The 71622-nt window shown below is 37.6% G+C and overlaps 5 protein-coding genes across 7 annotated transcripts; all 5 read right to left on the bottom strand.

Moving 5' to 3' along the window:
* Nucleotides 1-13523: 13523 nt before the first annotated feature.
* ano11 (anoctamin 11) lies at nt 13524-27774 on the bottom strand. Its single transcript, XM_063015508.1, has 23 exons — nt 27643-27774; nt 26444-26558; nt 25603-25796; nt 25405-25512; nt 25148-25284; nt 25000-25057; nt 23534-23644; nt 23282-23447; nt 22733-22823; nt 21655-21751; nt 21426-21569; nt 20576-20713; nt 20373-20471; nt 20142-20244; nt 18797-18908; nt 18587-18641; nt 18333-18430; nt 17141-17277; nt 16571-16776; nt 16134-16273; nt 15201-15291; nt 14281-14412; nt 13524-14087 (listed from the first exon to the last, which is right to left on the bottom strand). The coding sequence occupies exons 1-23, from the start codon at nt 27772-27774 to the stop codon at nt 14064-14066; spliced, it is 2688 nt and encodes an 895-aa protein (XP_062871578.1). The 3' UTR covers nt 13524-14063.
* Nucleotides 27775-28908: 1134 nt separating this feature from the next.
* On the bottom strand, nt 28909-44471 carry plekhm2 (pleckstrin homology domain containing, family M (with RUN domain) member 2). Of its 3 annotated transcripts, XM_063015803.1 has the most exons (20): nt 44140-44471; nt 43211-43317; nt 43003-43112; nt 42798-42897; nt 42203-42290; nt 41856-42030; nt 41533-41592; nt 40124-40397; nt 39207-39962; nt 38314-38383; nt 38073-38163; nt 37624-37688; nt 37285-37373; nt 35714-35846; nt 34697-34887; nt 34441-34506; nt 33065-33224; nt 32659-32838; nt 32348-32464; nt 28909-31659 (listed from the first exon to the last, which is right to left on the bottom strand). In XM_063015803.1, exons 1-20 carry the CDS (start codon nt 44197-44199, stop codon nt 31522-31524), a joined length of 3030 nt encoding a protein of 1009 aa, XP_062871873.1. In that variant the 5' UTR covers nt 44200-44471; the 3' UTR covers nt 28909-31521. The 3 variants fall into 3 exon arrangements, with proteins under 3 accessions (XP_062871873.1, XP_062871875.1, XP_062871874.1); XM_063015805.1 differs by lacking the exon at nt 32348-32464; XM_063015804.1 differs by lacking the exon at nt 41533-41592.
* Nucleotides 44472-46382: 1911 nt separating this feature from the next.
* On the bottom strand, nt 46383-51122 carry ddost (dolichyl-diphosphooligosaccharide--protein glycosyltransferase subunit (non-catalytic)). Its single transcript, XM_063015322.1, has 11 exons — nt 50879-51122; nt 49842-49952; nt 49674-49760; nt 49449-49552; nt 49117-49223; nt 48682-48775; nt 48440-48588; nt 48066-48213; nt 47847-47967; nt 47654-47760; nt 46383-46910 (listed from the first exon to the last, which is right to left on the bottom strand). The coding sequence occupies exons 1-11, from the start codon at nt 51114-51116 to the stop codon at nt 46761-46763; spliced, it is 1416 nt and encodes a 471-aa protein (XP_062871392.1). The 5' UTR covers nt 51117-51122; the 3' UTR covers nt 46383-46760.
* A 4329-nt stretch (nt 51123-55451) lies between these two features.
* Nucleotides 55452-63868, bottom strand: zbtb17 (zinc finger and BTB domain containing 17). The gene is made up of 15 exons (XM_063015263.1): nt 63830-63868; nt 62591-62837; nt 62299-62460; nt 61795-62133; nt 61225-61308; nt 60378-60616; nt 59878-60020; nt 59488-59788; nt 58400-58487; nt 58198-58314; nt 57880-58000; nt 57636-57766; nt 57267-57539; nt 56617-56706; nt 55452-56042 (listed from the first exon to the last, which is right to left on the bottom strand). Exons 2-15 carry the CDS (start codon nt 62793-62795, stop codon nt 55702-55704), a joined length of 2634 nt encoding a protein of 877 aa, XP_062871333.1. The 5' UTR covers nt 62796-62837; nt 63830-63868; the 3' UTR covers nt 55452-55701.
* A 5705-nt stretch (nt 63869-69573) lies between these two features.
* Nucleotides 69574-71379, bottom strand: hspb7 (heat shock protein family, member 7 (cardiovascular)). Its single transcript, XM_063015459.1, has 3 exons — nt 70990-71379; nt 69858-69991; nt 69574-69773 (listed from the first exon to the last, which is right to left on the bottom strand). Exons 1-3 carry the CDS (start codon nt 71162-71164, stop codon nt 69594-69596), a joined length of 489 nt encoding a protein of 162 aa, XP_062871529.1. The 5' UTR covers nt 71165-71379; the 3' UTR covers nt 69574-69593.
* Between the last annotated feature and the right edge of the window lie 243 nt (nt 71380-71622).

Below are 71622 nucleotides of genomic sequence, written 5' to 3'. Positions count from 1 at the left end.
GCAGTTTTGATCTTGCAGCAATGAAGCCAGAAATTGCCTTCAAGCATTTTTAATATATTAAATAAACATAATCTATCAAGCAAATCATCTTGTTTATACTGTATTAAAGAGAGTAAGTTTATTTCCATGACTAGCCTTCACCCCACCACAAAAAATAGAAACTCCCAACAAAGACCTGAGACACATGCACACACTGCATTCTCCAAATAACTAGGATCTTGTCATTCCACTCAAATTGCCCAGAACGCTGTAGTGCGAGACAAACACAGAGCCTTGTGTGCCTTGGCTCATGAGACAGAAGAACAGACCTTGTTTGTGTGGCTGCATCGTGGTCTCTGGAGCCTGAGCAAGTCGCCCCAGGTGAGGCTTTGCTAGGTCAAATCCCCTCCCCCGTACCGTACCCCTACTCCCCTTCCTTCACCATCTACTCATTCTGCAGGTGAGCTCGAGCTTTGCCCTTCAACCTTGTTAACAATAAGCCAGGCAAACAGAGTTGAGTGAAATGCCTTTAGGAGCAAGCCTGGAGGCCCCTAGTGGGTCCCTCGTGCCCTTTTTGTCCTTGCTGACCCAAAAAGGTGGACTTATAAACATGGAGAAAAAGGTGGAGTCTGGAAGCAGATACAGCTTGCAAATCTGCGACTCAGGTACAAGTTGGTGCAGATTGATGGCCCGGCTGCTTCCTCCGACTGACAGATGATGGGACAGGTGCTCCAAACTGAGTGCAGGGAGGGGGGGAGAGGGAGGTAAATAAAACTGTAAATCAGACAGGACTCGTAGAAAAGACATCCTGCATTAATCCAGTCTTATACAAGCAAGAAATCAAAACACAAAGAGCAAAATCTCCGACTGGATAGACGAAATTAAACTACATAAAGGGGCCACGTGGGATTTTAGTATTTGTTCATTTCATGTTGCCTAGTATAAAAAAATCCAATAAGCACATATTGATGTACAAAACATTAGCATACAACTAGCACAGGAACCATGCAGCTGGGGTGCGTATCTGCAACAGTCAGCAGGCTAATTGCTAATTAATTTGTCACATGCGCAATAATGACCTATTTTGCATCAACACATTTTTCTAACAATCACAGAGAATATGAGAATATGTGCTCATGTTGGTGATGTTAGCTAACAGAAAAGAGAACTGTGCTTGGTTCAGAATCAGTCATTGGTAGAAAGCTCCCATGTTTCTGGGGACACTGATATATAATAGAAAACTGGATTTTATTGATAAAACGTTAATTCAGAACTAAACAAAAACAAGTCTAAATGATTTAAAAAGCCTTTACATTAAGAGCACATTAAAAGTTTCATTTTGTGTATGCTTAATATGCTTCTGACTGCATGCTTTTGAGAGGACACCTGTCCATTATACATTGTTGTCCATTCGATGTTGAGACATTACTGCATGCCAGACAAACAGACAAGAGTGAGTCGTGTAAGAGTCTGAGACTGGCAGCCTGAGTCACACAAGCAAACAAACTGGCACTGCTGGGCACAAGAAGATAAACATTCTTTCAGTCTGGCTTCTCCCACTGACTCTGTAATGCTCATAGTTTGGCAATTTAAAACATGAACTTAATAATTATCCACATGTCCTTGAATGCACCTTGAAATAAAGCTATCACACTTCATGCTGACATAAAAACCTTGTGAAGCCCATCATCAAACATCATCAGTTATTAACTTATGTCTGCTCATGCTCAGTGAGCTAATGTTCCTCTACCATACAGGAAAAAACATTTTCTGACTCAACTCCAAAGAATGAATGTAGCGGCATAAATAAAGGTTTATTATCAGTCTAAAAGCATTTCAAAGTTGAGTTCCTACACAGTGATGTATTTTTCTCTTTTATTTGAAAAAAATAATAATTAAAGCATTTGTTATTGCTTTTGTTTCTGTTGATTAAAATTATACAGCATACAGTCTGTTTCAATATTAAAAAAGCCATAAAAATTATTTTTTTTCCAACCCAACAAACAAAAATGTTTATTAGATTGTATAAGTTAGCTTATCAAATGCTGTGTCATGACTATGAATTAAAATTACAAACAGGTTTGGGGTCTGAAGGCATGTAAATCAGTAGAAACTCATTTTATTAAAAACAGTTCAAATTAATTCATAATTTATAATTTTTCCCATTTGTCACAATAAAAAAATTAAACCACTAATCTTAACCCAATATTAAGGAAAACTTGAGTAAAAACAACATATTTTAAAAATCAGTGAAACATCTGGGTTTTTGAGACATCTAGTATTTTAGGAATATCATTTTAGGTTTTACTACAGCATCTCTATTAGATTAAAATCTAATAAAGCCTTTAACTTGGCGAGCCCAGCACTTTAAATCCTCTTATCACCATTATTTAAACTTTTGAAACTATTAAATCAAATCTCATGGACGGCTTAGATTACATTCACTGTAAGGAATTCATTGTTTCCTCAATAACAACAACATCATGCTACCACAGTCATGTCTGTTAGTATAATGTTCTCATTATGTAATGCCATGTGATGAGTGATGAGACTACTGTTGTAGTTTCTGGACAACAGTTGTCCAGGAATGTTTTCTCCATAGAACATCATTTTAATAGGTAAGGTTTGTGATCATTCAGGTACTTTTTGCAATTGTCAGACAAGCACTGATGTTCCTCTTGATATTTTCTACCTTCCCATAATTTAGTCTTTTGTATTACAGGGTCATGAATGCTAACCCTAGCTAAGGTTAGAGATGTAAGACATTTTTCTGGGGTCTTTTGTGACTTGCTGAATGAGTTGTCACAGAACATAAAGCTTAGTGCACTGAACAAGAAGATCCCCTGGGTAGATTCATCACTGTTCCACTGTTTTGTGTTTTATAGGTTTAGAAATATTTTTGTTACCCCTTTATGACTGATTCCTAGCTTTTCCTTAGATTGAAACATAGTCTTGCAGTAGCAATTTTAAGTAACTGATGGATTCTTATGTAAGTTCAAGTGAGATTTACAGTCATTAGGGCTGAAATCAAGCTTGGTGGTTAGTTTTGGCTAACTGTCTGATTTACTAAATTTATTTTGTGTGACAAAGTCATTCAGCATAATAAATTTACAACAACAGGCAATCAAAACAGAGCCAATAATGCACCCACTCAAATACATGACAGCATGACTCTCCTGCCCTAAAAGGTTTCCTTCTGCTTCTTAAGACCATTGCAGGCTGCACAGTGAGATCAGTGCCTGCCTCAGATGAGCTTTTCATGCAGGGATTTATCTGTCTCCAGGGGTAATGATAGGGTGGTTTGAAAATCTAGTTCATCACAGATCATCTCTTACACACTGCATCTCCACTGGGAGACTGACCGGCACCTGAGATCATTCCATTCAAAGACTCAGTCACTGATACAGCGACTCTCACCACTGAGAGCCTTGTTTCTTACACTGCCAGGAATATGACAATGCAGCTGGACAAATAATGGATCTAATGGAACCAAACAACCTTTTTTCTGTATAGTCTCTGTCAGATCTGTTGTATGAGCAATGACCATGGGTAACAAATAAAAATGTTTTGAATAAAACCTAATTTGTACATTATTACACAACATAGATGCAACATTGTAAAGAAATTGGTTGAAAGACTGGATAAGGTGTTGTGTTATTACTCCTAAAGCAATCCATATATTTATTATTTTTAAAATTGGCTGATTTTTGTTGCGATAATATGAAATAAACTGTATAAATATTCTGTATAAATATATTTATATTCTGTATATTCTGTATAAATGTAAATACCGTAAATATCATAAATCAGGTAATTATGATGCTGCTGTGTAAGAAAACAATACAGCTGTTTAAAAAAAAAGGTGTAAATAACTGCTGCAGTATATTGTGCATAAAGACTTATTTTGCTAAATAACCTATTGGTCTTACATTTGTAGCACTAATAGCTTTATCTGATTTTATTTAAATCATCATTTTTTAAGAAGTTGAAAATCCAACTGGCCTATTACAAAAATATATATGTTATTTAGAGCTATATTGCATGATTAGATCAAGTCCAATTTATTTGTACAGCACTTTTTACAATAGACATTGTCTCAAAGCAACTTTACAGAATCCAGGACCGACAGATCAAAAAACCCCTGTTGAGCAAGCCAAGGGCGACAGTGGCAATAAAAAACTCCCTTTAAATTACAGTAAGAAACCTTGAGAGGAACCAGACTCAGCAAGGTCTAAAGTTATATAACTTTAGTGTGTGTGTATATATATATATATAGTCACATATTTAAAAAAAAAATACTGGATTGGAATTATTGGATTTAACAACTGCCCTTACACTTCCATTATAAGTGTGTTTAAAGTTAACACTTTCTATACAATACCACTACCTGTCCTACTGTCCTGAACCTGACATACAGACGATTTATTTTCATAAATTATTCTCAAGCGCCCAGGTGGCACAGCAAGGTATTCCGCTTGCACACCAGCACCAAGTTTCTGATTTCCTCGGTTCGAAACTCGGTGTTGCCTCCGGTCGGCTTGGCGCCAAATAGCGGGCATAATTGGCAGTGCCTGCAGCGGATACTAATTGGCCACCGTATCTGCAGGGTGGGGGCTGGACTATGTGTGGGTGGGTGGGTCTACATATGCTGTGTAAGGACCCTGATTGGCAGAAGAGATGCCTGTGCAGAATGCACGGGCGAGAAGAGGAGGGCTGTGCACGGTAGCAGCGGAAGACGGGAGGAAAATGGGGAGAAAATGCATTAAAAAAATTTTTTTTTTAATTATTCTCAAACTAAAGGAGTTAAAATACACTCAAGGATTATTTGAGGTGTTTAAGTGCCGTGTTTTTTACAAAACTGATTTAGTTTGTGTGTCACTCCAAAAGCTTATTCACCCTGCAGCTGTGGGATCAGCACTTAAAGCTTTTTTCAGGCGAACACTGGGTCATTAAAAGGACACTTCTATCTCTTACTCAACATACACAAACAACTACTTAAAACACACCTGAACAAGTCATAGTCAGCTCAGCTCTTCCCTCTGCTCAGACTTTTAGTTTATATATTGATAAGGTTAGAGAAACCTGGGATTCTGAAATCTTAACAAAAAATCTAACCATCAGGTAAGTCATTTTAATATACAAACATAATCTACCTAAACTGTTAACACAGAAAAAATTTTACTTAGTCCAGAATTCCAGCCAGTTTTCTAGTAAATTGGACTGGCAAAAACCACAACACTGTTTCGAAAAAGAAAGCACTAACACCTGACTTAGCTGTAAAGCGTGGTGGAGTAAACATTGCTGTTTGGGGCTGCTCTGTGTATGACCCTTTCCTGTGTGCATCTACATGACAGCACAGAACTGATTATTATGATTATGAATGTTTCATGCGTCACGTTTTGCGTAAAACAGAAGTCAGCAGAAGTCAGAAGTTTGGAGTCAGCACTGAGATTCGTTTTGTTGCAGCCAAACTTATTTATTTATTTTACTCCTTTTGGTAAAGGTAACAACATGAACTATTTTGTACTATAGCTTTACTGTGACGACCCTAAACTGGACCAGATTTTTAAAATAAACAATGAAACAATACAGGTAATACGTAAATGCCTTGCATACTCTTTCTTGCAAGTGTGTAATTAGCTATACAGGCAGACATGAGCTCTCTGAGACAGCACATTTTTCCCTGCCACATTAGGTGTCCCTGGTGATGGCACATTGACTCATTTCTCCTCAGGCAGACAGACTGTGGTTAATATTACCCACTAAAGCTTAAACTGACAATTACCTGAACCGCTTTACAGAATTGATTTCAACTGAATAGGAAAGAACAGGAAATACAGACCCTTACGCTAACAAAGCCTAAGCTTTCTACTGCAAAATCTAAACAAGACTCCCTGAAAAGCAATCACACAGACAGCAAGTTCAATGTTGTGCCTCTGGTGCAGCTATGCTCGGTTCTTTTACAGCTTTACTCTGTACGTGTTCTGGACATGCACTCACCTGCCTTCACCGCACCAGCTGCACTCGCTGCTCCTGCTCAGCTCATCCCTCCCTCCACATCACACATAGCCAACACATCATTAGCTATGCAAACACAACAAGCAAGCTAGCGTCTGACTGCATGTGCTAGCAGGGCCATAAAGCGCTGTATTATTTGTATTGGACCTAAGCTCAAGTCGTAAATAACTTATGCAATAACCTAAAAGTTAAAAGAAGCCTTCAATGTCTAGCAGTGTATGTGCAAATACCAATGACAAAACATTTCCATGTACTGGAATCTTTTTTAAAAACACCTATAATAGATATCTAAGGGCAATTGAGAGGGAAATAAAAATAAATAAATAAACCTCTCTATTAAATACAGTGTTTGACAGTTTGAGCTTATATTTTTACATGTCACATTTAATCATTTCAGAAAGTAAAACAAAATTTAATATAAGACAGTGACAAACACAAAATATCCTTTGGATTTCATTTATTAAAGGGAAATATTTATGTAACACCCACCCATAAGGGCCTGTTAAAGTCCTGACTCGAACCCCATTGAGATTTTAAGGCAAGACCCATGGCAAAATCACTCCAATGTGGATAATTCTCTCCACAGAGACGTGAAAGACTGATCTCCAGTATTAGAATGCATTTGGATACAGTCATTGTTGCTAAATGTTTTAACATGAAACAGCCTTTCCCAAACTGTTGCATAACTATGTTGTATAAGCACATTTTATAATATATAATTTATTATAAACAATTTCTTTTATAAACCTGTTTGCAAACAGTGTGGCTTTAACATCTTAACTTAGTAATTAGACGAAGTGTCCAAACACTCAAAGGCCATTTCATAATAATCACAAGTTGAATTCAATTTAGCCATCCATTTAATTCCACTGATTCCTTGGGAGGTTTATATAAAGCACCCAAAACCAAACCTTTGTTTATAAAAGGCAGGCAGAAACCAGTCCACCAAGTTTGTTCCCTGTAGAGGATTTGTTAATTTATTTCACAACAAAACAGGGAATTTGATCAGCGGTGTTAAAACTAGACGGAATCGTTCAAATATTCAACTGCTTTATGAAAGACCATGTTTTAAGTTAATAACTTAGATTTTTAATATTAAGACATTCATATAATTCTTTTAAAATTTTCATTTAGTTTTTATCAAGTGCTTTATCCTGGTCAGGGTCACAGCGGGGCCACTTTTACTTGGAAATGCTGGGTGTAAAGCAGAAATACCCTGGTGCCAATTCATTATCCTTTGATAGCCAATCTAGTCTGTGTAGACAGCTGATTTAAACACTGTAAAGTATTATTATTATTATTATTATTATTAAAATTATAATACAATTATCAAGCTTATTTTTGCATGTGCTACAAAATCATTTTGGTTGAGCTAGTAAATTAAAGAAACCAATCATACAAACAATTTGTTCATAAACCAAATAGCACTGGTAATAAAGAACCTTACTAAACCTTTAAAACTTTATGTTTAGAGTAAGTACTCCTTTTAAAAAGAGAAAGGATTTGTGGCAATCATGTGGGCCTGATCACCAATGAAGATCACAAAACAGATGAGCTGCAAACTACAAAGCTGCAAATGTAATAACTTAGAATGGAACCTTAAAATGTACTTTAATTATAATGATTAGTGTTTGAGGTTATAATTTTTTTCCCTGGTTTGATGCATTGACATTATATTTTAGGTTAATTGCTTTCATCTTTTAGACACAGTTGATGGAGATTAAAGTGAAAATGTTGTATTTATTTAACAAATCAGTTGTATCTAATACTGTACTGTAAATTGTTGGCCATAAAAATATTAAAAAGGTAATCATTTTAAAAATATCCCACTGAACAGAAAACCATAATAGGGTCGCAATACTCAAAACTCAGTGAACACAGCATGCTTCTTAAATTGAGGAGAAAAAAATGAAATATATCTCAAATATAAGTCAAGCTAATAGGCACAGAACCCAGAGCATCACAGATAACTTAACATATTTTTTATTTTTGCTTGTGTTCACAATGCATGTATAATGTTTAATCATTTGATTAATTTAATACTGTAATGTGTATGTAACCAGTGCTTTAGATTTGTAAATCTTTTTGAAGTGCAGCTTTTTACTTACATATAATTACATAAAAATCTGATAAATAAGAAACATCTCGTCCCCCCAGCTCTCTTCTATATGTCTGTATTTACACAGAATGCAAGAAACAGTCACAGATATATAAAGACATTGATATAAAGGATGTACCTTGAAGGTGTCAGTAGCTCCTGGAGTGGACAGCAGCCAGCACCAGTGTGCAAATCCAGGCTTTAGAAGAGTCTGGCTGAAGCATGGAGGTGTCCATGACTACCTTTCCTTTGATTTGCTCTTTTAGTCTTTGCCACACACTATCAAAGTCCTCCACACACAAGACACAGACACTGAGAACTAGTCAAGATCATGATTTCAAAAGTCTCTTAGATCCACTGCTCAGCTCACACAAAGAAAACATGAGAAGCACAGTGGCAGTCTGACCTACAAACTTCTCATTTAGATCCTTTTTCCGGGTTTCCTTCTCTTTAGAGCAGATAATACAGGAATGATCTCCTCTGCTATTGCACTGGGTCATGTGGTGGTTTTTCTGAAAGTTGAAGTGACGGTAGGAGAGCAGCAAGTTGACGGCTGTTTGAGGAGAATCTTCCTTGTCTCAGAGGGTGTGTGTGTCTGTAGGGCTGGATTCCTGTGTGTCAACAGTAGTGCTATGCAAGTGGATAGCAAGAAGGTGGGGGGAGAGAGGTGGGTGGGGTAGAGAAGGACACGGGTATGAGTATGCATGCATGATTTTGAGTGTGGGTGCATGCGTGTAATTAACTACATATCACCTAGGAGAAAGACAGTAGCTAAAATGGTGTGTACAAAATGAACTCCCTGCATCCGGAAATCTTTATCAGATCATGCTTTAGTCTAGGTCAAAGTCTGGCCAACAGGACAAAGGTGGACTGTAGATAAATTGTCTTGTAGCTTATAATTATTTTACCCTAAGCTGGCACCACAATGCAAAAGTAAACAAGGACGTCGAGGAAATGTTTATCCATGTTGATCTGTTAACAGTTTCCATTTACTGTAGGTGACATTCTATAAAATACTAAATTAGCTTGAAAACCAGAACTACCACACACTTTGCAGTTCAGATATTATTTCATTAATAACGTGACCTGTATGTTTGTATGATGAAATGTGGGAAAAACAGTAAAACAATGGAACTTGTAAATTATTATTGTAAATAGTACAGACATCTCATATTTGTTTATGTAAGTATTTACTTGTTCAGACACTGATGCCTGCTGAATTAATAATGTCCATATAAATAAATAAATGTATTAATTTATTAGGATTTTAACGTCATATTTTACACACTTTGGTTACATTTATGACAGAAATGGTAGTTATTCAATACACAAGATTCATCAGTTCACAAGGTTAACGTCAAACACATTCATGGACAATTTTGTATCTCCAGTTAACCTAACTGCATGTTTTGGACTGCGTGAGGAAACCGGAGCTACCGGAGGAAACCCACACAGACACAGGGAGAACATGCAAACTCCACACAGAAAGGACCTGGACCGCCCCACCTGGGGATGGAACCCAGGACCTTCTTGCTGTGAGGCGACCCACTTAGCCACCGTGCTGCCCAAATAAAAAAATTTAAACAGTTCAGGAACAACATAATGATAATAACAGATGTTCTCTGGGCCCAAAAAAAGGCCATTTACATTGTTACCTGTGTGAATAACAGGATCTATGGATATTTATGGTGGGTTTTTTTTATAAATTTATGCAATTTTATCTGAACGACCAATATCTACCTGTCAAAAATAATGTTAACTCACATTTATCACAGGTAGAGACTATGGTGTGGTATACAGTGCTGTGAAAAGTATTTTTCCCTTTCCGAATTATTGTATTTTTTATATTTGTCACACTTATATGTTTCAGATCATCAACCTACTTTTAATATTACCCATATCTCAAGTAAACACATTTTTTTAAATAAAGTCCTTTTATTGAGAAGGAATGTTCTCAAACATACTGAGAAAAGCAGAAATCGGGTTGAAAAGAGAAAGAGAGGTCTTTTAGTATTAAAGTATCAATTTAGAATCATTTTTAGGGATATTTCATAGTACTTAGACAGGTTAATTTGCCAATACATGAATTTGCTGATTTATGTAGGTACGATTAGCATTTGGCTAACAGGGTGGCAGCAATAGACCAGCTAACTTACTGCTAACAAACTAGCTACAAGGAATCACTTAAGACTATTATGTCTAAATACTTTAATACTACGATGTCTCTTTTTAAGGAACTAACACATGTATATGTTCAAAAACGTATTTTTGTAAACGGTCTGGCATTTCTTTGATCCTTCTCTGTAGGTTTTGTCTTTTCAAATGCAACAACTGGTTGATTATGTACATGCCCTTGTACATGCCCTACATGCATCGATCAAACTGCTTCTCAGTCTTGACCCTTAGCACCACAGCTTGATTGATGATGACAGCACATGGCGCCTGAACAAACTTAAATCATGTCATCTCAAAATGCAAATGCAGTGAGGGGTGAGTATAAAAAATAAATAAATAAATTGTCCGTTTAGACACTAAAGCTTGTTTTGACCTGTTAGAGACGGGCAGTATTGCGTACGGAGAGTCATGCACTACTTTCCTTATCAACCACAAGTTTGACCATTCCCTTCATCAGACACAGCCAATCATTTCTATGTGGGCACTCAGCTGGTCAATAGCACAACTGATTTCTAAACTTAAGAGTTCGAGATATCAGCAGTGGTGGGCTAGCGCAACAGAATTCTGTGCTACCCGAGTGCTTTAAAAATGTTTTGTTTTGATTTAGTCAACATTTGTCAATAATCTACCTCTCACCACATACAGTCAGTGACATAGTCACAGTCACACTTCTTACTCGAACTTCTTTAGCCCCAACCTCTCACCCACTACAAGCCCCTATCTGCCTACTGCTGGACATCTGGAGCCTTCTGACCAAAATATCGGCATCTTCATGTTTCAGCAGAGTCTTTAATACTGTAACAGACAATAACAAAGATCCTTATCTGAGTCTGGATGTCCATTAATCAATAGCCATATTGAACTTTCTGCTATGGAGACCTTAAAGTTTTATAGACACTCCAGCTCTTGTCCATCTTGTGTATTTTCTTTTTCTTTACATGTGTGTGGCAATAACCTGCAATTTTGTAATTATCCTACAGAGAGAAGTATTAAAAAACACACTACTTTCTGCCAGCAGCTTGTTTTGACTCTGGATCCTGTATCAGTAGAGCATGATGGCCGCTGTCCACGTTGCATACTTCAGCGCTCCAACATGTACTAACGTACTCTTCCTCCGGGCTGAACAGCGGAGAAACACTCAGCAATCTCAGCAATCAGAAATGAAGCCTGAGCAGGAACAGGCAGAGAGAGAGCAGAGAAGTGAGACTGCTCCAGGCTACAAAGATTCTTCTAGTTTTTGTTTTTAGGTGGAGTTGTAGGTTTGAGAAATCATTAACAGAACACCTGTCGACTTCTGACTTCCAGAAAAGTTATTATAATATTACACTGTTCTTTTACTGAAGCAGCTCTGAACTGAAAACATGGTTTAAATGTTAAAGGGAGGGTGATAAGATTCAGTCAGGATTTAAGGATTAAGAAGAAAAATATTTAATATTCCCTTTATCACCTCTTAACATTTGTGGCTGGATTTGTTATTTGGGTCAAATATAAAAATTACGCAGAAGCATTTTCCCTTCTGTTAATTTAAACAGACTCGTAAGTACAAACAAATTAAAATACATACATTGGTTTAGTTTTAACACTGGTATTACTGTAATCCGATCGAAGTGTAATTTATTAAACACAGTTAGTTAGCCAGGACCAAAACCACGGGTTGTCATTGTGAGTACTGTCTGTAAGATTTTAATGTGTAGTGTAGCAATTTGTGGACATTCAGCCAAAAGGGCATTTGTTGTACAGCTAATACACTATTAAGTTTAAATCCCAGCGGTGCTATCTACCTAGCCAGGAATCTAAAAGGCACAACTGGCCATGCCTGAAAAAGGAAATGTTGAAGGGTTACTTCTGCTTTCTGGTCAAGGCATCTGCATGAGTGAAAGTTAAAATCTGACTATGTACATGATGTGAGAATCTATTGCTGGCAAGTAAAAAGAAGTGGCCACTGATGGCAAGTTTAAGCATTTGTGATGTCATTATGGACCAATCTTTGTGCATAGTGGAGAAGCCATGGTGGAATAGATTTTCCCAAATTGCTGCTACCAATGTAAGAATGTAATTTATATAGGAAGAATGTCTTCTTGTATTTCATAATTGATTTTTTGAACCTGTTAGCAATGGGTGTGGCTAAAACATCTGAACTCCCATGAATATACTTTGCCATACATTGTATTTAGTATGCCATTTTGAGTGTACACAAAGTTGTGGCAAATATTAAGATTAGGATATTACATAGGCTGCTATTATGGGATGGCTTAAGGACAGAGGGATATTGCTTACATAATGCTTATTCATTGTTATACGTAGGTATATAAAAGTCTAGTTCACAGGTGCTTAGATTCTATAGTAATGATTTATTCAGGTAATGTATGAAAAGGAACTCACCAGGCAGGTGACCATGCTGTTTACTTAAGCTGGGCTCAATTGTTTGATTTCATTTACTGGAAAGTCCTTCAGTGAAAGATCAAGGAGAACAAGGCTAAAAAATGGGGCAGGAGCTTGAGGACGTGTCAACACCAGAATAAAGTTCCACTTCTTCTGCCAACTGGCATTTCATTCCGGTCCTGAAACTCAGTGCTTAAATACTTAGTGTAAGACTCATTACATTTATCTTCCAAACCTGCTCAAACATATTCAGTGACTCCTTCATCTTCTCTCAGTTTACTCAGAGTGAAAAAAGACTGCCTGTCTTAAAATGAAACCCTTAACCCTAGCGTGTAAACATCAGAAATGTCATGTTTTTTACACCTAGAAAAAAAGTAGCTTTATTTGAATGACAATTAGAATGAAACCATCCAGAAGAAGAGCAAATATGAGAAATTTTTTATTCATTTATTTAAACATGTCAGCCTGATAAGGTTTGTATTGGGGGTGGGGACACTGCCAAGTTGTCACTGTTGGGCCACTAAGCAAGACCCTTAACTCTCGAATCCTTAATTAGAGTTCGGTCATAATTGTAAGATGCTTTGGATTAAAGCATCTGCAAAATGCTGCAAATGTAAATGTACTGCAAATCAGTCATAATCGAATGAGTTGGCGGTCATCTCGGTCAGGGGAGAGTCATTTTTGCTCTCTACTGGTCTTGTTGTCCCTAATGTCTAGCAGTTAGTTCAGGTAATCAATAAAAGCAGTGAGGATTGCTAGTGTTAGAATCCAACAGACACTCTACATATGCTGATTATACACAATATATATTATAATTATTTAGTCAGAGCAATTGTGATAAAATTGCACAATTACACAATTTAGTCAATAATTTTGCAAAATTAATTTTATTTTAATGCATCATATATTTAGAGAACACAAAAAATGCAATTCATGTCACCAGCACAGGACCACTTGCATCATTACACCTTTAAAATTATTTCACTTTCTCTTTAACAAACATACAGCAAAGAAAAACCTCTAATCTCTTTTACACCAGGACTAGATGACAGTTAAATGGAGCAGAGTAACAACAGAAGGTAGCTGCTTTTAAGTCAGTTTAAGTAAGGTTAAGTTTAGGAAGCACTGCTCAACAAGGTTAGAATTTTGTCTTTACACTTTGGCATTATCTGTTCACCAGTAATAATTCTAAAAATTACATAGGCATGCTCTGTCTAAAACATGTACATACACAATCATCAAACACAGACCCACACACTCACTACAACATCACAAAGTCCAAAGTGCAAAAATATTAATCATTTAGAAGATTGCAAATGACGAGGTTTACTTAATACTGCGCTGAGGGGATCCAGCCCTTCTTTTATTAGTGTACCCTCTTCTGGAGATCTTTAGGCCCTGCAGGTTTACTTCAGGTTGCCAGACGTTTAGCTTGCTTCAAGGATCAGACAGGGTGGACAAAAACATAAAAGTCAGGGTTCTGTGCAGGCCACAACAGTTTTACTACTGTTGGCCATATAGTGTACATGTTTCCTACAAGTCTTTTAATTAAACTGTATATTTTAAAAGTGGGCCTAGACTGCACAGTAACACATGAATGTATTCTAGCGTATCATTCTGGTACTTACCAACAGTGCCTCCTGGTTGTCAGCCAGAGCCTGTTTGGCCAGGTAACGCTCCCGCTTGACCTTCAGCTCCAGAGACTCTGGCACGTCAGGAACCATCCAGTCAATCAGGCGAAGCACAAAGAACACCACATGCTGAAAAAACATATTTCAACTGAATTAAGAGAAATATCATTAGTAAAAATATTTAATTAAGTTCTGAGTCTGTGGTGCTTGGATGGCACAGCAGTCTAATGCACTAGCCCACTATCACTAAGATCTTGAGTTTGCTGTCGACTGGACAGGCACGATCCCAAACACCCTTGACTGTGTCTGAGAAGAGGAATAGTCAAACAGGCTCCTTATTTTTGCTTTAAATGTAGGCTGATAGAGGCGCCAATACTACATGGCTGATTCATAAATAATAGTCTGTGACTCGTCATATGTGATACTGCTCTCTGTAAGACCATGTCTCTGGAAGGTGATAAAGAAGGTGACTGCGGGAGTGTGTGATAGTCTGTGGCGTCTCCTTGGTCAGGATGTAGGTTTGAAGTGGCAGGAGTTTACAATTCGCAAGGAGCAAACCTTTCTCCACAGCGATGTGAAAGATTCAGTGTACAACAAAATGCAAATGTTAGTTGAAGTAACTGTTCTAAACATGATGCACATTGTTATTAAAAGAGCAATTACTTTTTTTTTTACAAAGATAAAATTGTATTTCATAACTTTCGTAATTATACCTCAAATAAATGAAATAATGTCCTACAATGTGTTGATTTGTACAAATTTCTTGTGTGTAATATATTTTGTTTAATAATCTAAAATAATTCAGTGTTAAATTGCAGAAAGAAAATTTTACTTTTACACAGAACTGAATGCCTGCAAATATCTTATATGACCAGACTGAATGATGAAATGAACTTACAGGTACTTGTAGTTCTTACCTCAAATGCAATGATGAAGCCAAGTCTGACTGCAAGAAGTTCCCAGTAAACTAGACTGTAGCTCCCATTTTCATCTCGAAAAGCTTTATATCTGAGTAAACACAACAAAAGCTTTATATCTGAGTAAACACAACAAAAGCTTTATATCTGAGAACAACAATTTAGGAAGAACTCAGTTAGGAATAGTTATTCTCAGGCAGAATAGTTCGCTGCCATAACTGTTATGGTAAGGGCACTGACACCCTCTGCTGGCACAACAGCTACACTGAGCAACATCATACTGTAGTTCCACCCAAACGCTTTTGCTAATGCTAACGCTACTAATGCTTTCACTGTGGAATGATGACGGGATGAAAAGTAAACTGATTTATGTTAACTTTTTGTTAATAGCTACTACATTTGTTATTGTTCTGTATGTATAAAAGCTGTTCTGAAATAACAAATTTATTAGAACATACAGTATATGGCCAAAAAATGTGTCAAAAACAATCCTACCTTCTAGGTTCAGGTTTAAGCCATGTGTATAGTTTACAAGGGCATAAAAATAAATTAAGTACAATAGATAACAGACAGATAAATAAATAGATAGACAGACAGACAGATAGATAGATAGACATACAGATAGATAGATAGATGGACGGACAGATAGACAGACAGATAGATGGATAGATAGACAGATAGATGGATGGACGGACGGACAGGGATGGATGGATGGATAGGCAGACAGACAGACAGACAGACAGACAGATAGACAGATAGATAGATAGATAGATAGATAGATACCTGTATTTTACATATATTGGGTAGCTGTAGGACGTCAACACCACAAGTGAAGTTGAATAAACAAATGAACGTGTGAATAAATGAATGAATGTAGGAAGGAAGGAAGAAAGGAAGGAAGGAAGGAAGGAAGTCAACCCAGTCAGCCCTTACCTGCACATGCCATGGCTGGAGTAGTTGTAGCTGGGAGGAGCATAGGCCAGTGTAAAATTCACATAGCCATCTAAATTATTATACCTATACTGGTAGAGCAGTCGAGGCAGGAAATCAGATGTAAATGCAATAAGAAAAGCCTGGAAAGAAAATAACACTTTTAATAATATAGTATTTTTATTAGTTTATGAAAGTATATCCATAAATAGTTTAAATGTAATTAATTACCAACCCTTGATCAACAGCTGTTCTTTTTCTGAATGAATGTTTGGAACACTATATGGCCAAAGGTTTGTGGACACCTTCTCCTAAGTTCAGGTCTCCGCATACTTTTGACCGTATTTATTTTAAATTTATTGTGAATGTCCAATACTATATTCACTCCATGTATATAAAAACAAACATTTGGCAGTACGTTCTGTGAAAGATTAACTTACATTAACAATGACAGAAAGATGGGACAGGGCCTCCAGAATGATGAACCACACACCAATCTTCTGCGCCCGCTCAGCCACAGGCCGCCGGTACTCACACACAAACTTGTGTGCGTCTAGTCTCACCTCGGCCCAGTTATTTAACAAAGCAAAGAGAGGAGCCAGCGGGAATGCAGCCACAAAAATGGTGATGAAACCAAACTGCAGCACTATGATAAATAAAATGTGATTATAGAATAGTCTTAAAGCCATTTATTCTTCAAGCATATTTGGAAAATATGTTAATGGTCTTTCCTGGATATACAATAGTGAAATATTGTAAATATGAAATGTAAATGTGTTTCTTTTATCTCATATTCACCACACTCACTATCTCAGATATAGTGTAAAATGCACATCAGGTTCAGGTATTATTTGTTTACACATGCAATTATATTTTATCCAGTACTTTGCATTTATTTTGGTGAAATGGTCCAAACTGAATGGAATCCTCCATAGACCCAATTTGGGAATAATCTTGCACAATTGTTTATTTTACAAAAAATCTTGTAAATTAAGGCATACATGTCTTACCAATTTCAAGATACTCATCAAACAGGCCTTCACACTCAATCAGCTCATAGTCCTGCTCCCAGCACTCTGGCTCCCGACCAGTCTGAGCTTTTTTCACTGACGTCAGGGCCTTTTTCTGCCTCCATGCTTTCACTTTACTGTGCACATCCCCCCACACACATATACACCAACACACCCACACAGAGCCGGATACAGAGAACAAATTATTATCTCAAAAATTACATTTAAGCCTTTTCTAACGTTATAGGTATACTAGAAAATAAAATGCATTGTCTCACTTTATCTAGGTCCTGAGTCTGACCTTTAAAATATCAGCTAAATCAGTTTGGTGAGAAAGACACCACCCTGCGAAATGCCTGCACTGCGCTGAAGTGATAAATATTCTAACGTCTCTTACACAAACTCACAGTATGTAATAAGGTGACCCTGCAGAACTCAGCAGACCCTGCAGCAGTAGTCAAGCTAATCCAGCTGGCAGAGAGCCACAATGCAACACTTTGCTTTAGTTTCATAATGCTGACTCACTCCAACAATCAGCACAATTACTGCCATGCAGCAGTTATCAATACAGCAATTATTACTGAAAACCCTGACGATGCACAGTGTAAACGTTGTATAATCACAAACGGTGTTCATAAATAAAAGCACTACTGAACATTCATCCCCAAGTGCATGAAGATAAAAGGTTACCAAAAGGTGGGCTGCACTAAACCATTTTAAAGGAAAAAAACTCACCCAATAGCATAACTGTTGCTGTATCATTCAGGACTCAACATAAACAAGGTACATAATTTATCCGTAAAAAAAACTGAACATCTGAATATTGCTTTGTTCTTCCCATACTTGATGCAGACACAGTGATGTCACTGATTTCATTTTTTTTTTTACACATTTTTCAGTAAGTGGTTTGAAGGACAATGGCATTTTTTCACAGGTTTTTTAATACGTTTCCCACAGTACATTTCCCTATTTAAACAAAGACAGCTCCCAGATTCACCTTTATCCTATTTCATTGAGCATCATTACACCTTGTTACATCATTTTGTGTTTCTTAGCATTGGAGTCTGCCATGTTTTTATTTGTAAGAAGCAAAAAACACTTAAGCAAGTTAAGAAGCTTTAGTGGCTATCTTGAAATCTGGGTGGATTAACATTAAGATTTCATATTAAGACAAGTGAGACAATAAACCTACGGTAAGACAAATTCTTGGATGTTGTTAATGAGCTGTTTCCCCATCATGATGATGAAGAGCTGCTCGGCAAGCTCAATCAGACATCCTCCCGGCCCACACTGCAATCCACACAACACAACACAAACCCACACATTAACATCATGCAGCAACCTTCAGCTCACAAACATAACGTGCAAGTGATTATTAAAACCGATAAAATGATGGACATTAGCAAACTTATGAGAGCTAATTCACTGCAGATGTTCAGAACTCACATCCTCATTTCTCATTCCAAATAAAGTGCCATAGTGTCCGGGGTAGCCAACAAACCTGTCAGAGAAAAGCATGAGTCACTTAAAAACCCATTATTACTAATGTGCTTATACTAACTCATACAAACAGATAAATTGGAAGAATCCAATAAATCTGAAACATAATTTTTAAAAATGTGATGCTAAATTAGAATGATGTTTATTATAAATTACCTTCCCTTGAAAAAGGCCACATAGAAAGGAGAGGAGTAGAAGTTGACAAACTGGAAGATGAACACTTTAAACGTGAAGGCGTCCTCATACTGCGTCTGCGTCCTGTGCATTTCTGTAACCCAATGTGTGCTTTTTAACAACATAACATTATAGCATAAACCAGTCATAAAATCAAGGATTATTATAATGAATTTACCCAGTTCCGAACAAAATATATTTCATTTTAAATCAAATGCAGAACATAGACTTTTTATTAACATCGTGCACTACATGGCAGAAAGTATCTGAACACCATAACATACCAGTAAAGTAAAAAGCTGGCATCTTTTTCCAAGATGAATGTATGTCAAATGGAAATCTTATTTCTTCAGTAACTTCATAGTCAGTCTTGTTTGTGATTATAGGCCATATAGTTGGTTCTGAGAATGCTTTCACTAGATTTTGGAACATGGCTACATCCGTTTGTTTCCAGTTACCCTTAACACACAAGTAACCTTTAATAATTATCTTTTTAAATTATGATACCATCAATTGTTAGGTTTTTTTCTGTTTATGTGATAAAAGTCTTATGTTATAATTGTTCCAAATTTTTTGGAACATGCTGCAAGCATCAAATTAGGATCTAGAATGTCAATGAAGTTTATAAGGTAAATCACTGTTTAGAAAGGAAGAAAGAAATTTAGAAATCACTGCTTCCTGTTTTGAGTGACTTTCAATTGTGACCGTATACAATCTTAGCAACTGAGAGTTAAGGACCTTGCTCAAGGGCCCAACAATGGTAATCTGGCATATGTGGGGCTTGAACCTGCAACCTTGCGTTCACCAGTCTTAACTACTGCCCCAATAACAACAATTAGAGTTGACCGGGCCAGATCTAGCAGGGCTAGAAATTGGACTGACTTGTTGAAAAGGTGGCATCCAATTAGCACAACCTCCTTAGCACAACCCATTCTAAACAAATCAACTAATTAGAAGTAGCGACCACATACTTTTGGCCATGTATTGTATATGTATACAATCGAATTTCATGTGTCAGAGGGGGCGTGTGCTTATCTATGGACCTCCTGTGCATGCAGCAGAAGAATTGCACCAAATAATGGAAAAGTACCACACTGAGGAGAAAAGGTGGGGAGAGGGGTGTTGTAAAAAAAAAGAACGACAATGATTATGCAGTGCTGGTTGTAATAATGCTGTAACTGCAGACTGTAAACAAAAATGTGAGTGCTAAAATGTATAGCTGAGTGCACAAATAACTGGGGTTCAATGATTTTCATTTTCTGGGCTGACAGCATCGGAATGAAGTGCGCTGTTTTATGGTCGCTGGTGTCAGCTCTGCAATGCTTACCCCATTTAGTGAGCTGCTCAGCTAGTGCTGTGTACACCTGACCCATTAGCAAGATCAAAGCCAGGTTCACCATACTGCTGGAGATGTTGGCAATGTTCCCAGCCTGAAAGAAATGGAGGAGAACTACATGGTTTAGGAACTCTTGCAGGCAGCGGTATTGATTGAAGTGATGAACTGTGAAGAGCGTAAGAGATGGTAATTAACCAAGTAGCTCTTTCGTCAAGTGCTTGCCTGAGTGCGCAGCATGGAGCTCCCAGTCTCGTACATCATCACGCTCACTATACTGCGGTAAATGATGACAGTAACTAAGAATATCATCACCACACACAGCTGAGGAGAGATAAGAGAGGAAATGATGAGCCGAACCACACATATAGTGAATCGTCTTTTTTTCATTTAGCAGGAAATTGTATCCCATAAGTCATCAGGCTCACCATTATGACAATGACCATTGATCCAGTGAACATGCGTGAGAGTCGGGCTTTCTCTGGGAAGTACGGCTCCTTCACTCCTGTCACAGGGTTCTCTTCCATTGCCGGGGCCATGGCTGCAAACTCTGGCCGTGGAGGCTCCTGAAAATCAATTTATTAAAAAAAAATACTATTTTTGGAGGAATATAATTTTTGGAGGGTAAATACAGAAAGGAAAGATTAATAAAATGAAATTATCATTATGATCAGTCTACGGATGCTCACTGGAGTGTGAGTATAGTAACAGTAGGTCGTCATAAATAAAGTGCTCAAGTTGGGCTATACTGCTGCAAGAGATCAGCAAGAAAACACTAAGTGTAAGTCATAAGCAGGAATTTGTAGTTAATGCAGAAGGATGTGTACAGTTGCAGAAAGCCCAAGACTGCCATAGCAAACACCATAGGGGCAAAGTTATGTGGACACTTGTCTGATTGCTTGATTGATTATATGCTTCCAACTTTGTGTTAAGGCTCTTTTCTGTTCCAGCATGACCATCCACTTATGCAAAAAGCAATGTTTATAAACCATAGTTTGCCAAGTTTGGTGTGGAGAAACTCCAGTGACTTGCACCTTAACCTGACAGAACATCAGTGGGATGAATTAGTGCATTGACTTTGAGCCAGGCCTTCTCATCCAACATCAGTGACTGACCTCAAAATAGGCACACAGAAATTTAGAACTGCACATGGTTTTGGAATGGGATGGCCAACAAGCTCATGGTCAGGTATAAGTGTTTGTAAACTACTGCATTTATAGCAACGCTTATAAGTCAACCATAAACAGGATGTAGAACTGTACATATTTCATGCCACACCTCGTCCTCATGGAAGTCCATGCAGTCCCAGTGATGAGCCAGTGTGGCATTCTTACGCTTCCAGTACTCAAGGAACGTGATGGCCCAGAAGGACATGAACACACTGAAGAAGACTGTTCCAGGATGGTCAAACAGGTAACCCACCTAACGACAACAAAAAAACCTTTAGGATTATTTTAGAACAAGTCAAACTGGATTGTTTTAATAGTAAAAATGCTAAGCTGCATACCTTGGCCATGGGGCAAATGTCAGACATATTCCACGGTTTACACATCTCACAAAGAGGACACATTAGATAGCGGCTCCCGTTCTCGCAGATTTCCTTTCTGTGCACAGCATGAAGATATAGAACAGATCAGCAGCAGCAGAAAATGAAGCTGTGTTAATGAAACTCAGCAACCAGAATAATTTGATTAGGGATGTAGGATCACTAAAGTGCCCAAATGTCTTCACATAATCAGATCTGAAGCTAAGAAATTTTACAGGAGATACATGAGTCATACTGAGAAGAACATCAGGATCTAATTGCTGGAGGGAGTAAATTAGTTTTATCTGTGGATCAATTGCACTAATAGGTTGATCATATGTGATATAGCGTCAGAGACGATGCAGAGAGTCAGATGAGTCAGTTTCATCTTCTCTCTCTCATCATGTCTTTTTCCTGTGTAATACATTTGCTGCAAAAATCCCATCCTAACAGCAGCCACAAAGCACCTTTGGTCAACTGTTTCCATGGAAACAGATTAATGACATCAAGAGAAACACTCTGACAGTGCAATGTTTGTTGCAGTAGCCTGTGGAACAAAAGATCAAGTTTAGCTCAAGTTTAGTAACAGGTAAATACCCATGCACCCTCTGTGTCTTTTCTCCTCCATATTTCTCCCTCTGGCATCTAATCAATGCCAGTTCATCTATTGCAGTTCTCATGCTCCTTATACGACCTTCATGCTGGCTGAGAAGTGCCGAGACTATTACGCACCCCCTCCAAGAAGTGCGCAGTCGCCTGCAGCGTCTTTTCACCTGCCAGTGGTGAAAGTTGCGTAGTTTATGCAGATACATGCTATAAGCTACACAAATAACCCACCACAACTGTAGGAACCTCAACCAGACAGCAAAGGTTGCAATTGTACAGCAACAAATAAGCTCAGACACAGCCAGTTGTGCCTGTTTTGATGCCTGGGACACAAACTGGTTTGGACAGAGTGTGTTTTTCTGTGAGTTCTTTGTGAATGTTGCCATTTGTGCAGTAATCCTTAGTGACTGTTTACAATAGTACATAGAGGTCAGAGTGTGTGTGGTATACTGACGCTGGGGTGTTGGATCCCATAGTCATAATCCCCGAAACAAACACAAGCGTCCCAACTATCGCCGCAGGAAGGAGCCATGCCGTGTAAAAACCTGTGACACCAAACAGAACTACATTAACATATTAAACTAACCATACAACATATTCATCTATAACTAAGGACGTTATTATGGATTTTTGATCTTGTTTGATTCACACAAGAGCCCAAAAGTCAGTAACAGATAGGCCTCAACTCTAATTCATCCCACTATGGTATATTGGAGTGAGATTTCCATGAAAATCTATGGGGCCAAATAATGAAAAAAAAAAAAAGAAATAGAAATATACCATTATTCTTCCCCAGCTAAAATGTAACTGAGGCAGATCTAGCAGGCTGAAATTTGACAAACACCTGGCATCACATGGCAGTGCCATGTAAAAGTAAATGCAGAAGTTTGCTTCTCTATTTTTCGATTGCCAATGTTTATAAAATTGCAAGGCTGTATGCTTGCTCGTCACTCTAAAATCATCAAACCCACTTATTAGACTGGCAAATAAAGTGTTTACTCACCAAGCCATGCAAAGTAAAGGGCTATTTTCTCCCCAAAGTATTCTCGTATATGATCCAGAGGCTGGTACTTGTACCATTTTGACCAGCGAGCCCAGTAGTGATACAGGACCTGCCTCTTGTTTAACTGATCAGGAGAGATCTCATATTTCGGCAGTTCATATGGACCCTAATGCAAAAATATTACCTGTTATTAAAAATCACATGTGCAGCATATTTACAGAAGATAGATTTAATACCTGGCTGATCTCTTACATCGTGTAGAGGAAATGCTGCTTTGAAGGCGCCTTCGTTTAACAGTCGAGCCACTCCGACCTCAGCTCGTTTCCGTTTGCCATACACAGTACTTGCTAGGATCTCATACACCTGAACAGAAACACAAAATTGAGTTGTTTTGGATATTTATTATGGGTTTTCTGACAATATACTGGGTCAAAAATGTTGTATTTTGTGAGGTTAAACATGTTCTATCAAAGTCAATGAACAAAGGCTTGGAGCAAGAAGCACAAACTATTGTCCTATGAGGGTGGGGTCAAAACCCAAGACCAATTCACAAAGGCTTGGTGCAAGAAGTCCAAAACCAAAACCTTAAGCAATGGGAAAACATATAGTCTAAAGAACCAACAATAAACACATTTCCTATATTTGGACAGATTTGTGTTTGGAGGAAAGGCAAATGATGGTCCATCCAGCATCCATCAGCCTAATGTTGAGTACAGTGAGAGATCTATAATGTTTTAGGCACCGTATAGTGGAAATCATAACGTCCACGGTAACAGAACTGCAGTTTTATAGGACCTGATGCAAACATATTTAAGGATAATATGGGCAATATATACCACTAAAACTGATTTGTAAATTATTTTTTGCACTTCTTGACCCACCTCTTAGAACTCACAGAAGAAAATGTCTACTAAGTGAAGTGCAAAACACTTCTGTAAGTTGCACTGGAAAAGAGCTTCCATTAATGCTATATATGTAATCTGAGTCTTCTATTGCCATTAAGGAGAAAGAGCACTTTCTTATTATTATTGTCTAAGCTTTCAAATTGTTTTTTTTCCCCACATACCTTTGGACATATAGTGAATGTTTGGGTTAGAGTTGTTGCTAATTTAAGAAACACTTTGGTCACACTGGGTGGTAAGATTGGAAAGGTAACTTTGAAACCTGCTGCCACATATGTTGTTTACTTAAAGCATGTCTAACTACAGCCTGTGGGCCATATGCAGCCCATTACCATTTTTGAAATAGCGAGGTATTTTAGAAATCAAATTAAAGGTGGCACACTATTAAGCTGGTTTTAAAAACTGGGTTTTTTTTTCGCAATAAACAAATCTAAAATGCTCCCCATCTTCTTTCCCCCACCTCAAAACATTAATGTTACATCTACATTAACGTGCAGAAGCAAATGTAGAAGATCTCAGGCATGCTGGGAAAATAAATATTGTGTAAATAGGGTGTAATAATCTACCCATTAGGATTATAAACTGGTGAGTGAAATTGGCAAAATCTTAGTTTACAAACACAAATATACATCATTAGTCACTCAAATAAAAAGGAAATGTAATTGTTAGTAATCAGATAGGTCTATCATGTTTTATTTGTTTTATTACAAAAGAGTCTGTGGCCCGTGTTTTATTTTTACTCCATCTGGCCCCCAACAAGAAAAGTTTGAACACCCATGACTTAAGCCTATATGGCATTTAAACAAGCGCACTTACAATGCGGTGTCGCTGGGTGTTGGTAAAATAACTCTCATGATCCTCGCAGCCCAGAAACCTTGCAACAGGAGATAACCATTATATTAGCCACAGTGTCAGATTTCTATATATGAACAAAAAACAAATGGCTGATTCTGTGAGACCTTACTTTTCCAGCTTGGACTTGCGGAAGGCACACGTGTAATAATCCACTGGCCTGTTGGGCACATACTCTGCCATGATGTTCGGCACCCAGAGATTTTGAAGAACCCGAGCCGAGGTGTTAAATTCTGGATGAGGCTGCGCCTGTGGGCAAACAATATATGTCATATTCTAATCTCCTTAATGTTTTCAATAGAACTGCAAATTTCCCATAGGTGCTAAAAAACTAATAAAATTTGAGCATAAAAATGAGCAGGCTGGAACCTGTAGTGGCGCTCTCAGGCATAATTCCTCTGCATAGAACACCAACACGTCCCAGGGAGCACTGATCTTCAGATAGTGTACAGTCTTTTTTGCACTGGCTGATTCCTCCTATTAAAATAAAACAAAACCAAAACATTAAAAATTCCTCTCATGCAGAACAGATGTACAGAGAAACTTTTTGAGAAGAACTATAGGCACCTTTTCTAACAAGAGGCCGACACTTTGTAGATTCTGGATAAATTTGTCTCTCCATCTGGCCAGCTGAGCTTTCCTCTTCTCAGATCTGCTCTCCTCCTGGGCAGCCTGCTCCTCATCCTCCACAGTCTCACCATGGCTTTTACTTTTAGATCTTCGCTTCTTGCGGGACTTCACCTCCCATACCAGGACAAAATCTGCCACACAGCAGGAAAAAAGCAGATTATCACTATTATTGTGATATGCTGTATATAGTATATAGTGCTGCAAGCCACAATTCAGCTGATGATCATTTTACTGAGCATTTGATCAGAGATAGCAGAAATGTACACAGAGCCTTGAAAGTCATTTTTCCACTCAGTACATTACTGTATGTATTGTAGTATTAAGACCCTTTATTTATTCATCTGCAGACGCTTATTTGATCTGACTGCAACTACAGCTGCAAGTGTTCTTGGATACCTCTCAACATGATTTGCAAATCCATGGATGGATTTGGGCAGTTTATCCCAATCTTCAACAGCAGCTTCTTTGTCGAAAATGTACAAATGTTGGTCTAAGTTTGTTGACACTATTGTCCAGTGAAGGCCAGTATTGTCCTATAACACCTCCTTGATTTCTTAATTTTATGTCCTGAGGTTGTTACCCTGATTTAAAATAACCTCCACTGGGTGCCAATAGCCTTACACTGGCAAAGGCCACTAATTAGGGAAACACATGGGGTGTTTCTGATTGAGAATATTACTCTTTACTCTCTTAATTTCTTTTAAGGGTGAAAGAAAGATAACAAGAAGGTACAATAACAGTAGGAGAAATTCTAGATTCAGGATCAAGTCATGCTTACCAATTTTGGTTCGGCCATCTCTGAAATAGTTGCCAGGTGGCCGGGGTGGTGAGGTGGCTGTCTTCTCACATTGGACATAGATAGGGTCATCATCATCATTAGCTGTGGTATTTAGCTGGATTCATGTAACAGGTAGAGAAAATAAATAAGCACACTGAAAACATAAAGTGATTGGTGTAAATTCTGAAGTAAAGTCACTGTAGGGTCAAAAAGTATGTGGACAACTTTCCTAATTATTATTTATTTATTTATTAGGATTTTAACGTCATATTTTGCAAACTTTGGTTACATTCATGACAGGACAGGTAGTTACTGGTTACAAGAGATTCATCAGTCCAAGTCTTTAATGTCAATCACAGTCATGGACAAATTTGTATCTCCAATTCACCTCACTTGCACGTCTTTGCAACTGTGGAAAGAAACTGGAGCTCCCGGAGGAAACCCACGCAGAGGCGGAGAGAACAAGCAAAGTCCACAAAGAAAGGATCTGGACCACTCCACCTGAGAATCGAACCCAGGAGTTCGGTGTGAGTTTGGTGTGGCGGCCTCAACCCCACTGAACACCTCTGGGATGAATTCTTGTCCAGCATCATTAAAGAAACTCACAAAATGCTCTTTAGACTATATGGACACAAATTATTACAGACACTTATTAAAATCGTATCGAAACCCGAGACAGAAAAGTAGATGATATTATAGTTGCAAAAGGTAAAGGGGGGTTGCAAATCCAAATTTATGCTCATGAAAAAGGACATCCAACAAGCTTGTGGTCAAGTGTCCAGACATGTTTGCAGTAGTCTTGACAATGCAGTAAAAATGTATTCAGGGAAACCCAGTACAAGCAGGATTTCTCAACAATTCTTAAAGTAAGTCTTTCAAACATGAGTTCTGATGACTGAGAAGATTTATCAGACCACAGAGGTAGGATGTGGTGTGGTAAATGTGGTACAGCGCCTTCCTAATGAGCTCTAATAAACCATTCTAACTGTAGTAATTAGCCTGGGATTTGAGCAAGGAATCCAAATTACTCCACATTGATTGTGCTCATGTTAGTGATAGTGATGCAGTTTCTGAAAATATCAACATAAACATACCAGGAGGAATCGTAATGGCTATAAATCTAAAACTGAAACCTTTACTGTCAGAAAGCTGCACATTAAAGAGTATAAACATTTGAAATATTAATGAAAGGCACTTACATATCGGGGAGGGATGAAGCCCCCATTCTCCAGGCTCCCATAACACTCTGCACTGTAGGATTCCCCAGTGTGGTCCAGATCTAGCAGAACCTCACGGTCTTTCAGCAGCTCCGAGCCCTTTTTCCTTAGCATGAAGTACAGCTGGTTTAATAGATCAGCACCAGAAATGCGGGGACCTTGATGCTCATACACACCAACTACAAAAGTATATGGAGCCAGTTACACATTAACTGTGTAGTGCTGGCACTCCAGAGCATTGAATAAATTATGCATAGAACATGCATTGAGAGGAAACTGCCTCTAACTGCTTTTGAAGGTGAAAGCTGAGAGGAAAAAGGAGAAACTGCCCAAGTGCACACAGTGAGAGGTATGATGAGGAGAAGGAAGGAGGGAGGAAGGTCTGCAGTGAGCGCTCTCATTCACTGCATCCCTCTTTATCTGAGGCTCTTCTTAGAGAGAGACAAAAGCAATCAGCTACCATAACTCTTCTAAAACAGGAGCAACACGTTTTCTTATCAGTTTGGGCTTTAAAATGTCAATGTCAATGTATTACTCTCAGGGAAGAGTGTAAAACCTGAAAAATATCACAGTAATTTTAACAGCTCAATGAGATTTTGAGAACTGAATTCAACTTTTTGCTTCATTTTAAATTACATTAACTGCATCACTGCTTCCTTCAGTGGATAAATGTTGTGCAGTATCTATCAGGTTTGCTACTGCAGTAATTCAGAGTAAGGGGAACGTGTAGGAAGGTTAAACAATAAACACCAAGACCTGTCAGAAAAAGACTACACTGTTACTTTGTAAGCAGGGTACAGCAGCCTAGGTAATTATAATGTGCATACAAATGAAGCCCAGTAGGAGCAGTTACAATACAGATTTACAACAAACCTCTTTTTTAGTTTTCTCTGTGCTGGTTTAAAGGTAATTTTTTAAATAAATGGACAGCATGAATGCCAGGAACACAGACATGTCTTTTTGTTCTGATTTGATGGATGTTGGTGGTCAACATTATATTTTTCTAGCTTTTTTAAAGCCTGGGGTACAACATAAACCAGATTTTTTATTACTCTCAATAAAATATTTGTTGGAGTGGAAAACTTTGCCAAATATATTTATATATAAAATATTTCTACATGACAAAGGAAAAAATATATGAATAAATAAGCACAAAAAACCCTCAATCGCTTAGTGCAGCCTTAATATTTTCTGGCTCTTTATATGCCATGTTTGATTTTAATCTCAAAATCACAAAGCAACTTGATGTCAAATATTTATATTTGTTTATTTTCTATTTACAAAAAATTACAGGTTAGTGTAAGAATTAAAAAAAAATAAAACATGCAGCATTTAATTCATTTAAAAACAATTAAGTTTTAGTATAACATCATTCAGCCATCATCAAAACATAAAAATAAAACAAGCCACTAAAAACAAAACAGTTTGTACACAAATATTACAAATACATGTAAAACATTTTACTGTGCTGTCTCAAATCCACCATTGCTCAGCAATGTGCAAGTACATTGCCCACAGGTTACATTTCATCTGCACACACTTCAACAAACCAAAGCTTTCATTCCTTCATAATCATTGCAAGCCATCCAGTAATCGGACTATTGATCAAAAGGTTGCTGCTGTTGGGTCCTTGAGCAAGACCTTAACCTTCAATTGCTTTCTGTCAAAATTGTAAGTCGCTTTGAATAAAAGCGTCTGCTAAATGCCATGATGTACATGTAAGTCACAACAGCTTGGCAACAGTACTTAAGCAAACCATCATTAAAACAACACATTAATCCAGTGGAAGAACATCTAGTGTATAATTCCCCACTAACAGTATGATAGAATTACGGAATGAGGGTTAAAAAAAATACTATGAGCTTGGAAATAAATTAGAAAATATTATTAAAAATGTAAAAGCTTTTACTGGTACCATTTGTAACCCAAAATGAAAATACTGTTCCTGCAGTATAATAAGTTGCAAAAACAGCCATTATTAGTGGACAATAAAATCAACATTAATTATGTGTTAGAAACATAATGCACTTTCAAACTGTAAAATTAAACAGGAACAATGTGACCCAACAGCCTGTTAAATTCCAACAGATAAAATTAATAAAGGCCTCTACAACATGGCTGGTAAATAAAGTCGGCTAATACACAGCATGACAGGATCTGCCAGATATGAAAAAAAACACTGTATTTGGTAATGAGTGCATTTACACAAACAGAATCATTCGATAACTGCAAACCAGGTTCACTTGCACTTACATAATATGTCAAAGGAAAAAATCTCAGGTCTACATTCAGATAGTAATCACGTTTTTTAAAAAGTGATTCGTTTATAGTTTCCAGGAGTGAAAGAGTAAACATTGAAAGCTTTATCAGTCAACATGGAGTTTTCCTGGTAAACAAGACAGTCGATGCTTTTAGCTTTTGATACGTTCACTGCAGTTAATTACTGAATGTTCATTTGTAAGTTTTTATAGTGGACAGTTGCATAGAACGTTGTCCTTCAGTAATATTAAGGTATTCTGTGTTTGCATCCACATATTTCATGGTAAACTCTATGCCAAATTCTCAGCAATGATTTCTAATTTTACATTTTATTTAGTACACTGCATTAAATATGGAATGCAGGCTGAGATTTTTCCTCTCTTTGGTGTTCAGGCACATGAACAACTGTAGAAAACCAGAAGAAATCTGCTTAATGCACTTAATAACATGACTACCAGCCCAACACCTTAATCTGATACTCTTTAGTCTTATTTAATAGTATGCTGTTTACACAGTAAGACCACTTAAATAATCGGAAGTCTACTAAAATCAGATAATCATTCAGTGCTATTGGCTGATTTTATAATAAAGCTACCTTAAAATCAGGCAACAAAGATACAAACAAATAAAACTGCAATAATAAAAAACAAACATGAAAAACTGGTAATGGTACCTTACATAAAAGTCAGGCCCTAATGTCAAGTGATGTGTCATCGAATTTCTGCTTAAAATAAAAGAGCTGTGAGTGAGGAGGGCTTTGCATGAATAATTATAAATTAAATTAATTGCATTGATGAGTATTATAAGCAGCGCTACAAGAATGTCTCAGTGACAAACCAGACATCAATAATCCCAATAGTAAAACCAGTATAGCCTAATAAAATATTTATGTGCAATCTTACATTCTGGTGCAAGCAAGCATTCCCTTATGTTCTTTTCATTTGCACTGCTCAGTGTGCAGTGATATATTCTGCATAAACACTGATCTTTTAGCAGCCAGGGCTAACATAAAACATAAAGTGAGCAGTCATAAGATCATATGATTTAGACAGTGTGAACACTAGCCTAAAATGAGTACCTCTGTGTACATATAATACATGTTTAGTGAGGTATTTGATTAAAAAACCTATACAATGTTACCAATGTAAGCATTCCGTAATTGTGTATTTATACTGTACAATTTTTTACAAGTTAAAGATTTTGAATATAAAGAAACCATACCCATTTATAAACAAACCTTTTGTATAAAGGTATTTGCAATATTTACACCTATGGTGACTGTTCATTTGCTCTAGTACATGAAGAGCATGGTTTGGAAATATACCCACTATTCTCTTAAACAGACACTTAGCCATTTCTCAGTTGCATTATTAGCATTTTGTAAAGCAGAACTACCTTTCGCACAGTGTTTACAGCTCACTTAAAGTGATTTATCACTTATTAAAGGTACGTATGCAGTAATTCCTAATAAATTGTGCAGTATTCTTTGCTACCTGTCAGGTCAGGTCAGCACACAACCTGATGTTCACACCAACATCACAGATGGTTGGATTAGTGCAGTCCATTCTCAAAGCCGAGTTCCCTGAGAGTTAACAGAGCCTCTCAGCACCACGGCTCTCTACTGCACCTTCCTCTGCGCAGGCTGTCACTCCTCTTCCAGGCACTGTGCATCAGCTCTAACGCCTCCCTACATCTCTTCTGCACCAACTCGTCTGATACGACTTTACGAGCCAGAGAAACCTGAGCCACAGCAAAAAGGAAAGACAAGCTGAAGTAGGTTTTAGACTTTATAAACAATCATTTATTTATTCATTTTTAATAAACGATTCTTCCTGATGGTTATTGTGGGACAAGAGCTAAACAAATACAGCACATCACAGCACATTAGACACACACCCATTCACTCACTTATACTTTGGTGTAATATTACTATATATAAAAAGCATTAAATACAGTATCTGTAAAAAGTCTATAAATTAGTACAATGGCCTGGTAAGTACAAGTACCTATCACAAAATGGGGATATAATAAAACAGACATGCTTCTTTTTTCTTCTTTTGTTTTTTTTTTAGCCACTTCCAAGTGGAATGTTGTCTTTCTTGGAAGGGTAATATAATTCCTATTTTAATTTTTTAAAATATTTAGCTTGCAGTAAAAAAATTATTACTGGGCGCTCAAGTGGCACAATGGTTTAACTGCCCACCACTACTGAGATTTCGAGCTCTCTAATCTTGAATCTCAGCCAGTGCTATTGACCTAGTTGGTTGCCCAAGCAGGCACAGATAGCTTCAGCTTTCCTTAGCCAGCATGAGATGAGCAGAAAAAGAAATACAACATGGAAACTGGCAATGATTAGATTCAGAGGAAATAAATAAAAAATAAATACAAACAATTACTGTGAATCAAAAAGAACTGAGGAGATTTAAACCTGAAAAATCGCAGTCCACACAAGATTAAGTTCCTCTAAAAGTCGATCTCTCTCTGAACAACCACTAAAATATAGGACCCATGAGGGCAGGTAATGAGAACGGTCTGCTGCAAATTCCTAAAAAGAAAAAAAAAAGATACAAAGAAATATGGAGATTTAAACAAGCTCTACATTAAATACATCCTAACTACAAAACACCACCGGTAACTGGTTATTAATTTTTTATTGTTTCAGTAAGATTACATCAAGCTACTATTACGTCTCAACTCCCTAAACAAGGAGACGAGCTGAAAAAAATATTTCTTTCTTACAATAACACAATATTCTTTATCCTCCTCGAGACGAACTGCTGTGATGTCACTGACGTTGACTGCACCAAGGGAACGGAAAAAACTGGTCTGGCAATCCTGATGACATGTTAACAGCTTCTTGTCTGTCAGAACAAGGCAACATGGGATACAAGGCACTGGTGCTACTCCCTGTGGAATCATCTGAAAGACCAGAATATAAAAATAATCATGATAATGATAACATAATAATCAATGCTAAAATACTTATTGCAAATACATGCTGTCAATGTGCAAATAGCCAAAATACAAACTCTGTGTAACATCATTCACAGAGTAAATAACAAATGTATATATGATATATTACTTATTAAAAAGCAAGCAAGTAACATGGCTAGGAACTGGTTTACTGATCCAAGTCTTAACTCACTCCTTTGGAGACAGCCTGACAGATGAGCTGCATCCACTCCGCCATGTCCAGCTCATTTTCAGCACACAGCTCCAGAGGAGGACGGGCAGTCAGGATCACCTGGAACGCGTGCGGCCTCTCTGTGCTGTTTGATCTCCTGCAGCCTCCACAGTGCTCACCGCTGCAAAAGCACACAAAGACACATGTGTAAAGATGTGAGCAGGTAAAAGTAAGGTGTTATTTGGGTGACTATCTTTTCTTTTTTTTTTACCCCTTTTTCTCCCCTTTTAGCGCATCCAATTGTTCAATTAGCATCGTGCTTCCTCTCTGTCTATGCCGAACCCTGCCCTGACGGAGGTGATTGAAGCTAACCCGTATCCCCTCCGAAACACGAGCAGCAGCCAGATGCATCTTTGCCCCCCACACATTGACGAGTTTGGCGCCACCTAGCGTTGCATGCGGAGAGACACACCCTAAGGGCACCCCCTCCCATCTCTGTGTAAGCGCCTCCAATCAGCCGGCAGAGAACGCAATCGCATTCTGACAGAGAGAGACCCACATCCGGTTCTTTGTCCCACCCCCCCACATGAGCAACCGGCCAATCGTTGCTCATATAGCCACTCAGCTTCGAACCGGTAAAGCAAGGCTGGATTCGATACCACGCTTCTCAGAATCCAGCCCTGGTTGCAGCGCGTTTCTTTTTACCGCTGCGCCACCTGAGCGGCGTGACTATCTTTTCTAAAGTTTTACTACTACTACTTCTTTTTAGGTAGCTTTTTATCTGTTGATGATTGGTTTAAGTTGACAGGCTGAACCATAAATAGATTTTAATGCTTTTACGTTACAGATGTATGTTATAGGCAATTCTAATAACTGATATACATTACATAAATGATATCAATCCAAACACTAAATTTGGTTATTAACAAATGATGGCATTTCTTTAACTGCACGTAGGCTTTTTCAAATATGGAAAGACTGCTGTCTGATTTAGTCTATTGTTATAGTCTATGTGCCATTAACAATTAGTGCATTACTGCATTGCACCCAGTTATTCTGGGGAAACCGAACTGATCTGTCCATCTTTCTACTTCTGATCAGCACTGTGTCAATTTGCCTTTGTGGTCTCAGCTGATGCACACGTCCAACTGCTTTTAAAGTCATTGTCCAGTTAGATCCTGCACACCAAGTGCATTTGAAGTGCTAAACACTCTTGCCTTCCTTGTGTTACCCTTCCTTGTACAACTCTGTCTAATACTGATTACTGAATAATGTCCTGTATCTTATATTTTCATGATTCTAATGATATGCATTTCATGAAAAACCAAGCGCAACTGCATTATACGATCAACACACAAATTATGAGGAAAACCTATGACAATGGAATGAAGGCTTACCCCATGGTAATTGACATCAGTGGAGTAACGTCAGTCCTGTCAGGGTACTGGTAGAGGATGCCATTGCTGAGAACGTGAAAATACACATAGCATAAATAACAAACACATCTCCCATGTAACATCTAAAACCTAGTAGGGTTGACCTTAAAGTCAAAATAAAATATGTTGAATTTTTTTTCAGTTTCTCCAATACTAAAAGTGGTTGAAGTATCATTAAATAATATGTCACATCACCATTTTATAATAATTGCTGTACCTGAGGACAAGGTAGCAGCTCTTCCACAGCTCCTTTCCCAGATATGAAGTCCCTACTCGGTACTGAAGTGTACCTTCCTTAGTGCTGCTGAAGACCCTTGAGCCGGATGGAGAGGTGGGAGAACTTACACACACATCCATGGGGTCCTCCCAGTGAATGAGAGAATACAGTCGGACACTGACCTCTGATACCTGCAAACATTTGGGTGGCATAGCCCAGTATTACAATTTTAAAAATGGTAAACAGTTTTCTGGACAATACAGGCTGCAATTAAGTTAAAATTTTAAGTTTTCAGCATTACAATGACTACATAATGTCATATTTATGTTAAAGGCAGTATGGAAAATGGTAGAAAGCAGAATACACAGTAGTGTCTAATAAAGCAGCCCATTCTTTTGAGACTATTTTTTCAGGAAACAAAGTGTTGAACTAGAGTAACTGTAGCAGGACAAAAGGGCCATGAACTCTTTGCCTAAACAATATTTAGATATTTAGAACAAAGATTAACAAAACAATGGAGTTTAACTAAGCTTGTCCAAACTATAAGCCACATACAATGTATTAAGGGAGGCTGCAGCTTAGATAAAATCTGTCCTCTGGATGAACTTGTCTTTCTGAACTGATTTTAGACACGTCACACATAGACACAATATGATATACACAGACTAGACTTTTAAAACAAGATATACTTAAAATATTAAAATTGAACTGAAGTATCAATTGAAGTATCTGAAAAGCCATAGTAAAGGCACTACTAGTATTATGTACTATAGAAATATTAGGTATAAAACTGCGTTTTAACTCTGATTAGACATCATTTAAAGGGCTGTATCCTACCACCAAAGTAACTTGTGTGCCTGTTTCAGGCTTACCGGTACATTATTTAAAAAAAATAACCCAAGAGTTTGTTGCAGAAGTACAGAATATAATGTAATATGATATATGTAATATGATATGTACAGAACATAATATAATATGATCACGAGTTAGTTATAGTGATATTCTTACTTAACCTACCTCACAGTTACACTCCTGGCCTGCAAATTTAGTAAGAGCCAGCTTTTCCATAGTGGCATCAGTTAGGATAGCAGGGTAAGGCTCCTCCCTACAGCCAAGGGTGATTGCTGGCTTCAGCACACCGAGAAACCAGCTACAGCACAGAAAAAAGTAAAAAGGAAAGTAAAAAGGAAGCATTCAGCATCCATTATTGGCTTATGAAATTATCAAAAGCAGCTCTAGACCGAAACATAATCTAAGCCATTCTCACATTATAGGTTGTGAACTAAAATGTATCTTCAAAACATTTTAAAATGTGCTACTGAATCCATACCTAGTTGCATATTTCATGTAGTCGGGTTACTACATTAATGCACATTAATTCTCTTGCACAGCCAGACATGTTGGTGTACAAATGCAATAGCTGAACATACTAATCATCTAATTACTTTTAAGCCTTTACCAAGTTAAACAGTGCATATTAAAAACAGTACCATTTACATATGTTTTTGTGATTAGATTTTACAAATAAACCCATGTCTGGACATTATAACTGTTTTAAACATGAATTTAACATATTACTGTGTCATTAAAGTGATATTTACTGAGCTTCCCTGTCTTCCCAGTAAAGCTGCCATGTCTTTTTATCACTTATGCAGCACTGTCAACCCATATAAAACCTCCTTGATTTAACCACTAGCTAATAAATATGACTTTGGGCTACAGGGGAGCAGTGCACTGCAAAATATATGTACACAGAGACACAAATTGTCAGCCTCAGTTACTGTGTACATCACATTAACAAAAAATACAACAGTCTCTAGAGTTCAGTGTTTCAGAAAATAAAAAAAAATCTAGTGTTTGGCAGTTTTGTAGGAGAAATAAACTAGTTGATAAGAAAGGTCAGCATATGACCAATTTTTACAACTATAGTATGCAGATAAGCGTATAATATAAATATATTTTTTAAGAAGTCTAACTTTTCACAGCTGAGAACAACATCTGGTATCCAGTGCTGGGCCTAAATTGCTGCACCATGTGAAAGGCAAGGTCAGAATTGGTCAAAAACGCCATAATTTCAGGAATTTTACTGACAGTGAGTGAAGAGTTTAGGCTGGAGGTGAGGGTGTAATGATGTGGAAAAAAATTTCGAGCATTGTTTGAATGGCACTACCTATCTGAGAATTGCTACTGATCATGTGCATCTCTTTATGGCCACAATTTACCCACTTCTATTGGCAACATTCAGCATGACAAAGTACCACAAAGTCATCTGGAACTTGTTTAATGAACATGACAGTAATTTTAGGGCACTTTAACATAAGCCTGGACAATGAATTATAATTATATTATTTTATAATTTATAATTATAAAACGGATAATTATAAAATGTGTTCTGTCTTGGTAATACACACTTTTTGAAAAACTGCATTTTTATATGATTGGTCATGTGGATATGATTTGTCATGTGAACAGTCTTATGTTTGTTGATGGCATACATTTGGATGTTCCCTTTTTCACATCTAAGCTGTTAACCATAAAACGGTGAATTCATTGGAGAAGTAAAATAACAAAGAATAATGAAAACACACATTGTGAGTGAGCAATCAGCAGTATCCAACAGGAACTGTCTTCTTCTGTTGGTGCACACCAGAGTAATTGTCTGCAGGTCCAATCCAACCTGAGACACAAAAACAATATACAACAAAGTCTTAATAGTACTTCATTAAAAGAAGTGTCATACAGTGCTGTGCAAAATAAAAGTTCAACTCTAATAGCCTTTTTAGTGTGAAACTTTTAAATATGACAAATTAGCCAAAATAGGGTAAAATATAAATCTGATGAGGGGCAGCAGCACTGTAGCTAAGGTTTATCAGCATAATAAGCACAAACATCTGCAAAAGTAAGCATACTGATAGATAGTAACTTACAGATATATAATCAAGCTCAGTGTAGGACACAGCATCCTCTACAGTATATGGCTTGTCTGCAGCCCCTAAAAGAAAGACACACAAACACAAACTATAGTGTATGTTTGGGTTGATTTCATGTGTTTAGCCATAACAATTGCTAACAGGTGTCCAGAACAAAAACATATACAGTATAATTTCCATGTCAATAATCCCATATAAATAGAGCTTTAAAAACTTTAAACAAATAAAACAAAAAAGCAAGGATACATTCATATTTCTTTTTCTAATTTACTTGTCATAGCCAATGAATGATTTGCATTTGTGCTTTTCTTAGTTCTTACCTGTAAAAGAACATGTGATAATTAAGATATTGGATAATAACAACACTAGTGTAGATGAAGTCTGCTCAAATAAACATATGGACATTAGTGATGTTTTATACCTCTAATCCATGAAAGCAGACTCACCTTTTCGCAGCAGGTAAATATAACAATCTGTAAGCAGCAGAAAGAGCGGCTGCAGGTCTCCCTCCATGTGTCCTGTACTCATCCTCACCATCTGGATACATAAGGTAAAAAAAACCAACTCAATTTATTCGTAAACTCAACACCCTACATAATAGAATTAAAGGTCCTTATACATACGTATCAAACGCTTTGTTAATTGCATGTTTATTAGATTACTTAAATTAGACGCATCTACATTTACCTTAATGAGTTGTTCTTCATTCTCTCTGAAGACATGGATCATGAGAAGCAGTAGGTGATTGTTATCTACCCTGCAGACAAAAGCAACAGAACAGATTTACATTTTCTCTGAGCTCATTTTCTCTATACTGGTTAATTAAAACAATCCACTGCATCTTCTAACTGGTGATTACCAAAAACAACTTCATAGACTGTTTCAGGTGTTTGGATTACCTCACATTTAGCTTGTGAAATAGCTGATTTACCAGTTAGTATGTGGTATTACTACAATACTGACATTAACATAATGCAATAAGTGATGTCAATTTGATGTACACAATTATTTTTCTACATGATTTGTATATTTATGTAGTTGTACATGCTTTATGTTTTATTTTTTTTCATTTCATCACTACTTCAACTTGGAGGACTAAAACACTTTCATAGATAAAAAAATATGGTCAAAAGTATTTGGACACATTACACCTACAGGAGTATTGTGACATCCTATTTTATAATCTGTGAAAATCCAGAAGAGCATTTGTAAGGTGAGACATTGATGTTGGACAAGAGCGCCTTTTTAATAATACTACTCACAACATGGCTTGGTGCTTAATTTTATACACTTGTGGCAATAGAATTGAATAAAACACCTAAATTCAATAATTACGAGGTGTGCCCCAATACTTTTGTCCATATAGTGTATATTTTTATTTAAATTGTCTATAAACTATTTTAAAAACCAGTACAAATTAAAGGCTGAAATTAAATAAGTATAGTTTTTGCCAAAGACTTTTCTCATCAGTGTTTTATATTTCTTTTAAAAACACAGTAAAACACTGGACTGTTTTGTCTAGATCAGTTTTCTTATTAAAAAACAGTACATTAACCCTTAGCTGATGCACTGAATCTGACCTAAACTCTGCGGGATGGGAGTTCTCATCTGGCTGAACTTCCCCTTCCACAGAACCGTTCTGCTGCAGCACACCTCCAGCTTCTCCTCTGTCCTTCTCTATTTGGGAGGAAGCATCTTGTTCTGCTGCTGTTTCTCCTTTTCTCTCATCTTCATGGCCACCGAGAAGAGCCTCTGACTGGCCATGCCCTGCAGAGTCATGGTGGCTACCACTCTGGGCAGCAGCGCCTGCACTCTGGGAGGTAAAGCAGTAGAAGTGTGCAGGGGCTGGCGAGGCCAAAGCGTGGAGCTGCGATTCTGGATCAGGAGGCTCTCCTGGTGCGTCCTCCTGAAAGGGCTGCTGCTGAAGAAGAGATGCAGCCGGATTAGCGCAAGCCATTTCACCCTCTGCTTCCTCTTTCTCTTGTCTTTCCCAGGTCTTTCCATCCAGAGCTCCGTTTAACCTGTCCATGACATCCCAGAGTGGCTTGCCTACGCTGTCCATAGAGGTGTCTGTCATCTCAGGAAGCCTCAGCATGGCTTCAGGTTCCTCATCCTCACCGCTCTCTCTGAGCTCTGTGTCTGATTGGACTGGGCCATTCAGTGTATCCAGGGTGTCATAGCAAACTCCATCCTCCGCATTTGTCCTCTCACACCTCGTCTGAATGGATTCTTCAGTCTCTAACTGCTCTGGTGAGGGCAGACTGTGGATGCTGCCAATAGAGTTTGTTGATCCTTTGCCTCGTCGTTTTTTACCAGGCTTTTTTCTTCTGACCATCCTATTGAAAATAAGAATAATCTCATAAAAATTCTGCTGATTCTGACTGTTATAGCCACAAAGGGGCTGCATAATCAGGTGTGCGCATTCATTTGGCCACACAGTTTACATAAAGCCCAGCATGTGCAATTGAATTTTGGAAGTATAAGTACTGGCACATACCTGATGACCTCCAGATCCGTGCTGGTGCTCTCAGTGTCATCTCCGGCAGGGGCATCACGTCGGCTGGCTGTGTGCACCGGTGTGACATCGGCAGAAGTGTTAGAGTCCGAATCCTCGTTAAAGGGATTGTAGCGATTTGTGGGGCTGTATGATAAAGATGCGATTCTGACTGAAGTTTCTGCAGCTTTCACCACTACAGACTCACCACTGACCACTGTATGAAGCTCAGAGGCTGTGGAGCGAGACCCACTGACCGGGTCAGTTAGGTCTCCTTCTGTAAGGAAAGATGAAAAAAATTTTAAACCTAGAAAAATAAAAGATGACAAAACAACTTAGTAAAAATAAAGCATGTAGCACTTCAGCTCTAGAGATTAAAATAGCCACTTAGACACACAAGACGCACATTTCAAATAAGCACACAAGCCTGGCTTCAACCATGTTGCAGTAACTTTCAGACATTTTTTTTTTTGCATTTTCACAGCTACAGACTTTAAGAACTTTTGGAAAGAAGAATTACTTAGTTCCAGAATACATTTCTGTTTTGTGGAAGAGCTGAGATCATGATGGGAAAATGCAGAAGTGATGCAATGCAAATAGTGACAGTTACCTCATTTCCAAACACAACATAAAACATCAACATGGCGAGCACAGTCGAAGATAAGACAAGTGAGAAGAATGGGTACAAAACTGCATTAGTGTTTGTTGGTTTGCTTGCTGCACAAATATAATAAAGAATTAATATGAAAAAAAAAGTTTAGGGATTAAATTTTGTCTGTTTTTGGGGTTCAGGTGTTAAGTTTTGTTTAATCACCTGAATGATTAATTGTGACAAACATGCAATAACAGGAGCAATCAGAACAGGAGAATAAAGTTTTCACAGATTGGTTGAACCCAGGCCACAGACATTTATAAAATACACACAGAGCTCTGCTAGAGGTTAAGGGTAAAGAAGCAAACGCCAGACAGGTAGGTTTAAGTTTAACAAAGCAATAGGTAGAACTTTTGCAACAATGTAAACACCAAGAATGACTTGCATCTATTTCTTTTAGCTTATGACTTGATACTTAGATCTACACATAAAAGCACAGAATCGGAAAAGGAACTCACTCTCAATCGTAGTTAAATGATTATTTTGTAGTAACCACTAAGTTTTGTAGATTATGTGTAGTAACCACCACTATCATCCAGTTGCTCTTAATGCTTCAACTCAGCATCAAGTTAGTAACTAAAAGAAACCATGCAATTTTATCATCACAGCAGCCATTTGATCAAATACAACAAAAAGCAGAGCAAACCAGCAGGCTTCCCTAGCTGAACCATTAAAGAAATGGACATGCATGATGCTGTGAAACATGGAGGTCGAAGTGGAAAGAAAAAGAAAAATAGGTGGGGAAATAACCATGTCCCACCTTCCCAGTCTGCATTTGGCATTGACTGCAACACAGGGAAGATGTCACCAAAATCATAATCTAAAAAAGGAGGAATGAGACTTGATATTAGACAAAATAAAATGATATGTAAAGGGGTGGGGGGACAGAAAACAAGAGACTTGATGAACACTAAACATGATATGAGAATATGAATTGTACATGTCTTACAATTATCATATGACAAAAGGTGTATGATAATTAAAACCAACACTTTTGGGTAAAGTTAAAAAGACTGGAAGATTGAGACAGTAAGAAACTAATGTTAACAAAAGGAGAAAATCCTGTCAGCTAATAAAACCAACCTTCACTTGAAGGAGCGATGGCACTGTCATCCCACTCCAAATTAGTGGAAGTAAGGGATGTGAAAGAGTGCAGAGAGATGCTGTCAGAACTGGGTAATCTCTCCTCAAAATCCAAAAGATTCTGTGGTTTGTAGTAATCTGGCATATAAGGTGCAACATCCAGATATGGAACGTCCTAGCAGCAGTTTATAAAAAGATTAATAATGAATATCCATGTACACATAAAAAAATGAGCAAACAAAGAAGTATTGCTTTAATGTTAGGATCTTCATTACATCACTGTGAAAAAAAATCATAATGAGGAAGCCATTCCGGTTTCAAAGTGCAAGAAAAGTAAAAGGATGTACCAATTCCAGGTCAAAGCGGATGAACTCCAACCCAGAAACAAGTGTAAGGAATAATGTAAGATGGTCATGGCTGCAAACAAGTGCATTTCTAGAAAAAAAAAAGGAAAGGAAAGAACAAAAGGTTACAGAGCATAACATTAAGCAATTAGACTATTAGACATGAATCTTAAATTCAAATGGGTGTCTCAACATGACCATTAGCTTTAGAATCAGCTTAGAATTGAGGAGTTGGAATGACCTTCCTAGTCCTGACCATAACCGTATTGAAAATATGTGTAACATTGTGGATTGCAGTTTGTAGAGTGTATTTCAGTATTTCAGAAAACCAACAAATTTCATAATTGTGACAGGCCTAACATACCTAGCCAGTATTGTTTGTTATTGGCTCACTTATCAGATTACAAAAACGCTGATGTGGATTTGTTTGGACAGTGTCACATATATTATTATCTAAAAGCAGAGAATTTAAACAATGCTTCATCAAGTTTAATCAATTCAGTTCACTTTTTGACTTTTAGGGCGTGTCAGACGAGTCTGCAGCAGCAGAGGAGATACAACTGGGAGAACTGGATATAGAGTAAGCGAAAAATCTCACTTTAAATAATATTTATGAAGAAGTGCTTGATTCTCTTGAAAAAGGCGAAGATAGCTTTCTAAAGAGCTCTCACTGAGTGCCAAGTACAGCCAAGCTCGACCTACAGAGGAAGCAAAAAAAGTTCATTTAGCTAAATATAGGTCAAACATTTGAAAGTAAAACTTCATTGAAACATTTATCCAGATTTAATTTAATTTTTTCTTACTTCTTCCAAGGTTGGTTGCTATGTGCTGAAGTTCATCAATCTGTCGAACAGCCTCTCGTCGAGTAAAATGTAAAACGAGGACCCAGTAGCCTGATGAGATATCCTGTAGCCTATGAGGAAATCAGAACAGTAGGTTTTCACATATTAATGTTCAGTTCATAATTAGGCAATCTGCAAAGACTTGCATGCCTGTAGGAAACAAACCTACCCGTATAACAAAGCGTGGTCTAGATGTTCACATAACCGCTGCAGAACACGGTCATGGTTCCTAATGGCTGGTGTCTCATCTTCACAAGCTGCAAAGTAACTCTGCAACTAAATGTTAAAAAAAAGTTTACTTGTAATGATGGAGTTTAAACAACACTAATATTCACTTTCATTCTGTGCACTGAATCTGTGCAAGAGACTTCAATTTGGGTATGTTTGAACATTTGAGGATTGTTTAAATTATGATTCAGATACAAGTCAAGTCCATTCCAATTTGTCTGTAAAAGGCTTTCCTTGCCAAAGTAATTAAAAAAACTAATGAGCAAGCCTGGGTCAATAGTGAAAAAAATCTTGAGCAGTACAAGACTCAACCAGGAGCCATCCTCCTTGGGTTTAAATGCCACTTGCTGAAACAGATATGCCATTTCCTACACTCAGAGGTAAATCTCTCCCTTGTCTTTTATCAGTGGCCACATTCTGATCACAGGACACTGATGGCTTTATAATTTTGGTTGGTGAACAACTCTTCTCCCAGCACTGACACTTAGGTAACAGTTTACTTACAAAGTTCGTCTACATGGTAGGTGTAGCTTATAAAATAATCAATTAATGTTCGAACCTAAAAAGTGCTCTGCTGTTATGCCGCAGTACTAGTGTCCTTTTTACAGTGTGCAGATCACATCACATGTGCAGGTAACATACAGAAACCCAAACAAAAACTCTATGTTAACCTATTATTTAAATTTTAAAATGCTGCCAGTGTAACTCACTCTACAGCCACATAAATATGGTACACATCAAAACAACGTCATGTTTAAGTATTTACCCAAGATAAAAGTAATCCTGGATCTAAAACACCGAAATGTTTTACTCCATGTTTACTATCCATAATTATCTTTTTATTCATCTATATTAACTCTCGGTCCTTACCTTCTTTACGGAGAGGGAGATGTTTTCCAGTATCCTGTCTTTGACTTTGAGTTGATCCATTACTGCTGCTGCTGGCTCTGCTCCGCCTGTCAGCTGATTCAGGCTGAGCTGAGGGAGTGTGTGCTAATGCTAACGCTTGTTCAATTCAAGTACCAGTCTGAACTGAATTTATGTCTGACAGCTACCGGTGTGACAGTTGCCGACGAAAACAACTATTCAGAATAACGTTAGCTGACATAACACGTATTTCTGACTAAAACATCTTAAAACCACTGTAAATGACCTAAGATAGCTAGCTAGCTACATAGCTACATTACCAGGCTTCGTTTCCGATAGGCAGCTGACTTACTTAGCTACCGGGCTAACATTAGTAAACTAGCATAACTGTTTTTTTTTTTTAAGTAACCGCCTTTAAAACAAAGATGTGTACTAAAACATTGTTTACGCATGAATAATAATTAAAATTTTAGTAAAGAAAGTAAGGCTTCCCAAACAGCTGACCAGTTAGTGTGAGTGAGAGAAGATACTGAAAAGAATCGGTTCTCAAGACTCGAGTTTAGGAATTCAGAAAGAGGAGTCGATTCCTAAGCTCTGAAGCTTTTTCACATATAAAACAACATTTTAAAACAAAATCACTAAAAATTAAACTTGTTTTGGTCACTTCTGATTATATTAAGAGACAGTGTTGTGTTTAGGAAGAACAACTGGTGCAATGTGCCAATATTCCTTGCCGATAATACAATGAATCAGAATGAATCAAAACAGCGACAAGATGTTCATTTTGTGTCACGTGCATTTAGTGCTGTTGAAGTCATTACATAAACAATAAACAATAAATAAACCGTGGGTCATACACCAACAGGGAACACTGGGCACTATGCAATAATACACCCTTAGATGCCAGTAGTCACAAACACCTGTTTACTTTCTTACTTATATGCGTTGGGACAGAGAAAACACCTGAAAATCCTCACACACAGTGACTGGAAATTCACTTAAATCTCTCTGGTATGGTCTATTACTGTACTGAAGCCTGTTTTCACCACATAAAAGTCAACAATAATGCAGCAGTGTATAAATGTCACTTTTAAATCCTAAAGAATCTAACACATCTCAAATTTGCTTGCCTGTGAAATTAACAAATAAAAAGTCTGACTGTAGTTTAATGGTAGTGTGTGTTTAACTGGTTTACAAGGTGTAGCAGCATATCATTTTAAATACTGTTCATTTACTGGCATCTTTAGACAATTAAGCACATGGTGAATTAATTAAGAAAAAGTGTACATTTATAGTACACCTAGCGCAATATTGTCATTCCTCTAATATATTTATATTCCTCTAATATTTATATGAACAAATTTTCTCTCAGGATAAGCAGGATTTGATTTTCTTTCTGATCTTAATGGAGACCACTGTTTCGTGTGTTTTAAACCAACTTCTTGCACCAAGTATTTGGTACTTAAAAGTTAATTAAAGTCTCCAAGTGATGTTTTTGACTATCTGAATATTTGGATTTTCACAGTCTGTCTTGGACTTTTTTGCTTTCTTGACATAATACTAGGGATTTTAGTCAAACTGGCCCTTTTTACATTGGCCAGCTGTAATTAACCATAATCACCAATGCCAAGTTAAAGGTCAATGCCAAGTTAAATAACAATACAGAGTAGACGCTCCCTTGTGCCTCAGAATGAGGGTTCTTCTTAAAATGTTGTTTTAGTCCTGTATTGGTTTGTGGTGCGATGTTGGAGCATTCTTTATGAAGTATGTGCCCCCTACCTTCCAAAAGTATTGGAACACCCCTTCAAAATGCATGCCACAACAACAATGCTAACAGGTATAATAAATCAATTATATAAAGGAAATTATGTTGTTCTAGCTTTGCAGCAACAGTTTATGGCAGGCCCCTTTTCTGTTTCAGCATTACTAAGCGTCCGTTTACAAAGCAACGTCGTGAAGAAAAGCTTGGTTTAAAGAAACTAAAGTGGCCTGCACAGAGCCCTGACCAGTCCCACTGAACATCTTTGGAATGAACTGGAACATAAATTGAAACTTTCTTGACCAATCAGGGTCCAGCCATACAAATGCTTTTTTGAATGATTAGGCACAAATTCCCACAGACTTGTGAGAAGACTTCTCAGAAAATTGGTTGCTGTTTTAGAAGATAAAAGATTACATACAGTTCAGTTCATATGAAAACATCAAATAAAAGTGATTTACACAACAAACACTTAAAATCAGAGGAATGTGGACATTAATAAACCTTAATGTTTATTTCTTTCTTTTTTACAGACTTTGAACATATTTATTACAAATTTAAACTCGTGAACAAAAAAATCAGTGCATTTAGTCATGGGGTCGAATCAAAACTGCATTTATGTTTAGATTGAGGGTCCTTCTAGATTATTTAAATAAAATGAAGAACCCACCTGAAAATTACTTGTATAAAAAAACTCCCACAAAAAGCATTTAAACCCAGAATGAAACAAACGCTCTGTAAATGTAGTGGCCGGTCTGAGTCATGAGGAAAAGCCTACAACAGCACAAGTAGCCCTCAACCAATGACCTTCAGAAAGACTGGATGAACTCAGTCTCGTCTAATATTAAACAATATTGTCCTCTATTTAATCTGACTTCTCCTTTTCTTTCATGTGGAGGAAGACGATGCTAAAGATGAACAGTCCACCCATCATGGAGAAAACACTAGCGTAGTATGGGTAAGCAGAGGGAATGAAGCGCTCATACTGGGTGTGCTGCAGTGGGCGCACAGACACCTACAACAAAAATAAAGTTCAGAGGTAAACAATCAATTTTTTAGCACTGAATCATAATTACAACCAAATACCCCAGAACACTGTAACCATTTTTAAACAGTTTATAAACAATATCTATATAATCAAAACTAGACAATTTCTTAGCTAGGTTGGATTATAAAGATATTTTACTATATTTTACTATATCGTTACTATATTATATAGATATTTCCTCAACAGCTGCTGACCTCCACTCCTGACCAAGGAGGGCCATGAATATCACACACGCCCTCTGGGTAGTATGTTGCCGACCGCTTCTTATTATCTGCATAAAACGAGTCACGCACTGATCCCCAATATTCCCCAGCCAGCAGAGGTCGTAATTGCAGCAAACTCTTGGACAACCCAATCACTGTCTGTATAGGCGCCCAGCTTGCCGGTAGCAGAGCTGAGATTCGAACTTGTTCAACCAAGTTAAAAATAAATGTTTTTAGGTGCAGTGGCTGCAGAGACTGCAACTCACATGTCAAGAACTCATGATCAGACTTTATTCCAAAAAAGAATGAATGGTAGGATAAACAACTGTAATTGATTTTACTTTAATATGATTTTGCTTAAACAACAGAAAAGTACCCTAAATTAAATTTACTCACAATTATACATCATAAATAAACATAAAGGAGTGACTGTATAAATTATTAGCCAGTTCTGGCTGCTCTCAGACTACACAAGATAATACCAATATTAATGACAAATCAGCTCACCTGTGTGGAGGAGTAAAGGTGTGTGTAGCCCAATCTGTTGTAATCGACTTTAAACTGGAACACTCCGTAAACATCTGGCAACTTAAACTGGACACTGTATTTACCACCTGTGCAGAAACAAAGTACGTTTATCTTAGTCCAACAACAATCAATACAAAGAGCAGGAAGATTTAAAAAGACTGTTGGTGTATACCCTTTTTCTTCAGATATGTCCTAACAAAGGGGTCAATTCTGACAAACTCTAGCTGAATGTCATCCCCATCGAACGGTATCCAGCGTCCCTCTGACAGCATCTCAATCACAATGCTGTATTCCTGAAATGAAGGTTACAAAAAGTGGGTAAAGACCAAATAGCATCTTCTTTAAGATTTTAAAGTTTTAAAACATAAGAACAGGTGATACAATGACTTACAACCAGGTCAGTAATTGTATAAGCAGCAGGCGGTGTGCTTTCTCCCACAGGGTGATGTGTTACAGCACTGACCCGCAGGACGCCTGACTCTTTGAACACCCAGCGGGACAGGGCCTCAGCCAGCTCCTGATTGCCAGTCTGTGGATACCTGATGCACATGTAACATTATATTAACCAGATTACACATGCAGGTGCTCCAAAGCATTTTGATAGAATTTCAAAAGAATAAAATAGAATTGCACATCTAATGACAATCACAATGTCTGGCTTCCTTAAGACAAACAAAAGTGGCTAAATTGAGATGAGTGTGCATCCTGAGCACAGGTACATACTGGTACAAATCATTTAGGAAAATAATGAATGAGAAGTCAAACCTCTGTGATCCAGGAGTGGCTTTCTGCACTGCAGAGTTGAAGAAGGCATCAGAGAAAAAATCCAGCGAGCCACTGAACACCACACGAGCATTGTTTCTTGCCTGTAGTCCAGCAATCAGGAGGGTGTTTTTTCCAACAGCATGAGGGTACTGCAAATACAAAAGTGTGAGAAAACATTAACTTAAGTATGCTGCCACATGTACAATAAACAATGTAGTCCTAAATTGTAACTGGATACAAACCTGGGTAATAGGACGATCAGGGAAGTAGGAGTAAGAAGTGGAGGCGCCTGTGAGGATGTCCAGCACCAGAGGATTATCAGGATCTGCCACCATGCTAAAAATACATACATAACATGTATTTTACCAAAACCCATTGATAACAGGTGCATAGAATCAAGCATAACATCTACAGTATATACAACCACTGGTGTATATACAAACACTTCTTGTACTGAAAAGCATAGTGACTTGAATTTTGAATTCTTATTATCTAACTAATGTTCTTGTGTTTTGAATTAAAGAGAATTCCTAAATGCTAAAGAGAAGTGCATGCACATTTATAGCAGCAATAGCATATTAAATGGTCATGGTTTTGGTTGTGTAGTCTGAATGATTACATATTTTGACCACATATTATCTATCAAAACATAAAGAAAATAAAAAGATCACTCATACCCAACACCTTTGAAGAGAATGGGCTTATCAATGGGCTTATCGGTGGGCTTGCCAACAATAGTAGGAGCTTTGAGTAGATTTTCTGGGTCTGCAACAATCAGGGTGTGCTGCAAAAAAACATTTAGAGCATTTAGCAGATGCTTTTATTCAGAACAACCTAAAATTGTGACCATACACCATTCAAGCAATTTTGAATGGCAACCTAAGAGTGGGATTTAAGCCAGCAACATTCCAATGACTAAGTACATACAAGACACCACTAGCAACAATGGCAGTTTTTATTTGTTACAAACTGTACATTTACCTCTCATGCAGATATCAGGTTCACTCACCTCACCAGGATCAGATGCGTCATAATTATGATGATCAATGACAGCAGTCTTCTCCTCATCAAACTCAATGCCACATTCACTACCCAACTCTCGGATCGGGTCACCTGCAGGGAAAAGGGGGAAAAAGGTCATCCTAAGTATAATCATATAAATAACCCACTAAATAATTTATAAAACAAATATTTTGACATATATATGTGGCAAATAAAAAGAAAACAAACTCACCAATATCTGAGCTGGCAGCAATAAGAACATTCCCACCACCATCAATAAATGTTGTGATGGTCTCTAAATTGATGTTTCCTCCAAAATCTAAGAGTCATACAAACAGTGCTTGTCAGTATCAATACAAATATATTCTGATGTTCAAGGACTCTGATGTTAGAGGAATACCTTCCACAGATGGGGCAAAAATGATGAGATGGTCATACACGAACTGTCCATACTTGATCAGTGAGAGACTGGGATCATCAGCAGTCTTAAATGTGAGGTCGAAACCACGATCTGAGAAGAAAAGGAAATGATGGATAATAAGTAAAAAGCTAGTAAGTAAAGATGTTCAGACGTCACATTTCCATGCACTGCAGGGTTTTACATCACCACTATGTACTACTGCTACAAATTCTGCCCAGGACAATCAAAGGAAACACCCCCTCAAGTACGAAATAAAAAAATGATAAAAATCAGGACTGTCTTCTTAATCTTAAGTCAGGCATTTGACTAAAGTAAAGTTTCACCAGAGGGCTTTATGTTATCCCATTTCATAGCTTGTATGTGTGGCAGCTGTAAGTAAGAACAGACATTCTAATTTCCAGCACCAAGGTGAATCAACACAGCTTATGCATCCACATGGTAAAAAGTGGCACAGTTTAACCCAAGATGGACTGTTTTGATTGAGTGTTGCATCAGGAGGGACATACTGTGTAAAATCTGTGCCAGATCCGGTATGTGGACCAGAATTATTTACTGTGGTCTGTGGTGACCACTGAATACTGAAGGAGCAGAAAGGAAAAAAACCACACCAAAAGAATGCCTTATAAATCCTGTTCTTGGCTAATATGAGAATTCTGACTTGGCCACCTAGTGGTCAAAAAGTGCGTTAGTTACCTTTATGTCCAAATTTAATGTCTAACGTATCACCTGCACAGAGTCAGATCTGTTAAAAGGAGTCAATTGCTATAAAAATAAGTGCACACACTTTGTAGTGATTAGGATCAGTTAAAGAAGAATGAAGCGATTTGGGACACAGCCATGCAACAACTCTGCTAAGCTAAATCCAGGAAGCACGAATCATTTGCATGCTTCAGAACAAAGTAATCAACATTTACAACCAAATAAGGGTTCGTCTGTATTTGTTAACTTATAATTAAACACCGCACAGACGCATGTAAATAATTAATACTCAGAAACACTTGTGTGTGCAGTTGTACCGGCCAGGCTGCGGAAGAAGATTGAATGGGTGTCCCTGATATTCGGGTTGTCCAGAAGAACCAGAGTCTTTCCATCTCCACTAACCACTTGCAACAGCAAAGCCGCAGATAAAACTAATACCAGGTTGTTTACGAATCCTTCTGACGATTTCAAAGCCATTTTGGCACTCCGTCTGTCCTGCTTTAATGTTCCAGTATGGATGAAGCTTTCCCTCAGTGTAGAACCACCCGCCGCCATGTTTCCTCTTGGACAACGTCAGCGCTAACTGCAGCGTAAACTCTCACCCGGCTGTCAGCCAATCAGGAGACGCCTAATGGACCAATGATCTTTACCGAGATGCATCAGTGCAGATCTTAGGGTTAGAATAGCCGTGTGGTGTCAATACCTAGCTTAGCAAACAAGTTTACAGATGGGATACTGACTAAAACTCTAATAACTCATACACAATAACTATTATTACTATGAAAGAGATACAATAAAGACTTGTACACTATACGAAAGACGTTACAACTGTGAGTTAACATCCAACGTCAACAATACCGGTTCTTGTTAGCTTAGTCGCTAGTGTTAGCTGCTAAGCTAATTGCAGTGATTTCTGTTTTATAAGCGCTCTGTATTTACAACTCTATCGTATTATTATTGTAATTCATACATTTGTATACGTAGCTGCTCTCAGTATTGTTGTAGATAAATTCAGATGTTTAAAGCGGTCGGATTTCTTGTTTCTGGATGATTTACTTTCTCACAACCTTCCCATCATAGCATATCACCACCAAGCGGCTAATTCATACCAGGTAGTTGTGCTTGCAAGGTGAATAAATGTGTACATTTTAAATAGAAACCGAATATATGTGTCCTGGTTAACTTAAATTTAAAAATAGATGCTATTATGTTATTATTTATAAGCACAAAGTCAACAGCAAGGAGCACTTATTCATCAAAACAGAAAAACACAGAATAAGCTTCACTGCGCATGCTCCGATTTACGCAACTGACCTACGTACATAGGTAGGGGTCGCAAAGTGCGTAAGATGCGCTCGTACTTTACCTACGCATAATTTAAACTATCATTTCTATAAAAATTGCCCCTATTTTTGTACGTGCACTGCTAAGCATTCAGAAACTTACACTCTTCTGTTAGGAATGAATGAAAAACAATATAAATTAGATCCAAGACAAAGTTTAATCAGGGAGATAAATGAATACTTCTGCTAGCTTTAAAACTGGCATAAAGGACACAAAATGGACTAACATTAAATGTGGTTTGCATTATTTCTTTTTCTGACAGTAATAAGAACTACATATTGTATACATAGTGTGTGATTTCTGCCTGATTGGTATGCACTATTCTAGTAATACCCTTTACTTAATCAAATAATACAACAGACTAATACACTCCGTGGCAACATTTCACCTGCAACTACCCACTTTAGCGTATTTTCCCATTCCAGACCCATCTCATAATGCAAATGTACCATCGTCTCAACTAAATAACCATTGTTTTTAAGAGTGTGTGCAAATAGGACAATAATCGAGTACATTTATGTAAAATTTCAATATATGTACTTTATTTATACTTACTTATAAACAGACACAGACAAAAACTAAGTATAGCACATCTTTGTGCAAAAAAACAGCATAAACAATACAAACATTTACCGCTACAAGCACAACCAACTTAGATTATCAATACTGTTAACAGATAATCATTTATCCAAACAACGCTCCCTGGCATCCTTGCTGAGTTTATCTCGGTATGGTTTCCTCTCATTTCGCTTCTGCTTCTCCAGCTTTCACTGCTACCAAATAATAAAAAATTCATAATGCTGCTACTTTCACTGTATTGCACTAAACACCTGCCTGAGCAACTAGTAATGAACTACAGAATCACTAAACCGACTCAGGATTCACATCATTCATTTTAATGCGTATTATAATTTTGCTTATTTATATTTAAATAAAATAATTTATTGCAGTTCCATATATGAAAATAATAATTTGTACTCATTATGTATAACAGTTTGATAATAAAGGGACATTTGATCAAAGCGTTTTCAGGATGTTTGTGGTGTTTCTGCGCCATCATGTGGATCTTTGCTGAGGTAACTTGTCCAGTTGCTCAGGTCAGCTCGTCTTCCGGTTAGATTTACTATATAAAGAGTAAATAAACATTAAATAATGTGTCTGTACAGGAGCTCAAATACTAAAGAAAATAAAATTCATCACGTTTTCATGTGTTTTGAGCACTGAGGCATATCGAGTGATTCACCAGAGGAGAAAGAAGAGTTTCTCTATCACACTGAACAGTGAAGATGAGCAGAAGAAACCGGGTGTTTTTACTTACTTACACTGTAAAGAACCGACTCTCCACCATCTATCAGTTCCAGTTGAATTATGAGATTATCAGACCGGACTGTGCTGTGTTTACATACTCAACAACAGCTGCCCATGCAGTAGGTCATCCGGGTACTTAATGAATACTACGTACTCGGACACACTACTCGCGTACTGTTCAGTATGGAAGTATGGATGCGATTTCTGACGCAGCTTTGGTCTCTACTTATAAAACAAGTAAAACGGACTGAATGTAGCGGAGAAAAAGTAAAACTGAAGTATCGATACTATCGATATTTGGATTGTCTTGCCTACCCCTACTAATAAGGTTAGAACAGCCATGTGGTGTCAATGCCTAGCCAACTAGTTCACAGCTGAGATACTGACTTAAACCCAGATAGCTAATAATAATAATAATAATAATCCATTTTATTTATGGCGCCTTTCAAAACACTCAAGGACACCTTACAAAAGCAAGAAAGTAACAGACATCAATAAACCATTAAAATCTAATAGAAAAATCAATAAAGATAAATACAATAAAATCAATACAATCTCTAAACAGTCAAATGTAATCACTATTAAACAAATATTGGGGTAGTAGTACCAATCAAGTTTGAAAGATTAGTAGAAGGCTAGCTTGAAGAGGTGAGTTTTAAGTTGGGATTTAAAAGTAGAGAAACAATCGATAGTACGGATATGGATTGGGAGGGTGTTCCAGAGAGAAGGGGCAGAGTGGCTAAAAGCCCTCGCACCCATAGTCGACAGGCGGACAGAAGGAATAGAAAGCTGGAAGGCTGAGGAAGACCTAAGAGAGCGGGTGGGATTGTAGAATTGGAGTAAATCGGAGATGTAAGAGGGTGCTAGACCATGTAGAGCTTTGAATGTGAATAACAAGATCTTAAAGTGTATGCGATAATTTACGAACTATAACTATCATTATTATGCAAGATATACAATAAAGACTTGTACACTGTGTGCAGTACACTAACTATACGAAAGACGTTACAGCTGTGAGTTAATATTTAAGATCAACAACATCGGTACTTGTTAGCTTAGTCGCTAGTGTTAGCTGCTAAGCTAATTGCAGTGATTGCAGCACTCTGTATTTATAACTCATCATATTATTATTGTAATACATTTGTAAGTAGCTGCTCTCAGTAGGGTTGTAGATACATTCAGATGTTTAAAGCGGTCAGATTTCTTGTTTCTGGATGCTTCACTTTCTCGTCACTTCTAAGGTAAAACCTTAGGTAAATAAATATGTTCCTTTTTCAATAGTGACCGAATATATGTGTCCTTGTTCATTTAAATTTAAAAATAGATGCGATTCTGTTAACATTTATAAGCACAAAGTCAAAAGAAAAGAGCACTTATCCATCAAAACACAAACACGCGAAATGAGAGCCTCACTACGCATGCTCCGATTCACGAAACTGACCTACGTACCTAGCGACGTTCGTGAATTTGCGTAGGGTGCGCAAAGTGCGTAAGATGCGTTCATACCCTACTGTATGTACATATAATTTACACTATCATTTCCATAAAAATGCCCCTATTTTTGTATGTGCAATGCAAAGTATTTAAAAACATACACTCTTGTTTTAGAAATGAAAGAAATATGAATTAGATCCAAGAGAAAGTTTCAGCAGGGAGATAAATATACACTTCTGGTAGCTTTAAAACTGGCATGAAGAACACAAAACAAAATCGAGAAAACGCAAAATCTCAAATGTACAATTCTTGTACAAAAATGTACAAAACAACACTTAAGTACTTTAACAAAGTATTATTATGCCTGTTTTCAGTGTTTATGTAACCCATCTCTATTAAGTTCTGACAAAACACACCTGGTTTCAGTTTTTATGTAATGCACCTCTATTCGTACCCCACCTGTTTTTATAACCAACCTTTGTTCATAACCCACCTTTATTTATAAACCACCTTTATTTATAATCCACCTCTATTTATAACCCACCTATATTTACAACACACCTTTACAGTTACAGTCATTCAAATTGTAAGATTATAAAATACATGTGCATGTTGGTTGGTGGCTTGGCAGGCAGAGAAGCACAGCATTGTCAGTGGACAATATTATGTCTTTTATCAATATATGATTAATCCATAACAAAGCACAATTTCAATAGATAGATTTTATATTTTTTATCTGAAAACAAATTACATATTTAAAAAAATGTACAAACCAAGCATGATTTCTTATAGTTAATATCATGCATTTGTGCTATTCAGTCAGAGTTTATTCTAAATGAACCAAGCTGATTTAAAAAGAAACAATATGTAACTTAGTATTTGTTAAAATACAAACTACACTTGTTTGATTTAGATGGCTTGGTAGCAGTTTAGCCTATTATTCTATGTTGGGCTATGTAGACATCACTAGGATTGTTTTCATAAAAGTCCTACAGAATGTATGAACATATTTATCAAACCGCACCCAGTTTGTTTCTGACGTGAATCAATTTGACTATGCCTGACTTTCACTAATCTGTACAATCCCTTCCTCAACATTGGTTTGGGACTCTTCTCCCTCCGCATCCTCACTCTGATGTTCAGGATGTGCCATCTCTCCCTGGCTGGCGTCTTCCTCTGCCTCCCTTCTGAAGAGGAGCTCTCCTCCCTGGATGACGTGCTCAGTGGTCTGCCAGGTCCCTTCCGCTGCCTCATACTGCTGGTAGAAATCTGAGTCTGCCTGAAACATGACCAAAGCCTGAGCTGTGTGGATTCGGACATGCTGGGCTAACGAGCTGGCGTCCAGAAACTTGTCACCGCAGGAGTCGCATGCATAAAGGATCTGAGTGTTTGGATCTGTGTGTTAAGAGTAAAAAACAAAACAAAAAGGACATTGTGCATTAATTATTAAGCAAATAATTTTATTACACTAAGAAATATTCAGGAAAAACACAGTTTCTTGTTGGTTATCCAATCGAGCAGTATACCAAATTTGATTGTTAAGCCAATATAATAACCACAGCCCAGCAGAATGCCAGAAAATTACTCATCTCAAACGAGTTTCCCAAGGGCTCAGCAACAACCCATTCAAGATGTCAGGCTGCAGGCTACAGATTTTTGTTTTTAAGAATGAACCCCACTGTGGTCTTCGTCTAGCCCATCCACATCAAGTTTTGACCCTGGGCCTAACAATCCTGCCGGGGTCAAAAAATTGTTTTTTCCATTTAGATGACAGTATGATTTATGCATTGCTTCATTTGGTTTCTCTTAGGGTTTCTTCCTTATAATAGTTAGAGTTTTTCCTGGCCATTGTTGCCTGCTGCATATAAACCTTCAGCGTCAATTGTCGAACAGATCACAGATTTGCGTAAATATACACACAGAATCTTTATTTACACTGTAGACAACTTGTAAAAATACAAGTACTCACCAGCTTCCTGCACTTTCTCCACAGCCTTTGTAATCTCTGCTTTTAAAGCCTCTGTTTCATCTGCACATACAGATGCTGCTACAGGCAACACTGAAACAGATATGCAGGACATGTCAGACTCTTTATTTACTGTGACCACTGTTACTGTTACTTCTCCAAATCTGTTTGTTTAAACCCATTTTATATACATATCAATTCCTTAAAAGTTGGAGCAATATGTAAAAGGCTAATACAATAAAAAAGCTGTGATTTATATATTTTCTTAGACCCTAAATTGAAAACAGCAGAAAAACATATTTTGTGTTATACCTTATGTAATAATAACTGTATTGCAAATATGAGTATGGCCCAAAATGACCAAGTTCTTAATAAGTCTGGACTGTAGCCTCTTTACCTTTACTGAGGCTGTTGTATATTGCCCTTAGTAATGCAGCACATGTTTTCTTTTGGATACATGTCTGGAGTGCATCCAGGACAGTCTAGCACCCACACACTATGATTATGCAGATATGCTGTTGTAACTTGTGCAGAATGTGGCTTGAGCTCCTACAGTGCAAGTTATGGGCTGGGCCATTTTTACATGTTCCACTTTTGCCTGTTCTGAGATTAAGGTTTGTATATTACCTGGTGCACTTATTTTATTCTCTTACCAGTCAGTTGTGCCACAGCGCTACCCGCCAGAGCTTCTGTAGCCAAAGTTACAATGTCATCTGTAGTAACTGTAACAATGTTGACTTCATTCTCATCCAGTTCTGAGGCGGAGGCAGAGGAAGGGAGCAGCTTGTCCTCTCCAGCGTCGTCCTCTTCCATCACCAGTCTTTTCATTCCTGCCTTGCCCTGGTGAACAGTTTTAACATGAGAGCGGAGGTTGTCCACACGGTTAAAGCCACGCCCACACTTGTCACATAGATAAGGTTTCTCTCCTGTGATTAAAGAAAAACAGCAATGCAAGATGAATAAGTAATAGAAAAACAATGAGAATGTCAATCTAACATGTTGAGCTTGAACCATTTTCATACCTGTATGAATGATGATATGTTTCGAGAGGTCTCCAACGTTGACAAATGCTTTGTTGCAGGTGTGGCACTTGTGTGGTCGTATGTTGTCGTGATGGCGAATATGATTGGCCAGTTGGCTGGACTGCACAAACCTGTTAAAATGTTACAGATACAGAGCATTAATGCTTTCAGGTTTTTTACAGAGCTTGCAGCATGGAGGCTGCAAAGGCCCACATACTTTTGGCCATACGGTGTATTTCGTTACCTTTTGCCACAGCGGTCACATACGTATGGCTTCTCTCCAGTGTGCTGACGAACATGAGCAATCAGTGAACTGGCCTGTGTGAAGCCTTTTCCACAGATCATACAAAGACACGGCTTTTCCCCTAAAACGAACACGCACAGTAAGAGAGGGCACCGCAAGTAACCTGGATGCCTTACAACATCTGGATCCTGGTTGTTTGTATGCCACCCATCCATATGATTCAGGGTAATTAGTCACATGTGTATTTGCTGTGTTTCTGTTATGTGCCTGTTATAGGTAGCATAATTATTTGAGAGAAAGAAAAAGGCAGCTGGGTACCTGTGTGAATGCGAACATGTCTCTGCAGGGCACCCGGGTCAGCAAAAGCTCTCTGGCAGTGCATGCAAACAAAGGGCTTCTCTCCGCTGTGCACTCGCAGGTGTCTCTTCAGGTTTCCTGCACAAAGAGAATGCTGTTAAACTCTCTCTCTCTCTTACACACACACACACACACACACAGTCTATTACAGTATACGCCTTACCTGATGTAGTGAACTGCTTTCCACACTCTTTACACTTCAGAGGTCCATCAGTAATGTGAATCTTCATATGAGCTTTCAAGTTCCCTATCTGTAAAGTATTTAAAGAAAAATATATTAGATTAAATAAAAAAATCTGTATTACTGATACCATTGGCAAAGATTGGTGAAACATTAATTTGTGGTTACTTAGTGCAAATATCAGAAATATCCTACATTTTATTAAAGTAAATTCATTTTAAACAATGTGTTGGCACAGACAAATTAATCTGCGTTTACATTTACATTTGTACAGGGCAGGTGTAGCCTAGCAGTTAAGGTACTGGACACGTAATAAAAAGATCGCTGGTTCAATGCCAGGTTGCCACTGTTTGGCCCTTGAGCAAGGCCCTTAACCCTAAATTGCTCAGACAATATACTGTCACAGTACTGTAAGTCGCTTTGGATAAAAGCATCTGCTAAATGCCAAAAATGTAAATCTGCGTTTGGAAACTGCACATGTGTCAGAGGGGGCATTTGTTAGGTACAGCCCTCCTTGTACAGGGCACAGATCTTTAGCAGTGGAGGCGAGCAGTAACCATGGTAATTGGATATGAATAGATTACTATACAAATAGAGGAAAAACAGAAAAATGTATAATATCGATTGGTAAGTGGCGATAATTATGATAAGTGTAACATGTACAGAACCTGCCTGAAAAGGAAAATTAGTGTATGAAAATTCCATGGATCATAATTAGAAATTTGCATAGAATAGTAGCCAAATGTCATGTACTCCATGAATACATGGTATTATCAACTCCATAAAGTCATAAGGGACTCTTTTAGGACAAAAACATACATCCATCCTCTCACTGCCACTCCAGTTCTAGATTCACTGAATCTCTATAGGAAAAGCAGAAGTGGACTGTCCACATCAAAAGACCTAGGAGCCCAAAGGATCTCAAAAGACTATGTATTAAGGAGTCATAGGACAGTCATAAATTGCTAATAACAATTTATATCACATCTTTACCAAAGGTGCCAATTATTCTGGAGCCGACTGCATTTTATTTTTAGTGTATTAATGTTGTCCGCCATTAAAGCTCTAACCTGATTGAACTTCTTGTCGCACTGTGGGCATTTGTGGCCTTTGTCCGTGTCGTGTGTCTCCAGGTGGCGCATCTTGGCAGTGGGGTCGGAGAAGGCGCGGTTGCAGTAGTCACAGTGGTACGGCTTGTCTCCGCTGTGCACCAGCTGGTGGCGCTTTAGGTTGCCCGATGTGGTGAAGAGTTTGCCGCACTCGTCGCAGGTATAGCGCGCCTCACCCGTATGCCGCTTTTTATGCAGGTTCAGCAGGCTGATCTGTCGGTAGCTCTTCCCACATGTTGAACAGCTGTACGGCCTTAATGGGCTGCGAGTGCAAGAGAAAAACAGAACCACAAAATAATCAGCTGAAGTTCATATATGTGGGAGTCAGTGTTTTTTTTGGACTGGACTCACCTGTGAGTTTTTTCATGTGCTTTGCAGGCGGCCGGGTCAGAGAAGGCCTTGTTGCAGTCTCTGCAGGTGAACGGCTTCTCACCCGTGTGAATGCGGATGTGCCGCCTGAAGTTTCCAGTGTGGGTGAATTTCTTACCACAGTCCTACAGGACCATTGGAGAAAAGGAATGTTTAAGTAGTTGGGACCCAAAATAACCACAAATCTTTGTTTGTGTAAGCATACAACCCCGTTTGAATGCACTTGAATTAGACATACATTATATAACAAACTATGGTGGGTGCAAACAAAAGGAAACCAATGTCCTCATTTAAAATACTTGTAATAGTTTATACAGTAAATATGTTTACAATTTGGCAAAATAATTCTTGCCCAAAAAGGTTCTATGATTAAAAAACATTTACCTGATAACTTTAAATACTAAACCAATCGAAAAACTCATAGTTCATATTTTATTAACAACCTCTCATAATACTACCCAGACCATCATTAAGCTTCTTACCTCACATTTGTGTATGATGGAGCTGTACGGTCTGGACTCACTGCGTTCAGCTATAGCTCCAGACCTCAAACTCTTCCCCTCTCCTTCATCCATTGCTACCACTGCACCATCATCATCATCTTCCATTGGATCCTCAGTCTCCTCTTCATCACCCACCTCTTCCTCCACCTGTTCCTTTGACATAGGCTCACTTTCTTCACTGATGGGACTCAATAATTCTTCCTCGCCATTATCGGTCTCTACAGAGGACAAAAAGTTTTTACCCACAATCACATTACAAAAACATCCTAAGAGTCTGTAAGGTAAAGAATATCTATTACAGCACATTTCCCTAGTTAATCTTAAAAAAGATTAGTACACATTGGCTTCATAACAGATTTGGTGACAAATCATTGACTCTCATTCATATAAAGACAATTTCCAAAACTTGGCAAACTTGACAACCAATGAATTTGCTTGGTAACAAAAATAACTGATTATGAACCTCAATTATGTAGCTAAGTTGGCAAAACAAATGACTTGACAATACATCTAAAAAGACTTCAATTATGTGGATAGAACTGCTTGATATTTTCTTGCTGACATACATGATACTTAATTATCAACTTTATTTTACCAATGAAATTTTGATTAGAAACAGGCATGACAACTACTTGAGCTGAAATATCTGCTAGGGAACAAACATGACATCTGATTTTTGAATTTTTACATGTAGCTGAATTGGCTTCAACAGACTCAATATTAAATATCAACTTTCAGTTAAGTGGATACAAGACATTTCTGTAAAACAGCACGAGGAGAGAAAATAAAGGTGGTTTAGTTTGTAATGGTAAAAGTTGGTGTTTACCCTGTGGGGATATACGATGAGCAGCATACTTTGACTTGCTTTTCCGCATGCTTGATCTCCTAGCCGCAGTCCTTTGTGACAGCTCTGCAAGAACAAAAAATAATACAGCATTTATGTACAAATCATATTGTATATCTTTTCATTGACCAATTTGATTGTATTTTCTAAATATAACCTAATTTAAAATTTGATGATTATATAAGTTTATATAATATTCAAGTTACATCATTTTGAAACATTCCACAATAACCAAATGAATTGGTAACAGGTGAAGAATCATTATTAGGTATAAAAGCAGGATCCACCAAAGACTTTGGTTTGCAAGCAAAGATGGGCCACGTCTCACCACTTTGTGCCAAATTTATGAGAGAATTGTCAGTCAGTTTTTTGGTCTTTCACCATCTACTGTACATAATATTGAGACAAGATTTACAAAATCTGGAGAAATCTCAGTCCACGTAGGGCAAAGCCAAATACCTCTGTTAAATGTGTCAAATCCTCTTTTCCAGAAATAGGGTTTGTAAAAGTTAATCTTAGCAGAGCATTAAATAACAGATAGAATCCACTTACTGGGTGAGTAATCTGCATCTGACAGATCATCTTGATACTCCATGGTTTCCTTTGATGCACTTTCCTTCTCTGTTTCTCTTTTGATGAGTGCATCTTCAGATTTCTTTTGCCTGGGTTGCTGAGCGACTTTAGGTTTTCCAGCCTTTGTGCCATTTTTGGTTTCTGTGCTTTGGCTCTCAGTAGTGCTACATCTAGCTTGCTGTTCCTCTGTGTTCTTTGATGAAGGAGCTTCATCAGCCTCAGGACCCCCACTCTGCATTACACCATGACTGCTCTGTTTTATGAGGGAAGCATTTTCATTTTTAACCAGCTTTTGATGCTCCACCTGCCCTGATTCACCTATAGAATATTAAAAAGAAGCAACAGGGACACACAGTGAACAACATATACACCGTTTAATAATAAATTGGTCCTGATAGGGCCTGGCAGGTTTGTCTGGTCTGCTGCAGCTAAACATGCTTTGACTGTTTCAGCATCAATACTGTTTTTTTTTTTGGTACTGACCATTGTTAGACACAGAAGGGACAGCGATTGTCTTGAATGCAGAGCAGGCATTGATGATCTCTTGCATCTGAAGGAATGTAGCTACAGCCAGTACATCTTCAACATTCTGTGGATTCAGCGTCAGCTTTGCAGTGTACATAAATTCCAGGACTTGCCCAAGACCTACAAGAATCATAGAGGCTTGTCATTACTATGCATATGAATACACAACTGTAGACATAATTTTGATCTGATCAGGTCATAATAATAATCTGCACATTTACTTCAAATGTAAGAGATGCCTTCAACATACCTGCAGCATTACTGATATCTAAATGCACAACATCCTTCTGGTCCAGGAAGAGTGTGTGGAAGTAGGTGCTACAGGCTGCCAGGACAGCCTTGTGGGCTTTGAAATCCACTCCATCTACTACGAATGTGCAGTCACACAGCAGACCCAGCTCTCTCTGATGGTTCAGCTGTTCTAAAACATTCCCACTGTGCCATGGAAAGTCCATCACTCCTACAGGAGATGATGGGGACTTGTGCTTTGAAAGGCCCTGCAATAACAATGTGAAAAAGAAGTAGGTTATATTAGCATGACCCAGATTATTAACCATGCTGCTCTTAGTGGCATAGATTTCAGGTAATAAAATGCAAAGAACTGTTTAGAATGCTTTTATATGTCATATATACATATACAGATGTACAGTAAAATTCATTCTTCGCGTATCCCAGCTTGTTTGGAAGCTGGGGTCAGAGCGCGGGGTCAGCCATCATACAGCGCCCCTGGAGCAGAGAGGGGTAAGGGCCTTGCTCAAGGACCCAACAGTGGCTGCATGGCAGAGCTGGGATTCGAACTCTCCCGTCTGCATATGTCACATTACTGCAGGACTAGTAATCGAAAGGCCGCTGGTTCATGTCCCACCACTGCCAGGTTACCACTGTTGGCCTTAAGCAAGGCCGTTAATCATTAATTGCAGATAATGTAAATGTAAATGATAATTATAAATGTGGATGCTGGCTGGTTTGTTTGTTTGTTTATTAGGATTTTAACGTCATGTTTAACACTTTGGTTACATTCATGACAGAAACGGTAGTTACTCATTACACAACATTTATCAGTATACAAGGTTATATCGAACACAGTCATGGACAATTTAGTATCTCCAGTTGACCTCACTTGCATGTCTTTGGACTGTGGGAGGAAACTGGAGCACCCGGAGGAAACCCACACGGACACGGGGAAAACATGCAAACTCCACACAGAAAGGACTTGGACCGCCCCACCTGGGGATCGAACCCAGGACCTTCTTGCTGTGAGGCGACAGTGCTACTCACTTAGCCACCGTGCCGCCTGGCTGGTAATTCACAAGCTAGCAGTGTGTGTTAATCAAATATGCTTTAATTTAGTATCTACTACAAACTAGTGAAGCTGAGTTGAGTTAATATTTGGAAAACCACCGAATATTCGTGATGATATGTGTTTGTACATGAAGTAAAACTGATATTAAAAGCACATTACAGACTGACAGGCCTGGTTCAGGCTCACATTGAGGTAGTAGGTGAAGGATGTAGTGGATTGATTATGTTTCCTCTGTTCTGGGTTTAATTCAGCGTGCCTGGCTGCTAAGATTCAGCTCAGGCAACATGGAGGAACATCAGCACAAACTACACACAGTATTCAGTCTGATCTAAATCAGCAACAACGAGCTGTAATCCTCACGATCTGCTCATCACAGCGCCATTGTAATCACATCTTATCATGAGATATTTGATCGAAACTCACGAACTTACTTGATTAATCTCGTCTGTCCTGTGAGTATGTTGAATCGAGTAATTCGGTGATCGATGTCAGCGCTTAGACTCCGCCATCTTCCTCTCTCTGATCGATTGATACTGGCCGCGTGAGTTACAGGGATTGCGCATGCGCGAAAATGTCTCTTGGTTGACTAGCCACAAGATGGTGTCATTTACCTACAAAGATTTTCTCTTTTAGAGCTTTTAGAGCTTTTTGTTTGTCCTTTCTTTATTTTTTAGATTTACCAATGTTGTATATCTAAAGCATTGTACACTTTGTGCCCAAAACTATATACACACCTTGTAACTATTCAATTGTGTATTCCCAAAACAAGCATAAGAACACATTTATGTAATGCTAACGAGCACTTGTAAAGCACCACAAATGGATCCTGAACCTGAGAAAACATTTTTAATTACAATTAAAAATCTTCGAGTCCGAAAAAGCAATATGGGTTTGCCTTGAGAATGCTATATGCTATAATTTTATAGTAGCAGCTTTATAGTTATGTTGATATACAGTGGACCCTTGGGTTACGAACGGTTTACCATACGAACATTTCTTAACTTAACGTACGAACAAATTTCGGATTACGAACCGAAATTCGCGAAACACGTGACATCATGAACAAGTTGACGCCAACTGTCTCTCGCTCTATATATATATACAGTGAGCGGACGGTGTTTTTTTCGGTGTTTTCTTTATATTTTGTAAAATTAAATATTAAAATGGCCTCAAAGAAGGTTAAGAGGAAGTGCAGTGCTGACAAAATGAACAAATCTATTACTATTCGTTGTTGTATAATTACTCCTGTCAGTAGCTGTCACTGTGTATCAGACAGAGGGGACAGTGAGTGAGAGAGAATAAGGTACTCGGCTCAGTAAAGTATTCTTTCTTTTGTGCAATTACACCTACAAAATACAACACTATTGAAATAAAGAAGGAAATAATAAAGAAATATGAGAGTTATTGTTGTTTCTGGTAGATACATTTATTAAAAAAAGGAAGGAAATATATTATGGTGTATAGTAAAGCACACGTACTGTACTGAAATGTGATGTGTGTTTTATGTACAGTACTACTGTGTATTGTTGTTTATTATTGTTTATTACAGAAATGTCTATAATTTAAGATTTAAGGGGAAATATACTTGTATTTATAACAAAAAAGACAATTTAAGACATTAGAGAGGTTAGGTAAGGGGGTGGTTAGGGAGGTCTGGCACGGATTAATTCTATTTACATGATTTCCTATGGGAAAAATAAGTTTAACTAACGAACATTGTAACTTAAGAACAGCCTTTCGGAACCAATTAAATTCCTAAGTCAAGGGTCTACTGTACTTTGAACTCTACTTAAATAAACAGTGTTATAATCTGATTTCCAGAAATACTTCTCACCTTTCACTTCCCATTAGAAAAATAATAATTCCCATATTTTATCTCTCCCATTATGCCACTTTTAATTACCTAATAAATCTACACTTTAGAGACACAGAGAGCCAAAGCAAGTTAAAACATAGTCAGTGCTAATGAACATACAAAACCAAGGCTAATATCAAGGCTAAAAGCTAAAGATTGACAGAATTCTAAAACTTAATAAGTCTCATTCATGTGTCCACTATAAGTGAAAACAAATGAAATATTGTAAATAATAGCTTGGGGTGGCACGATGGCTAAATGAGTAGCACTGCCTCACAGCAAGAAGGTCCTGGGTTCGATCCCCAGATGGGGCGGTCCGGGTCCTTTCTGTGTGGAGTTTGCATGTTCTCTCCGTGTCCACGTGGGTTTCCTCCGGGTGCTCTGGTTTCCTCCCACAGCCCAAAGACATGCAAGTGAGGTTTATTGGAGACACTGAATTGCCCTATAAGTGAATAGGTGTGTGTATGTGTATGTGTGTCTGCCTTGCGATGGACTGGCGTCCCATCCAGGGTGTTACTGTGTGCCTTGCGCCCATTGAAAAAGCTGGGATATTTACATTTACATTTTCAGCAGATGCTTTTATCCAAAGCGACTTACAGAGTGAGCAGAACACGATGAGCAATTGAGGGTTAAGGGCCTTGCTCAGAGACCCAACAGTGGCAACTTGGTGGTGGCGGGGCTTGAACCGGCAACCTTCTGTTTACTAGTCCAGTACCTTAACCACTGAGCTATCACTGGCCCAGGTACCCTAAGTGGATAAGAAAATGAATGAATGAATGAATGGATGAACAGCCTATTTATTTTACAGCTTTATTTTTACAGCCTATACTAGACCACTAGTGAAAATGCCTATATGTAGAATGTGTAACCTTCTAATATATTATACATATTATATAATCAAAACCATCTAAGCAAAATCTTGAATATCAAAAAATGTACATGAATTTTGGAGCTTATTAGTATTTGGCTATCCTTCCCCCTTTTTTTGCTGTAATGTCAGCATGAACATGAACTGGCATGGTTTAAATTTATTCATTTTATCCTAGCATGGTATCAAAACATTTTAAAGATCATTTTGTGATGCTATTGCATGGTAGACTTTTTCTTCTTTGGTCAAAATAGCATTGTTTTACTTTTGGTCTTTTACTTTTGGCTGTGACTGTATGTTTAGAGAGAAAAAATGCACTGTATATGAATTCCAAACCTTATACCAACTGTGAAAAAGGGTGCTGGGACCCTCGTGTAGGGTGTTATAGAAATTGGTAGATGCCACGAGACAGTGACCCAAAGCACTAAAATAAATCAACACAAGGGTTAAAAAATAAGTAACTAACCTAACTGAAATGGTGTGGCATGACTTAAAGTGGACTGTTTATGCCTGATCAGGGTGGGGGTGGGGTGCGATGATGCATGTTTGTCATGTGACTGGCTGGAGAAATGTAAACAAGCAGGTGACTGTGCTTTTCAGATGTTTTCTGTGTTAGGATGGATGTTGATGCAATTGTTCAACACATCTGTTTTATTATGGTTTTCAGGTATATCCACCTTATTTGCATTGGTTAGAACAATGTAATATTATTTAGTGCACCTTTAATAAACACAAGGATTTATAATTATTAGAATACGTTGTAATTATAAGACTAGATTTAGATAATTCCATACTTTTCATGCAACTGTATATAACAGTGGTTCCCAGTTTTTTGGTGCAGTGCCTCCCTTTTGTAGATAAAAATATTTTCAAGCCCCCCTTCCCTTTTTGTGTAATCCATACAAAACTGCAAATTCTTATTAAACAAAGCTTTAAAAAATGGACAAATCACCTTAACAGTTTATTTTGTATTATAATTTTTTTTGTTGAACAGCATCCATTGATCATCTTCAATTTGTCTGACCTCACAAATGCTATTTTGACTAAATGGGCACAAATCCTCCCCAAATATTGTTAAAAGACTATAGAGTTGGGACTGTCAAAGTCACAAGAAGGGACCACATCCTTTTGTCCAAATATTAGCATGTAAAATATGTAGCTCATACTGTAACCAGTATTCTAGCCTTTAAATGTCTGTTTTATTTTTCGTTTATATTTAATATAAACACTGTTACTGGATAATGTGGAGGGAAAGCCTGATGAATGACAGTGAAGAGCAGTAGGAATAATGACTGGCCTGGTTCTGATGTCTGACTGATGACAGCATCTTCTATTAATAGGCTTATAAGTCGCTGTCCACTTACAGCACTGACAGCAGACAGAGACCAGATCATCAACGTGTACAGCCAGAAATATTCTCCACACACACACACACACCACTGCACTAATACACTGCATGGCATACACTCGTAGGGGACATGTTTGCCATGGCAGGCAGAAAAGTTTATTTAACTTGAGCTACTGTTCTTTTTGTTTGTCTGAATCTATGGAACACAGAAATCTTTGATTATCAGTTTCAAATTCTTGAATTAATTTAGTTTGGACCTTCTGAAAATCTAAACATCTTTCCTAAACCTACTTTATTAAATTGGTGCTGTGAATTTCACTTAGGAATATGGCCTCATAATTCCTTGTTAGTGATTGTTAGACTATAGCTGGGTTTTTAAATGGAAAACCAAACTGTAATCACAGCCAAGGGAACACTAGACCAAATCAAGAACCATTATAAAAAAAGATCCAGATTGGAACCTGCTAGAAGATGGGTGACACTGTCCATAGTCAAGCGACTTTAACATGGTCTTAACATGAGAAACCAAAGGCAAACATTGACCCACTCTACTATTAGTGTCACTATGCCATCAAAAGTTTTTATAGTTTTTAAATAATTAATAGGCAGCCAGTTTTACAGTAAAAAGTAAAAAAAAACATGTAACAAAATATTAAACCATTGCTCTGTTAAGGGTATTTAACATATTTATTTTATATAGTATGTATACACACATCCTTATGCAGTCTTTACAATGACAATATACAAAGTTTGTGTTGTGATTTAAGAATAAGTCATATCTGTTTAATGTATAATAGATAAAATGGCAAGTTTTAAAAAAAATGTAGTAATTTACTTATTGTATAAACAACATTTGAGTATGTTAACTCAGGGTTTGTTAAAGCATCACAAATTCAATGTTCTGATAGATTGAATACTAAATATCAAACTGAATCTGACATTTTCGGGCCACTTTTATATGTGGTCTTTAAAACTCAAATTTTTCATGTAATGCCACTTTTACATCAAACCAACAAAGTTTCTCACTTTGCACGTGCAAATTAAATGATTATTATTTAACACAAAACCACACAGTGCCTTTAATAAATCAGTGTTACCACTGTGCCAAAAACATCTCTTTATGGAGAAACCTCTGCCTGCTTATTTACCACTTTTACCTAATCAGGGTTACTGTGGGTCTGGAGCATATAGACCACCAATTCACACAGGGTATCAAACACTTACTTACACACACACACACACACACACACACACACACACACACACACACACACAGAGAGAGAGAAGCTTAAGTATTTAAGGAATCATAACCCAGCGTCAAATCCACTCACTACACAGTAAATGTTTAAGGTATAATTTTATGACATTGTAGAACCTAGGTAGTGCATCAAAAAGACATTTGGAATTCAGTGAATCATTTTACACTGTAGTCAGTGTCTAGAATTATATTTAAGATAAAATCAAAATTTGGGAACAGGATTAATCAGCTAAAGATGATTAGTGAACTATGGTGTTCCATCTATTGTGACACCAAAGGTTTCCAGCATTTTCTTTTTCTTTTACTGCAATTTATTGATTCCTAGTTGAATGGTATCTTTAAGTAATCTTTAAGAGTTTGTAGAACAAAAAATGACATTTTGAGAAAGAAAATGTGTCTGTAAAGCATGATGTAAGGCCAGTAAAATAAATAAAGGCTATTGCTAACCACTAAGTCCAGTTCTGTTAATACTTTCATGACAGGAACAGCCTAACAAACTAAATTGGATATGAGCAGAAATTGGAATTACATGTTTTACCCAAGAAATATAAAGAAAATAATACAATAATTTGGCAAGGAAAAGTCAAACATTTCAATAATAAAGGATGTAAAGAATTAGATTTAGATTTTTATTTCTGTACGGAAAGTCTGTGCATGTTCGAGTTTAGCAGGATGCCGTTTGGCTTTAATTGTGAGCGCCCCATCAGGCCCGAGAAAAGAGGTCACTGAAGTGGGATCCACATCCTCTGGAAGTTGGCATTTATGGGTGAAAGTGTTCATCACTGTGCCATCTGTAGCGAGCTGTTAAAAAACAGATACGTTGTACTATACACTCAAAATTGTAAATAGAAATATTTATCATAGGAGATATAAGGTTTAATTTACCTTTTCTGCACGAACTTCAATCTGGTTGTTGGAGTTGGTAACAATGACGTCCTCTGGTGAGAAGTCACATACATCTACTGTGAACTGATAGGTATCACCTAAGGTTTTGATGTTCCCTGGTGTCCCAGTTCGACCTAAAACAAAGCAAATTTACAACATGAGTATAATAATATGTTTCCCCCAAGACTGCTATTATAAATATATGTATCCATGTATGAGGTTTTTTTTCTTACCTCTTTAAATAAGGCTTTAAGCATTAAATATAAACAGGCTACTCTAATACTGACTTTATGTGAAAATTAAGTGCTTACAATTCTTTTGCATAAATAAGTCTCTTTATGTGTTTGACAGGGTAACTGTTTGACTGTCTCTTTCATATCTTCGTAACTAAGCAACACAAGGTTAAGGGCTGTCTGAGGTGCTATTTTCCATTGGTGAAGTCACATCCTTGGCACTAGCCCATATTTTGCCTATGCCTATCCTAACCTGTCCTCCAAGCCCACTTGACCACGTTAAAGGACAAACTGTCCAAACTGTCCTGATAGTAATTTACTTAAATAGTTTATGCCACTCTTACCTTTAAACTAATTATATAAGAGAGCTGGATATGTATCCTCAAGTCTGTTATTTGTGTTAGGTGTACTGTGTATATTTAAGTCAGAATTTTTTGCTTGGTATTTCCATGGACAAAAATGTAATGAATGCATTTAAATGTTAAGATATAATAAAACTTTATAAATTATGTGTATAATCATTGTCTCCTAAAGATTTAAATGGTTACTTTGTAAAGAGGATGTCAGTTTAAGTCTTTTTCAGTAGCAACCAGGTTGTTGGTACTCTGGTTATATAACTACATCCAAATCAAAGCTCATTACAAAGCCTGAATTTGTGATTTCTATTATTTCAATTATAGCCATCTTGATCAAGGTGATAATCTTAGTCCTAATGTCAATATAATTAACAGTCAATACATTTTTCAGTTAATTTAACATCTAAACATCTATTCTGTAGCTTTACAAAGTGCCCCCAAGTATAAAAGTTGAATATTATTAATTCCCTAAACTATATCAAGAAACCTGTATTCCTTCCTAGCCCAAACCTACATTCTCCTAAGTGAATAAAACCAACTCACTTGAAAATCCCAAAGCATCACCGGGGCGCATGAAAGATCCAAAATCCTCTGCAAAGAGTCCCCGGCTTTTCTCCATGTATGGATTTGATGAGGTTGATGAGGATGAGGATGAAGATGAAGACGTCTGGTGGAAGCTGCGCTCCGATCGATAAGCAGAAGAGTTGGTCCCGCTCATTAGTGTTGACAAAATTTCAGCAGGGACGAATCAATATCCACTTACAAAAACCAGAATAATTCAGACAGATCTTTTGTAAACAGTGTCAGAATTATTGAATCCAGGCTCCCTGTCTAACAGTTTATGTTTCTGTCTCTTAATATTAGACCGCTGTGGTTTGTGGGTATTCTCAGAGTGGCTGGCTTTTATATTCCAGGTTTGAACTAGGAGGGTTTTTTTCTCCCTCTTGTCTGTCTATGTACACATAAGACCCGCAGGATGACTGTGTGCTATATTTATCGTGTGAGGAACGGAATAGAGAGGGGCCTGTGGTCGGAAAAGTTTTGGGCAGTGAGAGATTGAGGTTAAGAATGGTGCCCTGACAAAGAGAGATTGGAGGGGTCAACAGTTGGCATTTCAAACACTCGTGCCCTAAAATAGCTATTTTGTCTTAGCTGTTCAGAGTAGTTATTTTTTTA

The sequence above is a fragment of the Trichomycterus rosablanca genome, chromosome 19, assembly GCF_030014385.1.
Source record: "Trichomycterus rosablanca isolate fTriRos1 chromosome 19, fTriRos1.hap1, whole genome shotgun sequence".
Lineage (NCBI taxonomy): Eukaryota > Metazoa > Chordata > Actinopteri > Siluriformes > Trichomycteridae > Trichomycterus > Trichomycterus rosablanca.
This window is presented reverse-complemented; position numbering and strand designations above follow the sequence as displayed.

Coding starts and splice junctions, on each gene's coding strand:
- ano11 (XM_063015508.1), bottom strand. CDS start 27,774: ATGCTAAGGAAAAAGGGCTCGGAGCTGCTGAAAGACCGTGAGGTTCTG. Junction 18,642..18,796: donor GTGGCCTTTTTCAAGGGAAG/GTAATTTATAAT, acceptor TTTCTCTGACAG/GTTTGTTGGCTACCCCGGAC. Junction 14,088..14,280: donor ACAACCAGGAGGCACTGTTG/GTAAGTACCAGA, acceptor TGATCCTTGAAG/CAAGCTAAACGTCTGGCAAC.
- hspb7 (XM_063015459.1), bottom strand. CDS start 71,164: ATGAGCGGGACCAACTCTTCTGCTTATCGATCGGAGCGCAGCTTCCAC. Junction 69,992..70,989: donor TGATGCTTTGGGATTTTCAA/GTGAGTTGGTTT, acceptor GCTTTGTTTTAG/GTCGAACTGGGACACCAGGG. Junction 69,774..69,857: donor TTGAAGTTCGTGCAGAAAAG/GTAAATTAAACC, acceptor GTTTTTTAACAG/CTCGCTACAGATGGCACAGT.
- plekhm2 (XM_063015803.1), bottom strand. CDS start 44,199: ATGGATCAACTCAAAGTCAAAGACAGGATACTGGAAAACATCTCCCTC. Junction 40,398..41,532: donor GCCAAATGCAGACTGGGAAG/GTGGGACATGGT, acceptor CTTTCCTTACAG/AAGGAGACCTAACTGACCCG. Junction 39,963..40,123: donor ACGGATCTGGAGGTCATCAG/GTATGTGCCAGT, acceptor TATTTTCAATAG/GATGGTCAGAAGAAAAAAGC.
- ddost (XM_063015322.1), bottom strand. CDS start 51,116: ATGGCGGCGGGTGGTTCTACACTGAGGGAAAGCTTCATCCATACTGGA. Junction 48,776..49,116: donor ATTCTCTTCAAAGGTGTTGG/GTATGAGTGATC, acceptor ATGTATTTTTAG/CATGGTGGCAGATCCTGATA. Junction 46,911..47,653: donor ACCTTTACTCCTCCACACAG/GTGAGCTGATTT, acceptor TTTTTGTTGTAG/GTGTCTGTGCGCCCACTGCA.
- zbtb17 (XM_063015263.1), bottom strand. CDS start 62,795: ATGGACTTTCCATGGCACAGTGGGAATGTTTTAGAACAGCTGAACCAT. Junction 58,488..59,487: donor GCGACAAGAAGTTCAATCAG/GTTAGAGCTTTA, acceptor AATACTTTACAG/ATAGGGAACTTGAAAGCTCA. Junction 56,707..57,266: donor CGCTGTGGCACAACTGACTG/GTAAGAGAATAA, acceptor TATCTGTTTCAG/TGTTGCCTGTAGCAGCATCT.